Genomic DNA, 72,089 nt, shown 5'->3' with positions numbered 1-72,089 from the left:
TGTATTCTTCTAGGATAGATGGTCTTTTGTATCCAGAGACTGCTATTAATTTCTCATTTCTTCTCATTCCTTGACAGAGTAACTTTTTTATGTAAAAATATTTAACCTATTTGGGATTAACTTTTGGTCTTCTTAAAGTAAAGATGCGATTTTTTTGGATAGTTAAGTGACAATTGTTTTAACTATTTACAAACTAATACTTCACATTGATTTATGGACCTTTCTTTATCATATCATATAATATCTTATGTATTTTCATGTAGTAAAGGGTCTGTTTCTAGGATATCTATTTTTCTTTGTTAGTAGATTTCCTGTCACTTTTGTTCTAGTACCATACTCCTTAAACTATTTTAACATTATAGGAGGAAGCCTAGTAAATGAGCATATATTTTAGCATACAGTGAGCCTGAGTTAAAATCTCAACTGATCTACTTAATAGCTTCATGTTCCTAAGTACATCTCTTATCCTAATAAATTCCTAGTTGGTAAAGTTCATTTCACTTTATAACACGTTTTAATATGGCCAGTCTTGTCATTTAAGATTTGTTATTTATTTTTAATTACTTTCTTCTGTTTTTTTCAAATGACCAGTGATAATTATTTTTTACTTTGAATTTTTATTTTAATTGAAATCATATTAAGACTATAATTTATCTTGGGGAGAATTAGCAGTTTTAAATATTCAGACTTTATATCTAGAAACGTAGCATGTTTCTCTACACTATTCTATCCTTTAACAGAAAAAACCTTCATTTCCTTGAGATTACTTGATTTTCAGTTCTCACTGAAGTTAAATCAGCTTTTTTTCTTCTGTGATGGTAAATATGGTAAAATAATACATATGAAATTTTTTAATATGGTAAAATAATATGGTAAAAATAATATTGGTATTTTTTATGGTAAAATATGGTATTTTTTAATATGGTAATAATATGGTTTTTAATATGGTAAATTTTTTTTAATATGGTAAAAATAATACATACCAAATGCACATTTTTGATAGGCTTAGGGAGTTTTTTATTAAAGGTTTACTTATAAAGGCTAACTCCTCCAGCTAGATAAAAAGGTAAATATAATATGCAATCAATGTAATCAAAAACCTCTTTCTGAAAGATAATTGGAAAATGCTATCTTTTGTTCCTACTCTGTAGAAAAAATAAGAATAAGAATATTCATGTAAATTCCCTCCCTGACCTAAAAAAAAAGAAAGAAAGAAAAGAAAAGGAAAGGACAGGAAAGAAAAGGAAAGGAAAAGGAAAAATAAAGTCCCATTGGTATTGGTTTGGGTCTTGACTCTCGTTGCCTTTTCTGTATTTTTGTTGCCAGGCTTGAAAGTCTATATGGTTGAGTATGCTACCCCAACCAGAGAAGACAATATTCAGATTGCCATTGAAGAGTCCACCATTCCAGCAACAACAAAAGATTTTCACTGTTATTGTGAAAGTGGAAACTCAGAGGATTATGTCTAAATGAGAAGGAGTTGGTGTAATAAAGGATGACAAGTCACTTGACTATTCCTTGAAGGACATCCAGCTCTTAAAATACATTTTATCTGTTCCAATTAGAGGCATAGACTTCTACTAGGTATTGTCACTGAAAACGTTGAGATATGCAAAGTTTTTTATTTAGGTCTTCTTTCTTCTCCTCTTTAATTATGTTGATAGGGGCACCTCAAAATATTTTACTAGTTTCTCAATACAGTGCCAACAAAAAATGAGATAATCTCCTATCACACTACAGCAGATAATTTTTACTCTACGTACTTAACAATCTATTGTACTACTCAATTTGGCACAATGCTTGGGGTTTTTTAGCATTTCACGTCCATTATTTGTCACCTCCAGATTTTCTTTTCTTTTTTTTTTTTAAACATATAATATATTATTAGCCCCAGGGGTACAGGTCTGTGAATCGCCAGGTTTACACACTGCACAGCACTCACCATAGCACATACCCTCCCCAATGTCCATAACCCAACCACCCTCCTCCTACCCCCCCGTCCTTCAGCAACCCTAGGTTTGTTTTGTGAGATTAAGAGTCTCTTATGGTTTGTCTTCCTCTCAATTCCATCTTGTTTCTTTTTTTTTTCTCACCTCCAAATCTTCTAAAAATCTCATTTCATGAAAGAATTTACTTTACCTTCTATTTACATCTGTTTATTATGCCCCAGACCCCTCCTTTGTTAAAGCTAAAAAATCACAGTAGTGGTACCATTTTCACTGGACACTATTCCCAAAACTCCCTGACTCAGTTGCCTTTGAATCCACAGACGTTAAGCACCTTTCTTTGGTATTAACACACTTATTTAGGTCTTAGGTGTATTCCTTTGGATGACATTTATGAACCTTATCTGCAACATTATAATCCATCAAGTTATAATTTTGTTTTAAAAATTATAATACATTTAGAGAACAGGAACTATATCTATTTAGCTCCCTCATAAAATGCTTAGCAAGTGCAAGAAACAAATGAGTACTTACAAATGTTCCTCATGATCATGATAATGGCACACCATCATTGATTTTTTGGCTTCTTGGAAATTATTTAGTTCATTGACACTAGACTAACTTGGCAAAATGATATACATGTTTTTGGCTATCCAGTACATTACTGTCACATTTTTTAAATTCTTAAGAAATCGTATTACCAACAAAATTCTTCACTGTTCTTATTTTCTTTATAGAGTAAAATTGAGCAGAAAAAAATATAAGATAACTGAGAGTCCAAACTTCTCTTAGGGACAAAACAATTCATAATAAAAACAAAATAATCCATGCAAACATACCACTTTCCTATAATAACTCTACTTCCAGGTCCAAAAATTGCAGAATTTGCTTATTTCAAAGAATTAAAAGTCACAGTTTTTATTGGTTAAAAAACAAAAATTGTGCATTCCCCCCATTTGAGGGATCATAAAATGACTGAACTAGAATAAAACCTAATGAGTAATGAATTCCAATCTTTTAGTGAGCTGTCTGTACATATTCAGTGGCATTATAAGTGAGCTGTCATCTGTGAAACAATGATAGCTCAGATTTCATGTTTATCAACCGAGAAACCAAAGGGAAAACAATTCATCCTCTCTACTGAGAGCAGATGGGTATTTAAATTATAATATAAATTACTCATTTCCCTGATAGAAAAATTTCCTTATTTCTGAGGTTATGAAATATGAAATTTAACCCCACCTCATATTTATTGAAGGATTTATTATATTATGATAGCAAATAGGTTATGTTGAATTCTATCAAATTAACTAATTAACTGTCCTCCATGATTCCCACATAGACTCACATGAGACCAGAAATATACTGCTCTGTTATATAAGTAATATATAACATTAAGACATAAAATGTTAATCCTCAACCTAACCCAGACCCACCTACATGGATACTCAAATAATTGCATATGGATTTGCTACTCATCTCCCACTGCTACTAAACTATAAATTCAGTCACTCTCAGAGTTCTGGGGAAATTAAGAAATAGGAGGAATTTGGAATTCAATCCATTTGCTATTAGCTTCTTTTTGTACACTAACTGTCAATTTACTGTTCTCTAATATACTCAATAATTAACAGCAACACAATCATCCCCAAGCCTCTTCCCTACATTTTCCAACTGATGTAATTTTTATATGGTTAGCAGTAACCCCCCATAGTAATTGTTTGGCCCTATTACATTGGACTCTATATATCATCCGTTCCACACAACTCTTTGATCTCCTCAGATACTCTTTATCTCCTTCACTCTATAACAAATCTTTAATTTGGTGTCTTTGCTTCTAACCTGGTCTTTCTCCCTGCCAGTCTTTGTGGTATCAGTAAGGAGATCCATATAAAATGCTAATTTTACTTCAGCTCCTGTTTAAAGCCCTTCCATTTTTCAGCAACATCTTTGGGCAAAAAGACCAGACTTCTTAGCAATTCCAAGCTCCTCCATGACATGACCTCTGGATACCATCCCAGCTTGGCCTTCCAACATCATTGACATTTCCCTCACATTCCATGATAGTCCACGCCTCTGAGCCATTATTCAAGTTATTTCTTTCCATGGAATAATCTCCCAGTCTGGACAAGTCCTGTTTACCCTGACGCTGTTGGCCCTAGAAAGCCTTGTAACTCTCCTTCCCAGAAGCATCTACGTCCTCCATGTTGGAGAGAACAGCATTACATTTTGTTTATATATTTGACTCCTGCCCCCACTAGGTTGTGAGTGTTGGTGAAGCAGAGCATATGTCTCCCTGCTTGCTTTACTCCTTCCTCCTTCTGTCCATCCCTTTCTCTCTCCCTTCCTTCCTTCTCTTAACAAATAATTACATTTGCTAGGAACAAGCATTTTAATTGACCTTTGACTACAATGGTGAGCTAAAAGATTACAACCATAATTATGCTGAGTCTGTTGGAGGAAACTCACTACAAATGACCACACTGAAAATATAGATACCAAGAGAGATAATTACCCATAAAAACAGAAATATCACAGCATATAAGAAACAACACCTAAAATTGAGGTGTCTAGGAGGCTTCTCTGAATGACTCCTGAGCTATGATCTAAACATCCCAGGTACATGTGTGGGTAGGGTGAGTAGGCTGGTGGAGACTACTGTAAACATATGGATCAGAACAGATATAGGGTGGAAGGAAGCAAGCAAAAGAAGAATGAACCAAAAGGCCAGTGTTGCTGTAGTGCACAGTAGAAACAGTTGAATCAAGATGAAAGGTTGTTCAGGACCAGAGCAAGGAGGCCCTTCAAGGTCATCATGAGGATTTTCTCTCTTTATCCTAGAAGCAATGGGAAGCTATTCAAATGACTGAAGCAAGAGAAGCGATTTAATTTGACAAAGCTTTTGAAGCTTCTCTGGCTACAGTAAGAGAATGGATTGGAGGTGAGAGCTATCGTGAATTCAGTCAGAAGTAAACCAACAACGGTAAAATCCAACACCAACACCACTACTGCCTGTACAATAGCTAATCTGAAGAACTGGACATGCCTGGAAAAAACTGACAATTATTCTGAGTTGTCTCACTTGAGTTTTGGACCACATGCCTTAGTAGGCTCCTTGGCATATCTCAGAAGGGCTACTATGCTTCACTCATCAATTCACTACTCCAAACGATACATGAAACCTCCTCCTTCTCCTCAAAATTCAGCACACCTTTCTCCATCCTCAGTCTCAGTGATAACCCATTTCTTTCACCAAGAAAACAGAAGGAACCAGGAGAGAAACCCCATCCCTCCTACTTCAAACCCCTCAATCCATCTGTCGTCATGCTCTGTAATCATCTTCTCTGTGCCCCTCCTGTTAGGAAGCATGAACTGCCCAGCTGCCTTATCCATGGTCAACTCCTCCACTTGTACACTGAATCCAGTTCTTCTGGAATGCATTAAGAGGCATGTGTGGACCTTGCTTCTGGGATTATGCCCTCTATCGTTCCAGCAATATCGACTCTTTCTTCTCTACTTCATTCTCATTTTTCCCAGAAGTACCTACACATATTATAATTGCTCAAATGAAATATATGTATATGTGTACATATTTTATATTTCTACACATGTATTTGTTATATGTCCTCTTAACTTATATCTGCCTTGTCCCTATATCCTCTTTCCTTCAGCTACTGACTTATTGCTTTATTTCATTTTATATTGAAACTCCTTAGAATTTGCCCAGTGGTGTTTTGGGCAAATATTTAACAGCCAGGTCTTTAGAAACATTTTTTAAATCCATTTTTTATGATGTCTGTCAATTTTTGTAGCATAAATATACTGTGATGATTTAAAGCTATTGAACTTGACCTCATGGAAGACAGAGTTGGAAGAGAAGCACTCAATCAAATGAGCTCACAGGAACTGGTCCCAATATATCAGTGGATTTATCTATATGGACCACCTCTACTTCTCCTACTATCTCTTGGACCTACTTGAGACAGGCTTCTGTCCCCAATACTCCATTAAAAACACATCTCACAGTGTCATTAAATCAGCTCTCAATTTACTCTACTTGTCAGAAGCAGCATTTGTTTTAATTAATCAATGCCTCTTTTTTTGAAACAATGTTTTGTTCTGTCCAGGATTCAAACTCTCCTGGTTCCCCTCTTATCTCTGTGGCCACTTCACCTCTGTCACCTTTGGACTCTAAGTGTTGAAAGTCTCAGAATTCTGTTATACTTCTTCTCTATCTATACAAGTAGCTATTCCTGATAGCACAGTGTCACTTTGGAGGTCCAGCTTTCAGAACTTGGGGAGGCAATCTGGTTCTCATAACAATGATCAGCAGTTACTAAAGTGTGGAGGGTAGGGGTTAGAGACATTCGATATCCTGTAACATTGTGGAGGAGGAGATGCTATGCAACAAGGAATTATCACACTTTCTGCTTGCTTTTCAAGTGACTTTTTGGACATTCATGTAAATGGAAAAACTCATTTGTCATAAATGCAAAGTATTTACATGACCTAAATATGTGCTAAAAAATCCCCAAATTGTAGCCACCCTGCAAACTTCAGTAATATTGTAAACTATTGTGCCTAGAACCAAAAGAAGTTCACTATTTTGGAAAAATCACACCATAAAGAAAATAGTGCTCATAGTATTTCAATTGTATTGAGATCCTGTATTTAGAACTGTCTTATTCATGATCACTCTGTATGTGGGCTAAGTCACCTATTCCATTATGACTTCTACTATAGTCATGTTTAAAAATATAAATAGGAAATATAAGTTATTTATTATAAATTACTTTCTTTTAATAGCTCCTTTATACTAAGGTTAGGATATTATATTGGTTTTTAAAAATAATTTGTGTACATAATATTTGCAAATTTCATTTTAAGAATGTAAAGAGGGCATATAAAATGCTATAAAATGAATATAAATTACTATAAAAGGCATATGAATGTAATGACATACAGGCCAAATACATACAAGGTAAATACATAATATATACAATATAAGATATATATAAAGGTATATTAAAATGTATATAAATCTTACATAGATGAGAATTACTATTGTAGCTGATCCTATCATACTTCCCATCTTTAGATCCAAAATCTCATAATTCCCAGGTTTGGATCTCTACCCTAACCTCCAGATTCATACATGCAATGATCTATTCAACTTTACATTTTGAAAGTCTAAGAGGCATCTCAAATTTAAACTGTACAGAACTGAATCTGAATGCCCACTCTTGTTTCCCTGATATGCTACAAAGTTCTTTAACTCAATACACAGAGCACAGTCTGTCCACTTACTCTAAATACCTTAAATTATCTCTGATTCCTAACTCTTCTTTTTTGGAATTTTTAACTTTTTTAATGAGTTTATTTATTTATTTGAGGGAGAGAAAGTGGGGAAGGAGCAGAGGGAGAAGAAGAGAGAATCTCAAGCAGATTCCAACTTAAGTGTGGAGTCCAGCGTGCAGCTCTATCCCATGACCCTAGGAAAATGACCTAAGCAAAATCAAGAGTCGACCCCTTAATCGACTGAGCCACCCAGGCTCCCCATGATTCTTAACTCTTCTTATATCCCACCTCCAATCCGTCAACAATAGCTGTCAGATATACCTTCAGAATCCCACCACTTTTCAGGACCCTGTCACTGTCACCCTATGTGACACTTTCTCTTGTCTAGACAGCAGCAAAGGCTTCTCTTTAAATTCATCTCCTAATTCCCACTCCGGCCCACCCACATCACATTCTCTATAGAGCGGCCAGAGTTCCCATTTTAAAATCTGAGTCAGACCCTAATCAAAATCCTCCAGGGATTCTCTACAACATTTAAAATAAAACTTAAGTGTGTAAGTGCCCACCATGTCTGGTCCATGGGTATTCCCAGATTTTATTTCCTACAACACTCTCATTCAGTTCATACTCAGTTCGAGCAATACTGCACACCTAACTGGTCCTTGGCCACAAACATTTGCCTGCTTCTGGGTTTTTACACTTCCTCTCATCTTCCCCAGCATTCCTCCGAATTCAGAGCTCTGCTCACAGAGGCTTCACTGTGAACTGGACTCTAATAGTCCAAAACCAGGAATGGCTACATAATTTAAGTGGAAGGAATTTAATATACGAAACTAATGACTTAGGTGAGGGAAGAACTGAAGCTAAAAGACCGCGAAGAAAACCAGAGAATAGAAAGAAGTTATTACCATCATGGGGGATAATGGGGCACCAGGCTACCAGAACCCATAATCAGGAATATAGGGCAGGAGATAAAACCACTCCTGAAGCATTATTAAAATAATGATGCATTCCCCACCCCAACAAAAAGTTTGACCTGTTTTCTGCCACTCTGAATTCCCTTTCCTCCCTCTCCCTAAACTCAATCATTTAAAACAAATAAATAAATAACCTTGGCCTCACAACAACTAGGTAGGGTGTATTAAAATAAAATGGGTATCATTCAGATGTAGATTTTTAAACCATGCCTATTTTCTCAATCACATAAAAATCCAATCCTCCCATAGCCTACAGTGTCTGACCCGCTGCTTACCCCTCAGTCTATTTCCTCCGAGTTACCCCTTCTTCATCTCTGTTCCAGCCCCAATGGCCTCCTTGCTGCTCCTTGAGTATCCAAACATCCCCACCTCAGGAAATTTGCACGCTTTCCTCAGGACTTCTTCCTGAAATCCACCTGACAGACCCTCATCTCCTTGTCCGTAGCTAAACACCCCGTCTAAAACAGCACTCCTGGGACGCCTGGGTGGCTCAGTTGGTTAAGCAGCTGCCTTCGGCTCAGGTCATGATCCCAGCGTCCTGGGTTCGAGTCCCACATCAGGCTCCTTGCTCGGCGGGGAGCCTGCTTCTCCCTCTGCCTCTGCCTGCCATTCTGTCTGCCTGTGCTCACTCTCTCTCTGATAAATAAATAAAATCTTTAAAAAAATAAAATAAAAAAAAATAAAACAGCACTCCCCCCTCCCTTCACCATTCTTACTTCCTTACCTTTATTTTTCTTTATAGCATTTATCACTATCTAATGTACAATACCTTGTTTTTTTGTTTTTCTTGTTGTTCTTTACTGAAGATCTCTACTGACTAGAATATAGTCTTTAGGAGAGCAGAGACCTTGTCTGTTTTGACCAATTCTGTATCTCTAGACACACTACACAACAGTGTCTGGTATACATGCCCAAGACAGAACATATTTCAGGGAAGAAAAAAATAACTATAAAGTATCTATCAGTTTTGAAAAGCAAACCTCTGATATTCAACTTTTAAACATCTTTTTGCTATTTACTACCCCTATTGCTCTTAGCACTAAGTTTTAATTAATTATTTTAAAACAAAACCCAATGATCTTAGAGTAATGTTCCCAGTTTTCCTTCCATAATTATAACTCCATTGTTTTAAGACAGTTAAACCTTTTTTTGACCTAACATGCCAGATATTATTTAGTGCAGAATTATTTAGGGGTTTTATGCATGAATGCTTGACACTTTTTTCCAAGTCAACAAATATTTAGAGTCAACAACCCAGAAGGTTTATTAATTGAAAATCATCTGACTGGAACTGAGCTCTAAATAGAATGATCTTATTTCTCCCTCAAAAAAGGAGAAAAAAATTAAAACTATAAGATGTCCCTAATAGAAAAGATCAAAATAAATGATGAGGTAATCATTTATTTTAATGAGCTACTGACAATAGAAAATAACTTTACGAAGAAACTGAGTAACAATAGCTAGTAATAATCCATCATGAAGTTTCTCCTTATCATGATGAATTAAATTATATCTTCATTGTACTTTTTCTCTTCAGATACAGAATTTTTTCAACGACCACTCATTACTGAAGTTAATTCACATTTCATTGAGATTCTTAGCAAAGAACTTGTTCTTTATTTGTCAAATAGTGCAAAACAACTACGATTATATCAACTAGTTCTGAGATTATCATGAGAATTACTATTTTCATGCTACACCAGTGTTTTTCTAACAAGGGATTACCATGATCTCTTTTGATGCAATCAGATAAACTACACATATTGAAGCCTGATTTTTCATAATTCTGAATGGGTCATTACTGCTCAAATGTCTTTTGATTAATCTCATCGTTTGCTCTTTAAATACTCTGTTGGTTTTTTTCTCCATTTTCATCAAGTTTCCAATTCCAAGCTGGTTGTCCTTTCTATGGATAAAGAATTTATACACTATTATTTTTAACTGTCTGATGTAAGTTCTTCAAATGTCCTTCTTTGTAAAATACCCCCTCTTCTTATTACTCAATATCTTGCCCTTTCCTGATTATTACAAAAATTAGTCCCCCCCTTCCAGTGCTAACTTCTCAAACCTGTGCCAGCAAATCCTTTCCTTCTAGTCCTCTTTCCATTCCCATTCCTCCACTGAACTCTTCTCCTCTGCCTTCCTGTACCAGTAGATTCTAATCTATCCAACTAGCAAATTATTAATGCTATTATTGTTACAATGATCCAAATCTCTCAAAAGTTCTCTAGCATCTCTAAGTTATTTTATTATCTTGTCAAGGCATTCAACATCTTCACTGCAGTAACCCCAAATATCTTTTTCATAGTACTCCCAAGAATGAAGTCTTTGCTTCTGCTAGACTGACTGACTCACCCTTCTCAGATATGGTTTACACATTACCTTCCCTGATTTTTGACAATGCTGTGAATTTTACTAAAATGACCTCCTTCCTTTTTCATATGCCTGATTTTCAAGGTTCAGCTTAAATTCCCTCTTCTCTGTGAAGCTCTTCGTATAACCCTAGACTATTCTAAGTCTGCCTTTTTCGGATTCCCTCCTCCTAGTTTAGCACTCAATTAGAAAATACTTTTATTTAACTTGCATTCATGTCTATACTGCATTCTTTCTTTTGAACAGCCAAACTAAGCAACTAGCCAACAGATTTACATTTATTGAGCACTCACTTGTTAGTCACTGTATTGGACCAGGGGAATAGAGAATGAACAATGTTTCATTTATTTATTCAGAACTCTTAATACAATGCATGCCACACATAATATAAAAGTTTTTATTGAATAAATGAGTAACACATCACTAATAAATTTGCTATGAAAAATGACCACTATTCCAGGGGCACCTGGGTGGCTCAGTGGGTTAAAGCCTCTGCTTTCGGCTTAGGTCATGATCCCAGGGTCCTGGGATCAAGCCCCACATCGGGCTCTCTGCTCCATGGAAAGCCTGCTTTCTCCTCTCTCTCCCTGTCTGCCTCTCTTGACTACTTGTAATCTCTGTCTAATAAATAACTAAAATCTTTTTAAAAAAATTGACCACTATTCCAAAGATGCTGTGGAGTTGTTATATTATACACATAGGTAATACCACAAAAAGGTCATGCAGGAACTGTTAGATTTAAATCTCAATAGAAATCCCAATCCCAGGTGTTGATTATTTTGAGAGTAAAATCAACTACTTATTTTAAAATCATATTTTCTAAAAAACACATTTCATTCTTCCCACTATTGCCAGTGCATTTGACAAGTAGGCAGAAACCAATGATTTGTAAACACAGCAAACAATACATTAACAATTATTAATATCCAAGGTATTTGAATTCTAAAAATGCATCCTACAAGTAGAAAATATAGACTATCAAAACTGTATATGCAAAGAAAGAAAACAACAGCTTGAGAACATATCCACATTTCTATATATGCTAGTTGTCCTACTACTTAAACACATGCAAACTATTGTATGACCCATTATTTTCAAAGCATGTACCTTAAAACTCTGTGTTCCACATACCTGTCCAGTCTCCTACTATTTTAAGGTGGACCCCAAATGTTGCTTTGGTTTCAGTAGGACACTAAAACAAACAAACAAACAAAAACCACTGGAATCAATTCTGAGTAATAGTTAAGTATTACCAAACTATGATTTAAAAACAATTTTCATTCTCATAGCAAGTCCTCCAAATCAATAGCAAATAGAAAGGAATGAACTAAAAATCTATATAGATCCTCATTAGTGGAAGAAAAAAAGCAACTTCGACCAGTCAGTAATACAATATACATTTCTCTAAAAGTCCATAGGTATCTATATAAAAAAAGACATATAGTCTAAAACTGTTAGTATATCACATTTAACAACAAATATTGCCAAAATGCCTTTTGAATCAAAATATTTAAGACGGCACAGTTTTAAACGACAAAGGAAGAAATGGAGACTAATGATTTTAATATCTTTTTCACTCCAGATATTAATATACACTTCACATCTTAACAAGTTCCAGGAATAAGGAAAAAAAAAAAATTTCCCAAAGTGACCTGAATTTTCCATGTCCGACAAAGAAACTCCTACTGAAAGAGTTCTATTTCATTCCCTCCCTTAATTCTCAGAAGAAATAACCTGAAGTGGGGGCACCTGGGTGGCTCAGTGGATTAAGCCGCTGCCTTCGGCTCAGGTCATGATCTCAGGGTCCTGGGATCGAGTCCCACATCGGGCTCTCTGCTCGGCAGGGAGCCTGCTTCCTCCTCTCTCTCTGCCTGCCTCTCTGCCTACTTGTGATCTCTGTCTGTCAAATAAATAAATAAAATCTTTAAAAAAAATAAAATAAAATAACCTGAAGTGAACTGGCAAGGGTACCTGGGAGGGAATGAGTGTGGTTATGGAAGTAAGAAAAGCATCCATAGCCCCATGTTTATGAAATGTAGAAAACACCCACATCACTGAAATGAGAGAATAATTTTGGCTCACAATAAAGAAATGCAGAATCTCCTTTTATTTTTCAGAACTCTAATCTCTCATCCATAATCATCAGATTCAACCCTTGTGAAAAGTAAGTTCTTTCATAACTCATTTGGTGGCACAATCTGACTTGAGTTTATAGGAGGGTAATGACGGGAGGCTAACACCTTTGTATAAAAATTCATACAGATGTGTTTTCTATAGAAGTATCCATTTGTTGGGGCACCTGAATGGCTCAGTAGGCTAAGCATCTGCCTGTGGCTCATGTCATGATCTCAGGGTCCTGGGATTGAGCCCAGCATTAGACTCCTTGCTCAGATTTTACTTAAAAATAAAATCTTAAAAAAAAAAGTATCTGTTTGTGTAAGAATGTTACCCCATATCCTGCTAGAGATCTTCTGTAATATATGAAATATACATACTTTTTAAAATCCACAAAATTTTTAACTCCGAAAATACATCTAATCTAAGGGTTAAGGACAAGAACTTTATACACATTATTATTTTAACTGTATGATAAAAGTTCTTTCAACTGTCCTACTTCCTAAAACATCCCTTTCTCATCACACAATATCTTGTCCTTTCCTGATTTTTACAGAAATTAGCACCCCCCTTCCCATTGCTAACTTCTCAAACCTGTAACTACCAAAGTTTTACTGAGTACAATTTACCAAGGGCAGTGGCAATTTCTTTATTTCCAAAATCTCACAACAACCCCTGTCTTTCATAGTAAGGGATACTGAATAATTGAGACTGAAAATATGAACTTGCCCAAGATCATACAACTAGTAAGAAGACGAGACAGAGTTTGGATCCAAGTCTATCTGACTACATAGTTCTTAACTACGGCAAGTCACTGTTCCCACTAAGGCAAACATGGAAAATGGGTAAGGTTGCATGAGAAAGCAAATGGTGTAGGAGTAAGAAAAGTTATTTGTTGAAGATTACTAGAATCGACATACAACAATAAGAATTAAGGGGAAACATGAGCTGAAGCCCTATGTGTTCGTGGGGGCTCTGTGATGGAGAATGGGTTGCATAAAGCAAGTCTAATATCCTTGAGCTCACTGTGTCAACCAATTAGTGTAGGTCAAACCGGGATGCTGTAAGAAGAGGAAATAAGAGAAAAAGAAGACACCATGAAGAAATGTAAAGAACTCACCGTCAAACAAGAAAGGCAGCTTGGAAACCAGAGAGAACACAAAAATAAAAATGTAGATATTGCTCACTTCACCAGAAATCATAAACATACTAAAAATACATGATCTAATAAAGGTTCAGCATTGGGAATTGATGTGACATGGAATTTCCAAACTACTCTTTTGCAATCACTGTTTCTAATGGAATCATTACTATACGATAAAAATATGAAATGAAGTAAAAGAAACTATAAATATGATATTATTTAAATATTATTTGTACTATAAAAGGTACTATTTCATTTATAATGGTGACTCTAATATTTATCTCATTTGCATTCCAAGATCATTAAGTTTTGTTAACTAGTATATCTTAATAATTATACCATTAGTAAGATGGTGTGATGTGTATAAACCACCCATCATTTTCACTCTGTACTATTTAATGCTGGCCAGAGCCTCTATGCAGTAAAATTTGTGCCTTATAGAAAGCAAGAGCCCCAACAGAGTTCAAAGCTACCAATCTGTGTGTCCATGCATCACCTGATGTTTCCCTCACTGTGAACTAACCCTCAAATTGTAAAAATAAGATCTAAGGAAGAAGGTATCAGAATAGAGAGGAAAAAGTTAGTCTTGAGATGCCTGAGTGGGCATCTGGCTTGATATAATCTCATACTCTAAAGGAAAACATATCTTCCCAAATATTCATATCTCTAGCCCATTCTTTCAGTGCAATTGTAAAAGATACTCAGATGTGATAACATCCCCTCCAGTCCTGTAGGAGCCTACAAAACTCCACCTTGTGAGGCTGGCCAAATGTATCAGTACAGTTTTTAACGCTGATCTGATTGTGAATAGATAAAACATAGTAGTTTTTCCCTCAGACTCTTGGTATAATACCTTTATAAGTACTGATACTTTCTCAAACTAACTGGAAAGAAGAACACAGAATTTAAAATAGTCTTGCCCAATCACATTGCTTCAAATTTGAAGGGGTCTCGCCAGAGTAAAGCACAGAATGGTTTCAGCATGTGTGGTTTGAAACAATGACTGAGGATCTTAGAATCACATTCTAGTACCTTTGCACAAAAAAATGTTCAGATTAGGGCGCCTGGGTGGCTCAGTGGGTTGAGGCCTCTGCCTTTGGCTCAGGTCATGGTCTCAGGGTCCTGGGATTGAGCCCTACATTCGGCTCTCTGCTCAGCAGGGAGCCTGCTTCCCCCTCTCTCTGCCTGCCTCTCTGCCTACTTGTGATCTCTCTCTGTCAAAATAAATAAATGAAATTTTTAAAAAATGTTCAGATTCACTAATGTTGCTTAAAACATAGTATAGTGATTCTTTAATGCTTCCTCTTATCTTTTAATTTTTTTTAATTTTTTGAAGTTTTTATTTGAATTTCAGTTAGTTAACATACAGTGTGATATTAGCTTCAGGTGTACAATACAGTGATTCAGTGTTTCCATACATCACCTGGTGCTCATCACAAGTGTCCACCCTAATCCCCATCACCTGTTCCCCCTTCGCTCCCCACCCACCTCCCCTCTGGTAACCATCAGTTTGTTCTCTATAGTTAAGAGTCTGTTTTTGGTTTCTCTCTCTTTTTTCTCTTTGCTTGTTTGTTTTGTGAAATCATATGATGCTTGTCTTTCTCTGATTGACTTACTTTGCTTAGCATAATACTCTCTAGGTCCATCTATATCATTGCAAATGACAAGATTTCATTCTTTTTTATGGCTGAATAATATTTCTCTCTCTCTCTCTCTGTCTGTGTGTGTGTGTGTGTGTGTGTGTGTGTACGTACGTACAGCAAGAGGCAAAAGAATGAAACCAGACCAAGACCACTTTCTTAGTCCATGCACAAAAATAAATTCAAAATGGATGAAAGACCTAAATGTGAGACAGAAAACCATCAAAATCCTAGAGAACACAGACCTTTTTGACATCGGCAACTTCTTTCCAGATATGTCTCCCCACTATCTTTTTTAGTATATGTGCTGCCGAAGTGAACACATCCTCACTATCTTTTTAATAGTGCTTAAAAAACTTCTCAAAAAGAAGAAATAGTAAAATACAGATATCTATGGCTATCTACTTCTCCTCGAACATTAATAAGGAAATACAATTATGACAAGTTTTCAGTCTAAAAAGTTTCAGGATAATATGTGTACTTAAGCCTGTATTATTAAAATAAAAACAGGTATGTTTCTTTTTTTCTATACAGAGAAATAAGTTGAAGAGAATACATAGTATGGCATTAGGAATATTAACTTCTGGGATGCAAAACTGAAAACAGAAAATGAGAACTCGTTTTGTATGCATCTCTTTTTTAAAATTTATTATTAGCCTTTGTAATGTTTATAATTTTAAATATTTTAAAAACCTAATTTAAAATGTAAGCAATAAGACATTGCTGAGTCTCAATTTAGTCTCACTTAAGTTTCCTACATGAAGAAAAAGAGTACGGATCATGTTGACCATAATATATGTACCAAAATATACATCACCCAGTTTAAGGATAAGAAAATAAAGTGACCGAATTTATATGAGAGAACAGATCTGGAGGAATTTCTATTTTGATATCCTTGAGTAAAAATGTTTTCCTTCCAATTATTTGTTCAATATGGCACTGAGTTTTTAAAGTGCTCAAATGACTAATGATTTTATAACAGCCCACAGAAATATAAACAGATATTACATAATCATCTTACATTTGAGAACTAAATGTAAAAATGATGTCACTGCACAATGATTTATTCAACATGGAAAAAGAAATTTCAAAGCCACAATGTGTTTGTTTTTAAATCAACATCCTGCAATAATAAATAAAAATGATTCTGAAGTAGACGGTACTTTATTAAACAATCTATTTTCAATATAAAAAGTTTGTTGGGGCCCCTGGGTGGCTCAGCGGGTTAAGGCCTCTGCCTTCAGCCCAGGTCGTGATCCCAGAGTCCTGGGATCGAGCCCCACATCGGGCTCTCTGCTCAATGCAGAGCCTGCTTCTCTCTCTCTCTCATTCCCTCTCTGCCTGCCTCTCTGCCTACTTGTGTTCTCTGTCAAATAAATAAATAAAATCTTTAAAAAAAAAAAAATAAAAAAAAAATAAAAAGTTTGTTAAGCCACAGAAAATGATCACAGAATATGAGTCTTTAATTATTATTGTCAGGTCTTATTTTTAACCCCTTCTTCCAAAGCTCTAACTTCTATGCCTGCTGCAGGCTTCCACCTGAAATTCACTCTAAATGTTCTATGCTTAAAATTCTCAATATCTTACTTCTCAAATTGTCCTCTCTTTCTGATTCTCTTATGTCTGGACATAGAACCTAGGCCCTTATCAGGACAGAAGCTCAAATCTTGGAGGAATATTATGTATATTTCTGCCTGCCAGCATGCAATCAACTTTCGAGTCCTCTAAAATAATCTTACCAAAGAAAATGTCTGATTACAGCAATCTCCTCTTGATTAACCTTTTGGGTCCACCTAAGGAAGAACACCCCCTTCTTTCCTAGGGTCTATAACCAAAAACACCTGTTCCAAATTCTTTCCAACTTTATATTCCATATTCCTCCTTGACCACTCTAATCCATCTAAGCCAATATAGATCAGCTAATACATTTCCCTGCTCTCTCACTTTCCTACTTATTAGTCTACTCATTTAGAATGACTCCATTCCCATTTCTCATATTGTACCCTACCAATTCTTTAAGACCCATCTCAAATGCCACCACGTTGATGAACAAATCCTAATTTTCCCTGCCATGAAATTCACTTCCTGGACCCCCTAAACTATTTCACTTTTATACCCTTTATTACAGTCAACCTCCTTAATTTTATATAATGTCTCTCTGCATTAAAATACATTTACAATGTCTTGAGGTCAAGAAATATTTCTAAGTCAGTACTGTATATTCCATAGCACCTTACCTACAGCAGGTATGCATTCAAATATCAGTTCAGTAAAATATTAGAGAATTAACCTGAGAATGAATAAGGACTTCAATAATGGGCAATTCTTCTATAATTTATTCATACATTCAAACATGAATCCAAAGTGTTCCAGAGACTATACTAGGAGCTCATGCAATTTCACAAATGAGGATTGTTCTAAAAGTAAGAGAAGAGATAATGAGCCAGGAGCACAGAACCCATCACAATTAATGCAACATCACGACTCTAAACATTTTGACAAATACAATATTTTAATGTCTATTTGTTTACTTGAAGAAAAACATTAGTGTTTACTTGTATATTTGCATGAAAAAATAGATTCCATCTTAAACAGAAAGATTCTGGAAGAGTATGTAAATGAAATGTTTATGAACTGTGAAGGAAAGTGCGTATTTATCTTAACTCCCTCAAAAAAAAACAAAACACTAAAGCGATGGTTTAAGGATAAAAAACACAAACTAAAACAGCAAAGATGACATGGGGTACCAACAATGGAGAGGTGTGAACAAAATTTGGCATGGTGAAATGTAATGGTGGCTGGGAAACTGATAGATAGAAAGAAACATATGAAGCTTAAATTCCACTATCTTCATAAGGGGGATCACCTTGAGGAGCAAGCCCATCTTTCCCTCACAACAGACCTTAGAGACAATAGAAGGAACCTGGGGTTCAGGTTATGATTGAAAAAAAAAAAAAAAAAAGAAAAAGAAGACTTATATTCACATCTGTATATGGGATAATCTGACCCCCAGAATCATCTGACCCCAAGCACAGGCCAGGTAACTCCTCCCCAAACGCAAAGACAAAATGAGGTGGGCCAGAAGGGGTTCTAGGTGTAGGAGTAAACTGTACAGTGAAGAGGAGGGCTGTGATTGTTGAGATCAGTGACTTCGCTGATTAGCCCCACAAATATTTAATGAAAGCACACTAAATGCCGTCTCAAATTTACATTCCAAAACTGAGCTCTACAAACACTCATCAGGACCTGCTCTCCCCATGACCTTCCCTTGTTCAATGTGGTCCCAGTTGCTCAGACCAAATACCTGGGAGATAACCTTGACTCTTCTATTGCACATTCCATACCCAGGCCATTAGGAAATCCTGTTAGCGTTCACTTAAAATATACTCTGAATCTGACCACTTCTCACCAGCTCCACAGTCACCATCCTGGTCAAAGCCATCATCATGCCTCAACTGGATGCCCAACTGGATGCCCTTCTATGTGGTCTCCCTCTTTCCGCTCATTTCCATTCACTGAATCTTAACACAGCTACAAAAGTAACCCCTATTAAAAAGTAAATCAGATCATGCCGTTTCTCTACTCAGAAGCCTCCAGTGGCCCCTCCACACTCAAAGTAGAATCCAGAGTCTTCACAATATTCTATAAACTCCGTATGATCTGACCCCTCATGACTTCTCCAACAATATCTCCTACCATCCTCCCTTTTCCTTAGTGTATTCCAGCCACACTGACCTCCCCTCTCCCATTCACACACATTGACACACACACATTTATACAGATGCAAATCAATAGCCATTAGGTATAACTCAGGGTGAAAACTGGACAGTTTTGAATAGAGAAATGACATGATCTGATTTTCATTTTAAAATCATCATTCTGGCTGCTTGTTAAGAATAAATGTAGATGAACATGGGCAGACAGAGGGAGACGAGTTAGAAGGTTATCCAGATGGTGGTAGACTGGACCATGGGGCCACTGTGGAAATGGCAGACAAGTTTTGAAGGCAGAGCAGAGGACACGTGTGAACAGATTATTGACTATGTTTTAAAAATGATAAAAATCAAGATTAATATACAGGTTTTCAGCCTGAGCAACCTGAATAATGGAGTTGGCATTAACTGAGGTGGGGAAGTCTGTGGATGAAATAGATTTGAGAGGTTGAAGGTTAGGAGTTCAGTTTTAAACATGCAAGGTTGTTCTTTAGACATCTGAGTGGAAGTTTCTGGCAGACAACTGGATACATAAGCTTGAATTTTGGTGTTGGAAGCAGGGCTGGAAAGATACATTTGGGAGAAGATAGCACTCAGATGCATCAGTGAGCCTGCATGAGATCATCAGAGAAATGAGTTTAGCTAGAGAGGAGAGGGGGTTCAAGGAATGGACACTGGAGTGTTCTGATATTTAGAGGTCGTGAAAATGACAAGAAAAAGCAAAAAGAGACTGAGCAAAAGCCAGAAAATGAGGAGAAAAACCAGGTGAGCTGGATGTCCTGGAAACAAAATGAAAAAAGTATTTAAATAAAGCAAGGGATCGTCTGTGCCAAACACTGCTGAGAGGTCAAGTCCATCGAGGACTGGGAACTGATCACTGGACTCAGCAGTCACATGGTCATTGCTGACCTTGGAAGTGTTTTTGTAGGGGGCTGTGGGCAAAACGTCGGTGGATTTAAGAGAAAATGAGAGAAACAGAACTGAAGAACCGAGAAATGGGGCAATAGCTGGAAAGATATGTGAGTCTAGAAGGGAGTCTTTATTCATCATACTCTCTTTTGTACCTAGGTAGAAGGAGGCATCTAAAAATACCAATAGGATAAATCAAGTTTAATATTAAACAGCTGGTTTTCTCTAAATACACTGACCTATTTACGTTCATATTTATCACACAAAGCCTCATTAGGCACAAGAAGGAATATTTTCTTTTCCCCTGGAAAGGAGCCAAACTAGAGCAGTTAGATCATGTTTAATGTTCAGGGAGTTCAGCTATCCTGTTATGTTTCATGAACATTATCGACCTTTTTGGGGCAATTTCTACCAATGTGTCTGGTCTATGGTTAAGACACATCATTGCCTTGCTAATCTATCATCTATCCAAGCTGAGTTTCTAAGCTTCCTAAGCAAAAGATTTGTGAAGCCCTAGAGAAAAACCATCTTTTTTTCTTTAAGAAATTACACAAATGAAAGCAAGACCCAAGATCAAAACAGTTGATGCAGACTTCCTGGTTGTATTTAAACCCATGAAATGAAATAAATAATCATAACTAAAACTTTGCCAATCTTTAAGGAATCCATGACCATTCTTGTCTGGTTTTCATTGAAAACTGGAAAGACTATTCCCAAAGCGACTGGTTAAGAGATTAAAAATACAAAGCAGCAAAATGATGGCAAGTGCAGGCTTGCTATGAAAAAGCACAGACAATAACAAACTAACAGCAAGACTTGCCTCTGACTCATGGAAAAATATGTGGAATCGGGTTATCCCGGCTTAAAAATAATGAATCACACAACTTCAAATACAGATGTCAGGAAAGCACATGTTATTTCTGAATACGAATAATAACGAAAGGATATAGAGGTATTCACACAAACTGCAATCAATTACACCCACAAAAAACCAGAATCTATGTCATTTCTTTAATCAAGAATCCATGAAGAATACCAGGGAACAGAATTAATGTCCATCTCAGGTAATTCCTACGAAATTTTTCCCCATTTCATAGGAAGCAGTGGTTTTCATGCTTTCTTAAATTGGGGCTTTTTAAAAGCCACATCTGATTTGCATATCTAAATGAGGTGAAAGCATGCCCTAATAGAAGATTTGTTTTGGCAAAAAATCCAAACTTTGGTAACTACAGAGCATGGCTGAAAAGCACTGTTAAAGATTCATTACATAGTTGAAGAACAAAATAGAAAATTCTCCCCAGATCTGAAGCCCATAAAGTTCCAAAGAGGGAGAAGAATCTGAAAACATAAATTCTGGATCTAACTTTGTCATCAATGATGTTACTCTGGATCCTTTGATCCCTTAAAGAATCACCATTTCCCCAATAATAAGCAAAAAACCAAAGTTGGTGTTTGGACTACAAGTTGATTTTTAATTGATGTGTAGTTGACATACATATTGGTATATTGGTCTCAAGTATGCAACATGGTGACTTAACAATTATATACATTATAAATTGCTCACCACGATAAGCGATAAGCGTAAGCACCGTGTGTCACCATACAAAGTTATTACAATCTTACTGACAATATTCCCTAAGCTAAACTTCCCACCTCTGTGATTTACTTATTTTATAGCTGGTAGTTCATGCCTCCTAATCCTCTTGGATTATACATCTTTAAAATTCAATGACTTTATATAGGCTAAGATTTTTTTATGTATCTCATATTCAATTTCAAGTTTTAAAAAAGAAGACTTTTCTCATAAAAGATATATTTACTACACTTCTTAATATATTTATAAATATATAATTGAGAATAAATAAATAAGTTAAAGACATGCATTTAAATGTTACTTGTGGTGGGAACTGGGGTGTGTTGCTCAGACCTTCTGTCTCCCCCAATCCCTCAAAACCCCACACTGCCTCCCAATTTTCAGGATCAAAACACTAATTCCTCAATCTCCCAGCTGTTCCAAGGGTTTCCTGCAAAGCTCATTACTGAGGCCTCCCCAGGAAGTGCTAGCCACAGAAGAAACCTTCCTTGCCTCTACGTGCCTCTCCCAAGGATATCTGACCTCCAACAACTGGTCAGTGGGAGAGTACAAAGGTTTGTCCTCTTGACCTCCACATAGGACAACTCTGAATTCTCGTTTTAGGCAGAGCTCCCGTCAGGCCTGAGGAGGCCTCTGTTGAGACTTCATCATGGTTCGAATTCTGTGGTGTGTTCTCAGTCCCTCGCTCCTTACCAATGTTGTCCTGAGCACACTCCCACAACCTCCCTCAGAAAAATCTTTACCTTTCAGTCTGTTTCCCAGGAAACCCAACCTAAGACATTCATTCTACAGGCTAGTGAACCACAGGAGGCAAATCTTTAGCTCCTCGAATGACTGTTTCTCAGCCAATCTGTGGACAGAACTTAGTTACTGCATGCTGCCGAATGAGGCAAACAAAACAAAACAATTCAGTTTAACCCTGTCTTGGTTCTCCAGCCATTCTCTGTAATAAGAACTATAACAGCTCGGGACACCTGGGTGGCTCAGTGGTTTAAGCCTCTGCCTTCGGCTCAAGTCATGATCTCAAGGTCCTGAGATCGAGCACCCCCGCATCAGGCTCTCTGATCAGTGGGGAGCCTGCTTCCTCCTCTCTCTGCCTGGTTCTCTGTCTACTTGTGATCTCTGTCAAATAAATAGATAAAATCTTAAAAAAAAAAAAAGAACTGTAACAGCTCTTACTGAGAACTTAGTATGTGCCAAGCACCATGCTTAGATCTTGATTATATCTTTCTAATGAAGATGGGGAGTAACTGCATGGAGAACTTATTATTATTAACCACATAATAAAGAAGTGAACCAAAGTTGAGGATGTCAGTAGTCATAATACTAAATGGGGGATCTAGACCTCCAATCCAAGTTGTAGGATTCCAAAATCCATGGTCTAACACTACATAATGGCCTCTGATCACCATAATCCTGTCAGCAAACATATGGCTTGGTGGTTCTGCTGGAGAGAACCAGGAGCATTAGCAGGAAACAATCACCACGTCCTAGGAAAACCCAGCAGATTAACACATCATCCTTGTGTAGGAAAGTTAATGTCAAGTGTTAGAAACACTGAAGCACTTTAAGCAATTAACACTCCAACCTCTGGATTCCTAATTAAATCAGTACTCAAAACTTAGTTGTACTTTGACTAAAATTGTGAGACCTACTACAGTGCTTCCATACCTTATCTTTTGTACTTATTTTTTTATATTTTAGAAGCTTTATCTCCATGTTTAAAAATGAAAGTCAGACTACTGAATTTATAATTGTATATTTTACATATTTACTTTTCTGTACATTGGCACAATATATGAAAATAAGCATTAGATTTTTTTTTTTCTAGTGGGGGAATTGGGCCTTTAATGCTCCACAATAGAGAAGAGCTTAGTAGTATGGATAATCGAATACTTGGAACTGCATCTTTCTCTATCATTTTTATTCTTTCAGTAAACATCTCTCCTCAGTGGCAATTCTTTTTTGTTGTTTGAATCCAGCAACAAGGATTTCCAAAAGCAAGAGGAGTTTCAGAAATACGAATGCCTTTGGGATGCCTGGGTGTCTCAGTAAGTTATGCGTCTGACTCTTGATTTCGGCTCTGGTCATGATCTCAGCATTGTGGGGTCCATGCTACATCAGACTCCCAGCTCCACAATAGAGACTGCTTGAGATTCTCTTTCTCACTCTTCCTCTGCCCTTCCCCTGCTTTGTGTGAGCGCTCACGTGCTCTCTCTCTCTCAGTAAATAAAATCTTTTATACACACACACACACACACACACACACACACACACGTGCCCTGAACGTCGATGGAGGGTGAGTCAGATGAGAGTGCAGAACAGCTAGCTACCACCGTGCCCTTCTGCCAAGGAGGTCCGTGTTTATATCTCACCTGTGTCACTAACCAGCTGTGTGACTTTGGACATGTTATTTAATCCGTGGCACATTATTTTCTGCATCATACAAGATGAACAATACATGTCTCACAGGAATACAATACAAAATTAAAACTATAATATTTTTAAAATTTATGAAAAAAACTTCTTAGGCACTTCATTAGTACAGACTATTATCCTTAACAAAGATAAAGTGTTTACACACTTCTTAGTGGGAATCAACAAATGGGAAATTGTTTTGTGTTGCTTTATTTCACAGGAATCCTTAAGGGAAATATTCAGTGAAAATGTTTGAGAAGCATGCATTTTACATGTAAGTGCCAAGTCGAAATAATTAGAAAAAAAGAAAGAAATGGCAGGAAAAGACAATACATTAACATAATAGCATGATGCAAAATTTAACTTAGAAATGTTTGCTTTACTCAAATTCATTCCTAGGCAGCAGCAAGATTTGCCTCTTTTCCCTCTTATGAAAATAGAAACTCCCTTGGGGGATAGTAGGAGTAAGCCAGCCAGTAACCCCCCAAAATCTGGGAAGGCTACAAACCATTTCCTAAACCTACACAAGTACATAATACACAGATGGCCTGATGAAAAGAACTTCCTTTGCCTCAACATTTTTTTTGGAAGCCAACTATTATTACAATCTAAACTATGAAATACAGATACCCAAAAAAATGATATTTAAAATAAGAACAAATGTGAATATACAACCTATACTTAAAAAATGAAGACCTATTTCCTAAGAAGTATTGATAGCATCTGTCAGATAAGCACAGAGATTAGAAACAAGGATTTTCCACTGTTAGCCCAAGTAATATGGAACAGGAGGTGGAAAAGGACCTATTGTTTTTGACCAGACAAAACACATGGATTGTTTCCTTCTGCCTTTGGTATTTCTCCCCCAACAACTTTGTCATTAGTACATCCCCCTCCTCTTCTGAGCTAAAGAAAAGTAGCCACCATGACCTTACAGATTAGACTCAGAACAGAGCTTTATCAGAAAATCACTTCAGCCATAAGCATTTCTCCTTTTTCTTTAATTGCTATAACTTCCTCTTCTCCAGCTTCACCTTCCAAATAAGAGTATGCCAAAACAAAACGACAACAACAAGAAGACGGAGGAAAAGAGAATCTATCTATAAAGTACTTCTCAAGCGAGATCACAAATGCTAGCTATAGATTAGGTGTTTTTTCACTCTTTCAACAAATTTGCATTGGGTTACTCTGTATACCAGACACTGTGCTATGAATACATCTTTTTTTTTTAATAAATTTTTAAATTTTTTTTAATAAACATATAATGTATTATTAGCCCCAGGGTACAGGTCTGTGAATCGCCAGGTTTACACCCTGCTGTGAACGCATCTTTGAAAGGGCTCCTGGACCTTTTGGTTAGAAGCAAGGAGGCATTAACCAAATAATCTCATGGCACTGGTGTTGAAGACAGTACACAGGCACATATAAGAGGGAAAGGTCAAGAAACAACCTAATAGGAAGGGTTTGTGAAGCCTTCTCAAGAAGTGAGGGACATTGAATGAGGTAGGAAAGATGAAAGGAGTTACCCAGGCAAAGAGAGGCTCAGGCATTTGGAGTACGAATTAGTAGAAGCAGCAGAGATCGGTTTCCAAGGTGAACAGACTAGTTTATGCCAAGACCCAAAAGAGGGAAAGTAAGAAAGTATTAAGTAAATAGGTGAATAAAATTTAATGAGATTGTTTGTGAAAGAATTTCTAGAACTATTAATATGTTAAGAGGCTCTATGAAGGGGTGCCTGGGTGGCTGAGTGGGTTAAAGCCTTCAGCTCAAGTCATGATCCCAGGGTCATGGGATTGAGCCCCGCTTCTGGCTCTCTGCTCAGTGGAAGCCTGCTTCCCCCTCTCTCTCTGCCTGCTTCTCTGCCTGCTTGTGATCTCTGTCTGTCAAATAAATAAATAAAATCTTAAAAAAAAAAAAAAGAGGCTCTCTGAATTTCTAAGTGCTATATGTCAAACAGTACTTTCCAAAGTACTTTAGGTCATAGAAAATTGCTTTTTCTTTTCTCCTTTTTTTCTCAGAGGATTTTCAAAGGACCATGTTCCTTTATGAGACCTGAAGAAGTAGCCTGGAAGAAGCAGAAGGAATAAGGAAAAATCTTTTCTTGATTAACAAAAGTAAGAAAGAAGAAAAACTGGGAGGAATATAGAACTCCAGGCACTCAAACTGATGAGGGAGCAGGAGGCTGGCTGAGGACAAAGCAAAAGCTGGCGCCTTGCACCCCCTCTTCACCCTTTCTCCTCCATAAGTGTAGCATCCCTCAGGCAGCCCTGACTGCCATGAACAATAAGCAAATAGTTAACTTGCAGAGCTCACAATCCTGCTAGACAGGAGTCTACCTTGGCTTACAAATGTCCTAAATCTCACTAACAAAGACGATTGATAGCAGGATTGTGACACCCCACCAAAAAGTCTCCCAACTATCTTAAATGTTAATGGCTGGTCTAAAGACAACATTGATCCAGCAGCAAGGGCAAGGCCTCTGGCAGGCCTGGAACATCCTGGCACCTTGTAGGCCCTCTTTAGCATATGAAAACTCCACTGAAACCTCCCTTCCCTTCAACGTCCCCCAACAGCAGGGTACATAACCTGCCATCCCTCACAACCCTGGGCAGCAGCTCTTCCTGCCCACGGGTCCTGTCCCCGTGCTTTAATAAACCACCATTTTGCACCAAAGATGTCTCAAAAATTCTTTCTTGGTCATCGGCTCCGGACCTCAGCCCACCAAACCTCACCTAGGTTCTAGAACTTCATCAAAACTTTTGCCTCCATCCAATACACTCATGAACTTGAATCTTCTAAAACAAGCCTGCACTGGACTCAAGGCCTTAGTGCTAAGGGCTCACCAGGCTGTCTCCAGAGTCAGGGGGAAGGGTGATGGTCCTTTGCTACAGCAGCCTGCTTGCTCTTAAGGAGACTCAAGAGTGCTGTATACCCAACAGAGCCTCACTGAAGTGAAGAGTTCGGCTATCTCCCCACCACCCAGGCAAACACATCTTATTTCCCAAAGTAGGCACTAAACAATTATTTGTTCTCCAAGAATAATGTACTGTTGTTCCCATTCTCACATCTTAGGATTCCATAGGGAAAAAAATAGTAATCTTTCATTCATATGACAAAAAGTTCAAATATCAGAGAATATTCTTACATCATTTTAGCTCTTGAATAACTTTTTTTTATCTTTATACCGCTATCTAAACTTCTTTTTTAAAAAGATTTTATTTATTTATTTACTTGAGAGAGAGAGAGAGAGAGAAAGAGACAGCATGAGCAGGAGGAGAGGAAAATGGAGAGGGAGAGGCAGACATCCCTTTTGAGCAGGAAGCCCGAATAGGGACTCAATCCCAGGACCCTGGGTTTATGACCTGAGCTAATGGCAGATGTCTAACCAACTGAGCCACCAGGCATTCCATATCCTACCTTTTCTTCCAATTCATATCCAAACCCCATTATTAGGGAATGGATGACTACAAATATGGAAAATAATTAGGAATTTGAAAATGACTCAAATTCTCTTTCAAAGCTCTCTACCGCATGATGGTATTCTGGAGCTCAGAGTAGCCAAAATAATTTCTATGGGACTCCAAAAAGGATTTTAGTTGAGTAGAAAAAAAATTTTTTTTTTCTTAAGGTGATGATATCCATGAGTAGAACCCTCATACACAGGCTAGTTGAAAGAGAGGTGTTCCCACTGATGTGAGATCTGGGTCCCCAGAACACAGTTAGGCACTGTGACCCATCACCTTCACTACCACCTCCTAAATTCTCCCTTCTCATCGAGAGCACTCTAAGAACCATGGAAGAACTATTCTAAGGGCACTGTAAGCTGTGTTGGGCAACTACTAATCGAACATAATGGTTCTCAACTGCTGGCAATTCTGCCCCTCCAGGGTTCTTTGGCAATGTCTGGAGATATTTCTCATCGTCACAAGTCAGGGGTACTGTTGGCAGCTAGTGGATAGAGGCTACCAATATTGATAAACACCTTATAATGTACAGGACAACATGCCACATCAAAGAAGTATCTGACCCAAAATGTCAATAATGCCAAGGTTGAAAAGACCGGATCTAGCACAAAGCTCCTTCTCAACATTCCAGGGAGGTGGCTTTCTAAGTTTCTGGACGGGTCTCACTGTTAGAAATGTCTTTATCATATTGAATCAAATATATTTCTCTAAAACTTTTTACTATTGGTCTTATTTCTACACCTTGGGATCCCAAAGGAAAAATGTCTAATTCTTCATCTACATGACAGATTTTCAAGAGCTGAGACTACTGTGATATCCCCCCAATTTTTCATTTTCAGGTTGAAAAACCACATGTTGGATGTCTTATCCCCGCCACTCAAAAAAATAAATAAATAAATGAAATAAAACAAAACAAAAAATGTAATTGCAGAAGTGAAAGCAAAAATCCAAAATTAAAAGGAAACATTCTGAGATGATTAATAACAAGAGTGTAGGTACCAAATACTGACCACCTCCAGATACACCCTCTAGGCACAGAAGCCATGAGTGACGGAGCTGGGGCTGAACTGTCAAGTTCATGCTCTTTGTGTGACTACTCACTGCCATTTTGCATCACACATAATTGTTCTCCTTTTCCCAACTCTGGCTCCTACTTCTGGTTGCTCTTCCTCTGGTCTGTCCCCTTCCCCAACTTTTACCTTCCTCCCAACTCTGCCTGCAGCCAGCCCAGAGCTATCCTAACCCCTGCCCCAATTACCTTCTTGGGAAGCAGGTCAGGCCACAGAGTTCTTATGTCCTACAAACCACTCTTTTCTGAATTTCTCCTTTTGCCCTGTGAAAGGACTTTAAGACAACTCAAAGACAATATATCTAGAAGCCACTTCTTGGCATGTGCCATAAGAGAAAAATTCTTAGATTTTCTGTTTTGAGAAACATAAATATTTTTAGTGATAAAATATATGCTAAAAACTAAACAATCTTCTCTATCTGTACTGAAGCTGGGTGTGAGAACACGGCACTCCATTACACCATTCTCTCTCCTTTTGCGTATGTTGGGAAATATTTTTGTAAAAACAAAAAACAAAAACCCTCCCTTCTCTGTATTTAGCATTCAGCAGCTACCTTCCCTTTTTATTCCATATTCTCTATTTAATGCTATGGTGAAGAAATTATTTTCAAACTAAAGTCTCAAGTCGCACACCTTAAATGTATACAGTTTTTCATTTTTCAATTATACCTCACTAAAGCTGGGAAAAAAACAGAGCCTCACACAAAGAAAGATTAACTTCAGAAGTAAATTTCATATGACTCCAAGAGTAGTCCAAACTCTTTAAATTACTTAAGGACAAACGTACATGCACACTCTCTCCCTGTTGCATTCTTTCCCTTGTTTTTAAAGTTACTAACTTCGTGTTTATGGGATGCATGCAGTCAGAGAAATGGAAATGTATCTTACAACTACCAGAACCAAACACAATGCTTCTGACGATAGTGGATGTGATTGTGTGAGAATGCCTTCATGATTCAGCGGAAACATCCCACAAGAAGCTTTGTTTGTCATATTAACTTGCCAAGAATCCTAAGGTCTCCTGGAACTAGGACAATATTAAACCACATTGTAGGGTGTGCACATCCTAGAGCAGTGAAGGCCACGATATGCCTACTTGGCTCCTGGTGATGGCTGGGTCCTGGACTCTGAGGTCCTGACTTTGAAGCCCATGAGGGCAACTAAGTTTTCACTGTTCCTCATAACAACACATTTCCCCTCTCACTCTAGCTAGCCGCCCACATGGCTCCAGATGAAAGGGTGTCTGGACAAAACTCATCTATCTTCAGACTGAAGAAACAATGGTAAGTTAATTTCTTCCTCAAGGTAAGTCAGTGCTGCCATCTTTCTTGATAAAATGGAATGCTGTCAATCATTTCACTAGATGCTGAACCACCTTTCCTTAATCGTTATAAATAACTCTGCTACCTATAAACAGAATGCAAAATTTGAAGGAATTGAAGCAAAAATATATTTTTCCTTTAAAGAAATGCTGTTGAACAAATCATGTCTGTTTTTTTTTCTCTAACCACTTGACACTTCCTTCCTGTTTCTTTTATCCCTTAAATATAGATTTTTGGGGGCCTATCTTCACAAGTACATGTTCTCGAGGGGCAAATTCACAATGAAAATAAAAATCATAATAATTGTTAGCATATATTTACATGTACCTTGCACCTTCTATGTTCCAGGCTTTGTGGGAGTTCACTAAAACACATGACATACCTCAGAATAGATACTGTTTTTATCACAATATTACTCTGAGGTAACAAATGCACAGAAAGATGAAGTAACATGGCCAAGGTTTTTAAGTTTTCAACCTAACACATCAAATCTGAAAACGGTTGCTATTCTTGGAGCGCCTGGATGGCACAGTCGGTTAAGTGTCCAACTCTTGTTTTGGCTCCATCCGTGATCTCGGGGTCATGAGCTTGAGCCCCACATTGGGTTCCATGCTTATCACAGAGTCTGCCCCGCCCAGCCTCGCTCAAATAAATAAATCAATCTTGAAAAAAAAAGTGGTGGCCATTCCCGGCATAGTCCCACCCCTACATTCCAGCACTTAAGCACCCAGTGATTTTTCTGTCCCCCCATCTGTTCAATTTTATTTGCATATCTGAAGCATATATTTAAACATGTGGGTCCTGTTCTTACTTTTGCTAGAAATTGGAAAAAAATCTCAAGTCTCCATCATCAATGGGAAACATTAAATAAATTACAGTATATCCTACTGTGAAATATTAGGCAGTCAATAAAAAAGAATGAAGCATATGCAAATATAGTAACATGGAAAGTTGTCCATGATATACTGCTGAGTGAAAAGAGCAAATTATAAACCAAATGATGCAGCAAATGAATGTCAAACATCTATATATGTCTAAGTACATAGGAAAATGTCTAGAAGAATATACACCAAATTCTGGAGAAGAAAGAGGATTGAAAGGTGGGGGAAATAAGAAAAGGTAAATTGTTTACTTTTTAATAATAAGCTCATGCTATATTTATAATGCAAGAAAGAATGTTAAACAATGTCTGATAAGCTAAAAATATTTGGTGACGCCGTTACTTAACTAGATCTGTCCCCCACCCGTTATTTATCCATTTTGCTTTTTCAATTTTATTCTCCTTTTCCTCCCTCACACACAGTCTGGGCACCAATTACAATGGGCTTTTTCTTTTCTAAACACTGCTTGGATTTTCTTACGCTTCCACCTCAACTCAGAATACCCTCTTTGCCATTAAATTCTATCTCTCTAAAAAAAAACCATACATAATATATTTTGGTACAATTTCATAAAAGAAAAAATGTAAATACCTAGGAAATTTTCTGCATTTTGAATCATCAGGTTTTAATACATTTTAATATTTTGCTTCCTGAATTGTAAAAGGTAAACTGAAGTGTCCAAAAATAATAGTGAATAAAATAATAGTGAATTGTAGTCTCCAAAAATAATAAAGAATATAATAATATAATAATAATAATATCTGTTTCTGAACAGATATTATTACTTTGTATAAAAAATGGCTTACTTAAACATTTAGGATATTGTGATGACCTTGAATGATTTTTAGGATATATATATATTTTGGATAATTATATTTAGGTAGAATACACACACGAAAGAAAAAGTTGCATGTCACTCTAAAAAGTTTTAAGAATCAAAAACAAGTTTCTTACCATTGTGAGGGTAAATGGATGGTTTTCTAATGCAGACACACTGGGACAATGTAGAATAATATACTAAAAAACAACAAACATAATTTTTAAATGACCAAAAAAGAAGTACAAGTATTCTAATGATGGCATGAATACTAATTTTTTAAAAATTATATAAAGATAGAGAATTTGGGGTGCCTCGGGGGCTAGTCAGTGAAGCATCTGACTCTTGATTTCAGCTCAGGTCATGATCTCAGGCTTGTGAGACCGAGCCCCGTGTCCAGCTCCGCACTGGGCCTCCTTAAGAGTCTCTCTCTCCCTCCGCCTCTGCCCCTTCCCCCTTTAAAAAAATTAAAATAAATACATATATATATAAAAGTTGCTGAACACTGACTCACCTGGCCAGGTCTTGCTTTAAAGTTTTCTTTGATCATTCGGATTTCCATGACATCTGAGGGATGACTTATGACCGAGATGATGGTAACTGGTTTATTGCTCCTGATACACCTGTAAAGTCTTTCAGCACAATATAGGCACAGGGGTCCAGAAATCCAAAGCCAAGTCTGATGGAAAATTTTTAAAATATACTTTAAGAAATATTTGTGTTGTAGAAATATTTATATTTCTGCTCAATTACTAATTTCATACATTATAATAATGGTATTATAATCTGTATTTTAAATGATAAAATGCAAAGAAAAACCAGTAAAAAATAAGAAACAAACTGAGGGTTTTGGAGGGGAGGGGGATGGGGAGTTGCACCTGGTGGTGGGTATTATGGAGGGCACGTATTGCATGGATCACTGGGTGTGGTGCATAAACAATGAATTCTGGAACACTAAAAAGAAAAAGAATAAAATGAAAAAAAATTTTTTTTTTTTTTTAATGGAATGCCTGGGTGGCTCAGTGGGTTAAAACCTCTGCCTTGGGCTCACATCATGACCTCAGGATCCTGGGATCAAGCCTAATATCAGGCTCTCTACTCAGTGGGGAGCCTGGCTCCCCCTCTCTTTCTCTGCCTGCCTCTCTGCCTACTTGTGATCTCTGTCAAATAAATAAATAAAATATTTTTAAAAAATCAGATGCTCACTACAACTTATTCAAAGAAAACTAAATATAAAAATAAAATGTAATGTGACATATCAATAGGTATGTCTACTTTGTTTCAAATTTCTTCCTGTGCATACAGAATAAATACATAATGAATGTATATAAAATACATTCTTCATCTAAAAAGAAAAGACAGGGAAGTTAAATGCTCAAATAAATCTGAAGACGGTTTTAGGAAAAAAAATGTGCCAGTCCAATATTTGTTGAAAAAAAAAAAAGAAAAAGAAAGAAAATCCTGGATATATGTATGATTGTTTTTAAGGTATTAAAATGTTTTCATTTCCAGGAGTAACTGGAATTCTTCAAAATATAAGGTAAGGGGTTTTTTTAGTTTTTTCTTTTTTTTTTAACATCTATTTATTTATTTACTTTTTACTTGAGTGTAGTTGACCCAATGTTACATTAATTTCAGGTGTACAACTTAGTGATTAACAAGTTTATACATTATCCTATGTTCACTAAAGTATGGTTACCATCTGTCCTATTACAATATCACTGACTGTTTTTCTTATGCTATGCCTTTTACTCAACCTTGGCTATTTTTAATGCACATAATACACATGCATAATGTACACATACATAATGCATATACAATATAAAATATGTATAAGAATTATTTTAAAATATAGGATATCCTAAGCATGTTGCTTACAACTTACTTTTATATAATAAAAATAATATGCACAGAAGGTATTATATAGAATTTGGAAAGTGTGATGATTTTGCATGCATGCTGGATGGATAGTCCTGATCCCAGGATAACCCACTGTATATGCTCAGAAGTACGGAAGCCTGTCCTGTGTGACCAACCCTTTTCCTAGAACTGCACACCATCTTTCCCCCATCACTGAGGGGCCTCTGACCCAAACTTATTTTAATGGTTACTTTTTAAAACCTTGTTTACATAGCTATTTCAGATCTTTCTCCTTCCACACAGATAGATCAGGCCTCTTCCTGATATTTAGTTGGTTGCTCTGTGGGTAATAGACGTCAAATAGACAGACAAGCCCTGTAATGCAGCAGGCTTGCACCTTTGGGACAGGCACTTACCCTTCGAGCATTAAGTTCCACATAAGTAAAACGGAAGTCACAACATCTGTCCTGCCTAACAGATAGCACTGTGTGAAGCCAAGAAATCTGTGAAATTGTGAAGTCTATGAGAAACCTAGAGGATTATTATTAAAAATAAACACAAGACTAACATATTTATTCCAAAGTCATCTACAAATTCAATCTACTTTTAGACTCTTCTTTCTTTCTTCCCTTCTGAAAAGAGGCATTTGACATCACTGTCCCATAAGCAAAGAGTGTTAATTTCCATATGGGCAGTTCCCATACAAACATGAGAAGATTAGGGCCCTAATGGAACCACTTGCTGGGTATTTGAGTACAAAGTTTTCCAAGAGCAAGCATTTTAGTCAAAGACCTAGTTTTGGACTCCATTTCTGCCTATATTAGGTTGTAGAGTTTGCTCAAGGTATTTTATGTATTTAAGTCACAATTTCTTCATCAGAAAATTAAGGATGATAGTAATTGCTTCAATGGGCTATTGTGAACATTAAAAGAAATTATGCATGCGATACATTTTAGCATATTTTAGCACCTAGCAGATGATACCATGCATTCAATAAATTGATTTTATGATTTATCATTTATTATATACATAATATCATACCATAATATTATGCTATACCATAATAATAATCACAATTAGTATTAGTTCATTCGCTATTGCTTTTATTATTCAACCTACTTTTCTCGTGGATAGGGAAAATATCTTTGTCACTTCTCTTTTGGCAAGCACCAGTGCCACAGAATGCAAAGATTGTATGGCCATTTAAGGAGGAATTTTCTATATTCTGTAATAGGTCTTTTTCCTTGAACTGCCAGCTGTCTTTAATGGAAAAATAGGTGCTATCTCACAGTTGAAACATCCTGAAATGTTCTATAATTCCTTTATAAACCTTCAAAATGTGTTTAGATACAATGCTGATCAATAATTATGAAAATATGGACTTTGAGGAGACCATCAGAGATATAAAATTAATCTGACCTGCGGAAAATTAGCTTGAAATCTGGGCTCTTCCATACAAATTTTCACAGATCTGTTTTTGGTAAGTTCATCTGGTTTTGAAAGTCCTCCAGGGAAAGATTCATGAAAATGCTCCAAGCTGTGGTCTGGTAAGTGAACATTCTGGTACCGGGTTCCATTAGGGTTGATGCAGCCAGGAGGGTGGGTATCTAAATTAGCTTGATACTTCAGCAGCCCTCTGAAAGTAAATTAAGGGGAAAAAACGAAGATGGAAATGAAATTGAACTCAGAGGACACAGTGTGAGAAAACAGACTCTTTTTTTTTATTAACTTTCCAAAGTATTTATCTGAAAAGTGCTTTTCATATATCTTAGGAGCAATTGAGAAATCCTACAACTTTTAATGAATTCGTTACTATGGGACTAAACCAAGAGTGTTAGCCCTTAAACAAATATTACAAATACATGGTAGGGAAGAACATATCAATCTTTTGAATTATTCTTGAATTTCACAGCCTTTATTTCAATTCTATTAGGCATGCATACAATTATATGCTACTTTTCACTTCAATATATACTATAATAATGAGTACTTTTGCTATATCTTCAAACACAAATGGGAAAGTATAGGGATCATATTTGATTTGACTGAGACTGGATAAAATAGGCATTGCTGATTTACAGAGATATTTTATACAAACATAGTAAGAGGAACTGGAAGCTTGCAATTCCTTTGGTCTGAAAATAATTAATATGCAGCAATTAGACCCTACACATGTTTACTTTTCAATTTCTCCTTAACCAAGACCACATAAAAGACTCTAAGGTAATTAATCAGGCAGGAAAGCCAACAGCCCTAAAATACCATTCTGATTGTTTCATATTCTGTGACCTAAGATCACCATTCAACTTTCTGTGTTTTGTGTTGTTATTAATGAAAAGTTAAGTAAGATCTACCTCATGGGGATAATGCATCAAGTAATAGATTGTGCAGAACATCAAAAAAGATCCCCACTGCCTGGTATGTCTCAGTGATGTGGACAACAAGGAAGAACAGCATTGTCTGGCATATAAACACCAAGCTGCATGTTCCAGAAACCTCTGTTGTATTGGAAAGATCACATTAAGCTCTAAAGAAAAACATGCATATTATGTCTGTTGAAATAAATTTGATACTAGGGATTCAAAACAGTCATAAACAATAAAACCACACATAAGATATAACTCAGTTTTAACAAATGTGCTCACAGTGATGTGGAATAAAGAAATGATAACTTATGTTTACCTATAAATCCAAATATATTCATAATCTCTACTCTACATTTGTATTAAAAATTCTTCAGAATGAAATTATTATAATGGATACCAAATACAATGCCTTAAGAAATATTATATTCTAAAAATGCATATTCTAAAAATTCCAAGAAATTTTGTATTAGTACAAAAGGAATGAGAACTTCTATTTTTTTTTATAACACAGTGAAAAAGTAAGTTATTGCATTTAACTGGTCTTAAAAAATAATGTGAAATTATTGGTTTAGTTAGAAATACACTTCCTGGGATGCCTGGGTGGCTCAGTTGGTTGGACGACTGCCTTCGGCTCAGGTCATGATCCCGGAATCGCAGGATCAAATCCCACATCAGGCTCCCAGCTCCATGGGGAGTCTGCTTCTCCCTCTGACCTTCTCCTAGCTCATGCTCTCTCTCACTGTCTCTCTCTCTCTCAAATAAATAAAATCTTTAAAAAAAAAAAAAAAAGAAATACACTTCCTCCTTTTCCAAAACTATAACCAAACAGAGCTGTACAGTTTTGTTCCACACATACATTGGTCTTTAATTTCAGGATGTTGTCCATAGAAAGAATGGAGCGGGCAGGGAAGACCTAGTACAGGGGAAGGACTCTGTACTTTGGTCTCTGACCTGGCTGGTCACTGACTGACAGTGTGGTCTTGGGCAGATGAAAACTCCAAACATTCTCACTCATTCCAAGATGGGGCAACTGATCTTTACCACACAAGTTTGTTATAAATTTTATGGAAGTGGGCAGTTAGGCATGTAGCACCTTACTGGTATGCCCAATACTTATCCTTTCAACATGGAGTTCAGAATCTGCCAGTGTCCTTCCATGAATATGCATCAGTATCTCTGCCATCTTATATAGCCAAATAAATCTAACCTGAGATTCTGTGCTTGTTTTGTTTTGATGAGCGATGTTTTTTTATTTGTTAATCATGGTCGATCTTTTCTCTCTTATCCTTCTTTCTTTGATAGCAACAATTACAACATGAGACCAAAAAAACCATTTTCATAGGGTTTTAAGAAGAGGTAACATACACCATTTAGCTTGAGAGTAGCTTACAATAACATACAGCTCTCAAACTAAAAGGGATTTTTTTTTTTAAAAGATTTATTCATTTTAGGGGGAGGGGCAAGGGAAATGGAGAAAATCTTAAGCAGACACCCGGCTGAGCACGTGTGTGTCTCATGCATTTATATAACACCCCCCCATGTCCATACTCACTGCAAAACCCTATCAGCCTTCTAGCCAGTTTCTGGCACATGGTAGACCTTCAATGCATTTCTAGTGAATTGATTTTAAAAGTAAATAATCACATAATTTGTTTGCATATGGCAAGGGCATAAAAGTTAAAATAAAGAGAACATTCTTGTGCATACCATTGTATTTTTCATAATTAAATGATAAATAATTCAAAAGGGAAAACAGGAAGAGAAAAAGATATTCATGCATGGTAAACAAAGAGTCTTGCCAAGTTAAGATGGTGATGTAGCAGGGGTAGGGGAAGAAGACAGACAACGTGGGAATAGGAATGCTAATTACTCATTCTTTTTAGTTGTATTATCTTCCAAAGGAGAGATTTTGAAATATCTTTGGAATGTCTAGTGCTCTTCTATCATGAGAAAATGAAACAATTTTATGGTATTTCTAAAGACATGGTTGTGAATGCTATTGTTTTGGTACTCATAGGATTTCAAGATGTCCTTTCAACATTCAGCAGAGTTCCAAAAAATAGGTTCCTTTCTTTTTTGCCTTTTCTCCTCAAGAGGCATTATAGTTATACTACCATGCTTTTAATGACAAAGTCATAGAAAATAACATAGTACACAGAATAAATCTCACTCGGTTGCAACACAGAAATCATAAAAATATTTTATGGCAAAAATTAAATAGTACAGAATGCCATGTGTGCTGAAAGGACAATCACAAAATCATTCTTATTTGAATTGCATGTTAAAAATATCTAACAAATGCAGTGTCACTTATGTAACCTTTATGTTTATGATTTTAATCCTTTTTTAAAGTAGAGAAAAAAATCCTTGCCCCATGAGAAACCTACTTTTTTTCCTAGTATTCTATAACACAAAATGTTTCTTTATAGGAAAAAATAGAACAACCTGTTTCTGACTGTTCTTTTTACTTTGCTTCAATACCAAAAAAGAGCTTAAGAAAACACACCCAAACTCGTTATTTCAAAACCCACTGGAATTCACTGACTTCTGTGGAATCCACTAGAATGCACACTCCTTAAGGTCAAGGATTCATCCTGTGTTTCAGCCATATTGCTAGTGCCCAGAACAGTGTCTATACTCTATAGCAAGTGTTCAATATATATTCATTGAATGACTTCATGGATGGCTAGAAGTATACATGCAACTTCTTGTGTGGATTGCTGTTGAAACACATGATTGAGGAGTCATCTGGCTTTAACAGACACAGAAGGGGGTTAGAACTTGAAATCCAACTCCGAAAAACATGTCTATATTTTAGGAAATGGTATTAGTAAAGTAAACCATGTATACACATTCACTTTTGTAAGAAATACCATTAAATCAGTCTGCAATTTACATCATCCTTCTCCACCCTCGAATATTTCTAAATTCACCCTGAAATCTCAGCCGTGCTCTGACCCTGACCCTATTCTAATCTCAGCAGACAAATTACCAAGTGAGTTAAGTTGTCAACCTCCTTGTTAACAGCATGTAGACATGGCATGCTTTCCTAAGCTAAGAATCCAGCAGACATCAGGGAACCTCTAAGCATCTGAGTACGTATCAGATCAAAGCTATCACTGCCCACTTTGTCTGGTCTAGACAGGTCCTTGCCTCTTCATTCTTTCCTAGGCGCTTGCTACTGATACCTGAGGGAACTCACATTCCACAGCTTGACTGGAGCACATACTGTGTCTAGCTCTTGCTGATGGTATTGTCCGACATACAAGACTGGACAACACAGACAGCACCAACCTTATGGGTATGTGACTTTTGCAGTTTCATGGAACCATGCTCTTAGAAAGGCCCCGTGATTGGTCCAACACTCTATTGTCACCGTCTTGAAATGCTTAATTTTTTAAAAAGATTTTGTTTATTTATTTATTTGACAGAGAGAGATCATAAGTAGGCAGAGAGGCAGGCAGAAAGAGGGGGAAACAGACTCCCTGCTGAGCAGAGAGCCCAATGCGAGGCTCAATCCCAGGACCCTGAGATCTTGACCTGAGCTGAAGGCAGAGGCTTAACCCACTGAGCCACCCAGGCGCCCCTAAATGCTTAATAATTTTTTATGAAAGGGCCTCACACTTTCATTTTACAGTGAGCCCTGCAAATTAAGTAGCCAGCCACAGACACTATACACCTTCCAAAACTAAACCTTGGAGCCTAAGAACACAAGATCAAGACTGGAACATTCCTTAAGTGCGTAAAGTTAAATAGGTCATTTTACAAACTTTCCTCAGCTGAAAAAGTGAGATAGTTCATGTTCCTCTCTACTCCATGGGTATATAAAGTAAAGGACTTTGACCTCTTGGGAAGAAAAAATGTGTAAGCATCCGATATTTTTTTAGTATATTCTTTGCTTTCAGACCTCACTAAAATGGTGCTGGAATAAAAGAATGATTTCACAGTACAGAAAAACACTGTACTAAAGATAGTTCTTAAACTTTGCCCTTGTTCTTCTCCTTCCTCCTCCAGGACCACTTGTTATTATGAATAAGATCCAGGAAGAAAAGTGAGATTAAAATTATGTGAGAAAGTATTTGGTCTGAAACTCATTATTCCTATCCTCAAAGTAGGAAAGAAGTAAACTTACAATTTAGATTAAAAACTTGTGAACAAAAGTAGCTTCCAACACAAGTGAATTTATATACATGAAAATGCTCTTTATATCCTACATCTATCTACCCAGGTATATGGAATCCTTAAGGGAGAAAAACCCACATGACCTCAATACCTACCTCCACCTGCTTCTAAGATAAAATATCAGCAAAAGTACATAAAATAAGAGCTTAGTGCAGAATTGATATACAGAAAAATCATTTTTTTTGCACAAAAATGAAAATCAATCTTATGAATGGGAAATTAGAAGTGGAGGGAAAAACACATCATAAAGACCATAGTTGCATAGAATATTATGTTATTAACGTATGTGAAATACGTAAATATTATGTGACAGAGATTTTAATTCCAGATAAGAAAGACTTAGACCTTTAGGAATTCACTCTATATATTCACAAAAGCCAAAAAGTGAAAGAAAACAATGAGATGAAATTATTTTCTTCTGCAATCCAAAGAATTTTTAGCCACAGAATTACATAAAAATCCCCAACAACATATGTGCCAATCTTCAAGATGACCTAAATAATCAAGTCTTAAAGACTAATTCCTCTGGCACAAGAATTGATACACTAGTTACCATAAGAACTTATTACCCAGAGAACACTGAACGTAAGTGACAATCCCCAAATGGGAATCCAATTACACTGAAACAAATACACAGATTATTTCTTATTGTTATCTGCAATATTTAGATAATTGGGGAAACCTGGAAGGGCCTAGAAGGACAACAAATTCCTAGCCAAAAGCCAATTACTACAGCTCCACTTAATCCAGCACACAGTCAATGGTGACTTGTGACAGGGATTCCATTGATAAAGATGGGTAGGAAACATTCTTGCCCTCAAAAACAGTATAATTAAGCTAGAATATATCACTGCTGTGTTGTCTTTTCTCTTTCGTATTGGAACTCAAAGATCCATAATAGGGTAGGCAGAAGAGAGCACTAGACTAGATTCTACCATTCAACCACAGCTCCAGCTGCAGCCCCACTTCTCCCTTTTATTTAAGATTTTACATAATGTATCTTATTCTGTACTCGTGGATATACAGTATTTATGAGAATTACTCTCTTCCCGCAGTATACTTTCAAGGAGTACATATGCATAAGTTCTTTCTTTTTTTCTGTACAATTCCTATTCTCCTTAATCTATGTTGTGAGCAATGACAGGCAATGAGGCCTGGTAACAGATTTTGAAATATGTGGACCCCCTGTCTGCTGAACAAAGAGCCATATACACAGTGTAGCAAGAATACTGGTAAGAGTATCTCTTCCACTGCATTTTTATCAGCTCTAGTCTAGAACCTAGCTTTTTTCATTGTTATTTTCAAGTCACCTGGAAGAATTTTGGATGTTAATGTACCACATAGATATAATTTTATTTTTAGGGTTATTATAAAGTTGTATTTATTATGTACCATAACAAGGTTGAACGTTGTAAGAAACATTTATTAAACAACACAAAATTTTTTTCATTTTCTTCTTACCATCTTCTCAGAGGACTAAATTTCCTCAAAACCTTGAAATCTATGTAACTTATAAAAAAATGAATTCCTTACTCAAAACCAACAAAATACACACGTAGCACTAACCAACTTTTATAGATAAATTGGACAGTTACTCCAGAGTTTCACATGACATGAATATATTTCTTTCATAAGTAAAGTGCCTTCCAAGCCATGAATAAATAACTCATTAATTCAAGAAAAGATTAGAAATTAAATGCATAGGTTCTGGGGACAGACTGTGGGTCAATCCTTAACCCTAGCAGGCCCTAACTAGGTGGTTTTAAATAACGATTTAAAACCATTTATATTCAATCATTTAATTTAATCTTCTGTGCCTCATTTTCCCATTTGTAAAATGAGGTATATACGAATAGTACTTACCTCATAGTGCTAGGAGATTAAAAAAAAAAAAAAAAACAAACAAACTCTGTGTGCACTTGGGGGGGGGCATTTATGTATATATGAATGTGTGCCTAAATTAGTGCTAAGAACATACCAGGTATGTTCTTAGCACTAATCATTATATAAACCTTGGAAATTATTATGATGAAATTATTATGATGAGTATCACCATTACCCTCTAAAATGAATAAAATGTGATTGACAGGTTCAGAGCTATATTTATTAGGTAAGTTCTCCTTACAGAACCATCATGTGAGAAGAAAATTGTCCCAGTGTTTCTTATGTTCCCACAATCTATTGTTTTGAACTCTGGATAAAACTGAAGAGGAGATATAAAATGTATAATTTAATATTACAGCTCTCTAGTAAAACTCTAGCTTTAAAAAGCTTCATTCAGTTCAGATATTTTTTGGGCCACATACAGCCTTGTGAATCTAATGAAAGCTAAAAGTGTGTGTGTGTGTGTGTGTGTGTGTGTGTGTAATATATTAAATATAAATATATAAGCGTATATATATTTACACACACACGGGGCTTGTATTCAAGAACTCATGTCTCCCAGCAATAATTCAATGATTCTTAGAGATTATGAATCCAAGTAGAGAACTCCCACTCTACTGGAAGAGAAGTAGGATTTTGAGGTAGAAGTAAAAGGCATCAAACTTACAATAATAATGCGCACCTATCAGAAATTAAGCACCTAGAAACTACTCAGAACACGTTACCTGGAAAAGTGATGAGTAGTATACAAAAGATTGAGCCACAACCAAGAACATGCAAATCCTCACCTTCTACCTAACATGGTAGAGGACATTCATTTATGATCTGTAAAGTGGGACAAAGCTACACAAATTTACTGTGTTTATTATTTGAAGGTTCTAGTCTCCCAAATACCTATGTAGAGCCCTTATTTGAGGTAAGGTGATCTTTTGTGGCTCATTCGCCCAGAACTTTCCCCTAATGCCTAGGAATAGACTAATCACCGTATGTCCTGGTTTACCCACAAGTCACTGCTCAGTTATTAATAGCGTTCCAATTCATTCTCAGAAATGTCTGGTATGGACAATACATTATATGGCCAATTCAAATCTAGAGACAAGGAAAGGAACGTGGAAAAGAAGATGTAGGAAAATAAATTATTCTTCCCCGGTGCTAGAATAGAGTTGGCTTAACATAACACCTCTGGGCGTTCCTTTCCCTGGGCTTCACCAAGTTCCCTTTGACTTTTTAGGAGCAAACTCTCTGACTAGGGGGAAGATCACACGGGCCTGTGTGGGTGAAACAAGCCCTCAGTGCAAGTGGCTTCTGAAAGAGAAGATATTTGGGAATCAGCGACTTTCAACACTTATCTAAACTGCATAAATACCTCTACCCTCCAACAGAATGTTCTTAATTTCCTCCTCCTAAGGGCCTAGTGGAGGGAGGATAAGCCAGTACAGTAAGCCTAACTTCATAAATATTTGTCTAACCCTGGTTAACTTCTTGAGCCTAAACTCCTATGAAGCCGACAGTGCCTCTGGTTCATTAATGTCCTTGTGGACAAAGTCTGCCCACCCTGCCTGCCCTGGCTGAAAGAATAAATGATTTTAGAAACATGCACATAGAAACCCATTCCTTTTAAATCCCCATAGAAGAAAGGATTCAAAGAGAATATAAATCATGCTCTTCAGTGAACTCTTGCCAGGAAGTAGACCCAAAAGGCAAAGAGCTCTGTTTAAAAGAACAATGTGCCATGTATTAAATAAGTAATATATATTAATCTATATAATAAAATAAGGTCTGAGAGGTCCAGCAGAACTAGTACAACAATATTATTTACACAATTAATTGCCATACATGCATCAGAGGAGGACTTTCCCCCTCCCTTTTTCAGAATCACGACATTTTGATTCCTCTCTCATGTAAATAAAAAAGTAAAATACAGTCACCATGCATCTAACACCCCGAGCTAGAGCCAGTGGGTGTTGACTCTGAGAGGCCAAGGTGCCAAATCTCATTTGCAATGGGTTCCCTCCACAAGCCTATCAAAGGAGTAGGGTTAGTCTCTCAGCTGAGGCTCTGTGACATTCATAATTGCTTTTCCCTCCAATATCCCTTTTATCAGTAAGTGAGAATGGCAGTATATATATCCTCCCGATGAGTTTCTCAAATGAAAATAAAGAAATGTCCAGTTACATTCGTGTCTGAAAAGAGGAAACAGTTTTGGCTTTTTTTTTTCCCCAAATGTCTTCTGAATTGAAATATCTTTAATACAGCATGCAAATAGCAACCTCCTAGAAAGGTGTATTAAAAATTAAAAAGAAAAAAAAAATCCTCTCAGGAGGAAGCTTGTCTTGCAAGTTCCAGAGTAAACCTTTATTGTTAAAATCAATTGAATTTTTGAGACCTAACAATGTTATAAAAAGTGTTGCCCTCTCAAGGAATATTCTTTTGATCTGCTAAGCAGTTTTCATTATCTTTTCATCAAATTACTTTGTAGATAGGAAAACCTGGGCTCTTCAAAAGTGCTATGTCTTTATAAAAACAAAAACAAAAACAAAAATTCTTCCAACAGTTAAATGTAGGGTTTCTTCCTAATATAGCTATTAGGTATTTGCAAAAGTATAATTTTTTTTCCTGCTAATCCTTGAATATGCCTCTATGATGCTTACATTGTTATTTTCACTTATTTAGTGAGTGTTCACTGAGACAACCTGATGATGTAAGTGACTTTAATAATTCCATCTTGTAGTTAAGAAAAAAAAATAGGTCAAATTATCTGACAAGGTCATACAGCTATTAATGATGAACCTCTTAATTGCCATGCTTTTTTGACCTCTTAGAAAGGAAAATTAGCACATTTTAAAGATACATTTGACCAATGAAAAGAAACATCTGAGTTGAGCGTATGTGAAATGTTTTTTTAGGGTTTCATGCAATAGATTTGCTTATAAATAATTTTAAAAATCTAAGATACAGGTAACAAGTATGAAAACTAGGTTAAGATAAGGGACGGGTAATTATAGAACAAGACTACCAGGCCCTAAATAATGGCTGCAATATTTGGAGCAAAAAAGATAAACTTTCCATGTTACCAATGTTATATCAAATACACCTAGAGCACTGCATGTAGTGTGGTTTCCACTTTTTAAAGGGATCCAAGGGAAGCATACCAAACAGCAGCCAGCCTAAGTTAGTGGTGAGGAGTGTGGGCCCAAGAATCTGATCCCTGGGTTCAAACCCAAACTCTTTTACTAACTACTCATGACTTTTAACAAGTTACTTCGCCTGCCACTACCCCTGCTCTGTCACCTGGACAATGAGAATAATGATCACCATCATCATCATCACAGCAACCACAACAGCAACAGCAGCAGATTTTATCAGGGTTGTTGGGAGGATTGAATGAGATCAAACATTGGTAAGGTACAAGGTAAGCACTCAATGAATATTCACTGTTAACATATATATTTTTTTAAAGTTTGGAATAATGAGGAGATTTGAGATGATCATCAAGCATGGAACAGATGAGCAGAATTTGAAGGAGATTTAGTCACAGCCACTGAAGGCCCTGATTTAAATTAAAGTAAAATAAATTCTTTCTCTAAAGGGAAAGAACTTTGGGAAAATTAGAGTTTCCTAAAGACAGAATTGGCTTTTCAGAATTAGATATTTACTTAGTTTGTATGGGAGACTCAAGGCATCTTACTCAAGATATCCTTTAAGCTTCCTTCAAAATTTGAGATTCTATGAAAACAAAACTGACCTTCAAAAATCACTACTCCTCTATTGCAAAAGTCTGCTTAGGCAGAGAAGCTAGCCAACAATCTCTAATCATTTCATCCTTGAAGCCTAAAATTTTCTTAAATTCCCAGTCTACATTGCCTCTTTAATTCTGAACTACCAGAATTCTTGAAAAGAAAATGTTTATACATGGAAAATATGCAGCATAAAATTCTCTCTAGCTGTTTTAATTCTAAACTAATTGCCAATGCTGGGAGACTAAAGATCATATATTATATTGTTCCACTATACCTCATTACTGTACTTAGCACACTGATGGAAAGAGTAAATGCCCAGAAAATACTGATTTCCTGTCTCTACATAAAGCACACCCTTTAATAGAAATCTCAATATAAATCCAAGAAACTTATTTTGAGTAATAGCACTTTATTTCCTTATATGACCAAAAGCTAGAGAATGAAATTATCAAGGTATTTCATAAAGCAAAGATAATCTATGTTCTCAACATTGGGACAAATGATAATAATTTCAATAGATTTACTTAGATCCGTTAGCAATAAAACATTTTTTTGAGAAATATTCGATTTTGAAAAAGCTGTAAGTTTTTACCACCAGTAAACTTTCCCATACCAGGAGTATAATCTATGTGGCTTTATTCAAAATTTAACTTCACAGGTTTATAAAACTTTAGTTATAAGATGGAAAAGTTCTGAGCATCTAAAGTTATAAGATGGAAAAATTCTAATGATAGATATAGTTAATAATACCATACTATATACTTAAGATTTCCTAAGAGAGTAGATCTGAAGCATCCTCATGGGCAGGAGAGGTAAATGTAAAGTGTCGGATATGTTAATTCATATGGTTGGAATAACCATTTCACAACATATATGTATTTAATCACAGAGTATACTTAAAATATATTACTTTGCAATATATAATATGTATAATTTTATCAAGTATACTTCAATAAAAACTTAATTTCATAAAAATGTATACTACAGAATTCTTATAGAATTGTATAGTTGTTGCATGACACTGATTTCAGTATTAGAAGAGGTTTTCCTTACTAATAGTTTATAACAATTAAGTTAGTTTAAGAAATTGATTACATATAATTCACTCTGCAGATGCCTTTTGTTATTTCATTGCATAAATTAAAGTCACTTTCTGTTTATGACCCTCGCTTTACAAAAGTAAAGTCATAATTTAAATATGCCTTCTTTTATCCAAAAAATGATGAAAGAACTCTCAATACAAGCCTCTTTAAACTTAAGAAATCTGTTTGAACTCCTGAACCTTTTTTTAAAAATTGACTCTATTTTGAATTACAAAGAAACAGATATTTTCAGATTTAACTTAGTACAACATAAAGGCAAAAGAATGAATAATTAATTATACTAACAAATGATTGCATTTTTCTCTCATCTGTTACAGATAGATGAGGGAGACCACAATCCCAGATAAAACAAGATATTAACCTTTAAAAAAATTCTTAACACCCAGTTCTCAGTACAGAGCTCTCCAAAAACACAAAACCTAGTAATAAAAAAAAAATAAATAAATAATGAGTTCTTGAGTCAGAATGGCCAAATCTGAATCCAGGATCCATCAGTTAAGTAAACTTTAACAAGTTACTTACTCTCCCTAAACTTCAGTTTTCTGACATGTAAAGGGGGGTTAACAATATTATTTTATCCTTTTAAAACTGTGATCCCTGAAAACAATATTATTTTATCCTTTTAAAACTGTGATCCCTGAAAACATAAAGCATCTAAATTATTCTGAATTTATCCTTGACATATAGTAAGCATTATGTAATTATTTTAAATTACAGTTAACATTAGTAGCATCTGCTTACTCATAGTTCATTTTAGGATAATAGCCCTGACAGCCAAACAAGTCATTCAAATAACAGAGTGTAAACCAAATTTGTACTGAGAGCTTTCTTGGTGTCCTAATATTCCATAGAACATATTATTCCTGCAAAAGGAAAAGAATAGAACCCAGAGCTTCCTCAGACCATGGCCCTCTTCTTTGTGTGGCAGGAATGACTAACCAGAAGCCGGGATAATAATGTGAGGCCATGTTTCTGATGCTCTACAACTGTATGTTCTGGAATGAAGTACATAATAAATTGAGCCATATAAGGACATATAAGAGCCATGAGGACATGTAAGAGAGACCCATATAATATTGCTGTCTAAAACAGTGGTCTCCAAAATCAGAGGGGAAAAAAAAAAGCATTTTAAACATGCGCCCTGAAATAAATACATAATTTATGTGACCTACTGTACAAAGTACGTTAGAAAACATTCTGAGGAAAGGATTAACAGCAGATCTGAACCTTTCTCCAAACACTGTCTCCTTGGAAACATTTTGGGCTATGATAAACTGGGAATGCCAGCTGTGTTTCCAGGCAACATTGTTTATTATTGGTGGAATGCATCTGGACCAGGAGGTCTATGAGTGAACTATAAAATCATTCAGGACTCACAGACCTCAGTTTACTGTGTGAGGTGTGTTCTCACAATGGAGGGCATCCCTTGAGGAGATTGGGGCTGCTACCAAGATACTGGTTTCTGTGGAGCTTGAGCCTTATGCAAGGCAGGGTAGTCCATGCCTACCTATGTGGCTTATTCATCCTGAAACTAAGTTGGGGGGCGAGGGAGAAGAGGTGGGAAATGATTCCTAACCACCAGAGGGATCCCCACAGAAGGACCTGACATTGTCCTATTGACTTTCTAGGTTTCCTATCCTCTATTACTCTACTCAATCAAGCGAACCTGAAGTTAGACGATGGTCTATTGTGTCATATTAGTGTGAGCCTCAAGACGAAACCACAGTCCACTCTGGTGATCACACAGATACATACATCCATATTACGTATTATGTACATATATTATTTCCTTCCTCTAAGCTAATGGATTATTTTAAACACTATACCATTGAGTAAACTTCTTCGGTTGACACACTTTTCAGAACACTTGGGGTAGGGGGCGCCTGGGTAACTCAGTCAGTTAAGTGGCTGCCTTCAGCTCAGGTCATGATCCCAGGATCCTAGGCTCAAGCCCCAATTCAGGCTCCCTGCTCAGCAGAGAGTCTGCTTCTCCCTTTCTCTCTGCTTGTCACTCTGCCTACTTATGCTTTCTCTCTAGCTCTCTGTCAAATAAATAAATAAAATATATTTTTAAAAAAAGCAACTCCTCTGTTTAAAAAATAAGAAGAAGAATATTTGGAGTATATTCTTTGTAAAATCTTAGGATATGCTCTTTTTTTCTGTTGTGATCTGATGTTTTTGACACATCCTTGTCTTTGATCATTGTAAACCTTTGGCTTTCTCTGCAAGTATTATTGCAGCCAGGCCTTTTTGTTTTGTTTTTATTTTTATTTATTTGTTTTTATTAAGTTTTGTATTTTAATTCCAGTATAGTTAACATACAGTGTTACATTTGTTTCAGTGATTCAATAATTCTAATCTTTAATCAATGTTTCGTGAACCCCAATGTTTATAGCAGCATTATCAACAATAGCCCAACTATGGAAAGAGCCCAACTGTCCATCAATGGACGACTGGATAAAGAAGATGTGTGTGGGGGGTGTGTGTGTGTGTGTATACATATATAACACGAAACAGAACATGAACACAGGGGAAGGTAAAAAAGATGGGTAGGGGAAGCAAACCAAAAGAGACTCTTAACTATAGAGAACAAACTAAGGGCTGATAGAAGGAGAGGGCAGGGAATGGGCTAGATGGGTGGTGGATATTGAGGACACTTCTGAAGAGCACTGGGTTATATGTAAGTGATGAATTACTAAATTCTATACCCGAATCAAATTTTACCATACATGCTAACTGGAATTCAAATAAAAACTTGAAATTAAAAAAAAAAATAGTGTTCATCCTGATAAGTGTACTCTTTAACCCCTAATTAATCACTTATTTCACCCATCGCCCCACCCACTTCCCCTGTGGTAACCATCCGTTTGTTTTCTATAGTTAAGAGTCTGCTTTTTGGTTTGTGCCTTTCTTTCTTTTTTTCTTTTGCTTTTTTGTTTTGTTTCTTAAATTCCACAGAGGAGTGAGATTATATGGTATTTGTCTTTCTCTGACAGACTTAGTTCACTTTGCATTATACTTTCTAAGTCCATCCATAGTTGCAAATGGCAAGATTCCATTCTTTTTTATGGGTGAATAATATTTCAGTGTATATATAGACTACATCTTCTTTATCCAGTCATCAATGGGTGGACACATGAGCTGCTTCCATAGTTGGGCTATTGTAAATAATGCTGCTATTAACACAAGGCTGCATGTATCTTTAAGTGTTTTTGTATTCTTTGGGTAAATACCCAGTGGTGTGACTGGTAGATCATAGGATAGTTCTATTTTTAACTTTTTGAGGAAACTCCGTGTTGTTTTCCACAGTGGCTGCACCAGTATTCAGGCCCACCAACAGTGCAAGGCTGGGCAGAGGTTTCGATATCTCCACATCCCTGCCAACACTTATTGTTGCTTGTGTTTTTTGTTTTAGCCTGAGGTGCGGTGTGATATCTCATTGTAGTTTTGATTTGTATTTCCCTGATGATGGGAGATGTTGTGCATCTTTTCCTATGTCTGCTGGCCATTTGGATGTCTTCTTTAGAGAAATATCTGTTGATGTCTACTGCTGATATTTTAAAGATTTATTTATTTTCTAGAGAGAGTGCGTGCCCATGAGCGGGAGGAGGAGAAGAGGGTAAGGGAGAGACAGAATCTCAAGCAGACTCCCCACTGAATGTGGAGCCTGATGTGGGGCTTGATCTCACAACCTTGAGATCATGACCTAAGCCAAAATCAAGAGTTGATGCTTAACCAACTGAGTGACTCAGGCACCTGTTCATGTCTTCTGCCCATTTTTTAATTGGATTATTTGGTTTTGGGGTATTGACTTATATCAGTTCTTTATATATTTTGGATACTAAATCTTTATCAGGTAAATCATTTGCAAGTATCTTCTTCCATTCAGTAGGTTGCCTTTTAGTTTTGTTAATTGTTTTCTTCACTGTGCAGAAGTTTTTGATTTTTATGTAGTCCCAATAGTTTACTTTGCTTTTATTTCCCTTCCCTCAGGAGACACATCTAGAAAAATGTTGCTCTGGACTGTTAGGCTTTTTTAAACTAAAACCTGGTAACTCCATTGCTATAAATTCTGCAGCAGCAAGACATAAGGAATTCCTAAAAATACAAAAACTAAAATACTTTCTTGAAATCTTCTCTTCTTACTAACTTTCTCTTAGAGATTATCAGAGCATAACCATAGAGCAGCCCCTGGGCGGCTCTGTCAGTTTACTGTCCAGCTCTTCATTGTGGCTCAGGTCATGATCTCAGAATTGTGAGATCATGCTCAGTGTCAGGCTCCGTGATGGGCATGGAGTCTGCTCAAGATTCTCTCTCTCCCTCTGCTACTTCCCCCATCTCCCTCTACTACTCTCTCTAAAAAGGAAAAAATAGGATATAACTATAGAGGACTGCAATTTAAAAATTGCAATACTGTGGGGCACCTGCGTGGCTCATCTGACTCTAAATTTCAGCTCAGGTCATGGTCTCAAGATCCTGGGATCAAATCCCACACTGGGCTTCACCTTCAGTCTTTCTCCCTCTCTCTCTGCCCCTCCACCTGCTCACCCTCTCTCTTTCTCTCTCTCTAATAAATACATCTCATAAAAAGAAACCTACAATACTGCGGGACAAGAAACTCTTTCAGTTGTATTTTTTTAAAGATTTTAATTATTTATTTGACAGGGAGAGAGAGCACAAGCAGGGGGAACTGAAGAGGGAAAAGCAGGCTCCCCACTGAACAGAGGGCCAGATGTGAGTCCAAGCCCAGGACACTGGAATCATGACCCAAGCTGAAAGCAGATGCCTAACTGACTGAGCCACCCAGTTGCCCCAATTCTTTCAGCTTTAATACACTTTTACACTACTTTCATTAAAATATGCTATGCTGGGGCGCCTGGGTGGCTCAGTGGGTTAAGCCACTGCCTTCAGCTCGGGTCGTGATCTCAGAATCCTGGGATTGAGCCCCGCACCGGGCTCTCTGCTCGGCAGGGAGCCTGCTTCCTCCTCTCTCTGTGTCTGCCTCTCTGCCTACTTGTGATCTCTCTCTGTCAAATAAATAAATAAAATCTTTAAGAAAATAAAAAAATAAAAAAAATAAAATATGCTATGCTAAAAGTAGAACCATCTTCATTCTTGAGACTAAGAATTCGAGTAACCAAATAATTTTACCACTTCCTATGAAAATTCCTATAGTCTTTCATTACCCCATTTTAGGTATAAATGTTTTTAAAAATATTTTAAAATATTTTTTAAACTTACCCTGAAACATGTAACATCAGCAGCATGTAGAAGACAAAGAAGAGATTATGAGTATACCAGAAGATGTCATAGTTGGAAACTCTGAAAAAGCAAATAACTTCATTTCAATGCTACTTTACATTCCATCATTTCAGATACATGTCACAATTGAAGAAAGTTAAAATAAGAGTTATCTCAGATTCATCTACTAGTATCGAAGTATTAACACATCATGCAGAGAGAACTGAAAAAATTATAAATAACACTTTATAATTTTGAAGGTTCTTTGTATTTCAAATAAAGATACATGGAAGGAATTAAAATAAAATATTTCAAGTTATGATGATGTAAGATTGAGGAGTAGGTAATAGAATGCTAATATGCACCTTTACTGTCCTTTTGATCACTATGCTCAATTTCCAAATGATATCTACAACAAATAATGCTCTTATTCCAATACACACTGTGGAAGTAGTCCAAAGGAAAGGTAAATTGGGAGAAATTAAATAAATGCTCATTAAAGTTTTCTATTCTTTTCCTGAACAGCATACATGCTAAAAATAACACTTTGGTGTTAGTGGCCTGGGGGAGAACCAAGAGCCTGAAAAGGAATGGGTATGATAAGCACCATCTATGAAATTTTTAAGAAAAGGAGAAAGACTTAACAGTTACTTCATTTTATATGTCTGGGTGGATATTCATATCAGAATCTTGGAGGTAGAGGGCAGAAATTGGTAAAAGCTTCTCAGAAGATTCTGTTACAACCCCTAGACCCTCTTAGAAACCCTGATTTAAGCAGTATCCAATTGACTGGCATTTACTTTATCCACAGCTTTTGCTATCTTGCTAACAAGATCATTATCATCCTTGTAACTTACGTCTTTTTTGCACATATCTGATTCTTTTTGAACCTAAATTCCTAGAAGTGGAAATACTGCGTCAAAGGACACACATTTTGTTTTTGATACACATTGCCCATTGCTCTCTGAAATGTATCAATTATAAACCACACTATAGAGTAGGAGAGCCTGTTTCTCAAACCCAGACTCCACTTCATGTTTCCACTATTTTGTATTAAGTGGAATTGGGTATTATTTCCTTTGTGTGTTACTTGCTTTTAATTCTTCTGTGATTTATCTCTTCATGATAATTATCCATTTCTACATTTTCTTAATTGTTGTGTGTAAACTAGTTAAATTTTAAGTATATACTAACTCCATATAATTACAATAATTTATTATCGGGCAAAGTTTCTTCTAAATTTTTAATGGCATAATTTTTTTTTACAGTTCCCTCTAACTTACTAGAATTTCATTCATACAAATTTACTTTCCTCATAACTTTGTTATGGCATCTTTTTTATTCAACAGCTTCATATATATAGCAAAGTCCCTTCCAGGGCTTTCTATGAACTCTGTCATTAGATTCAATTCCTTGGTCATTTTTGCAATTAAGTCCTATTCTAAGTTACTGAAGAAGCCTAATCATGCTAATGTTTAGTAAGCCACACTCCCCCTTTCACTCTTCTCTGGAACATGTACTTGGATGTTCCCTCAGATGAACTTTGGAACTGTTTTGCTAAGTTCAAAAACAAACAAAAAATCTATCTTGGATTTTGATTGGAATTGCAAGAACCTATAAAATGATTGAGGAAGAACTCCATCTTTATGGAGTATAAAGACAGTCTTTATTCAAATCTCTACTTATGTCTCTCAGTGAAGGTCTGTGTTTTTCTACATAGCTTTCAATAGTTGTTTTTTGTTTTTGTTTTTGTTTTTTTTTAGATTTTATTTACTTATTTATTTGAGAGAGGGAATGAGAGAGAGCATTAGCAGGGGCAGGAGAGAGGGAGAAGCAGGTTCCCTGAGAAGCATGACCCTGAGATCATGACCCAAGCTGAAGGCAAATGTTTAACTGACTAAGCCACCCAGATGCCCCTCAATAATTGCTTATTAAATTTATTTCCAGATATTCTTTGTTTTTGTTGCAATTGTGAGTGGTACCTTTTTATTTTATTCAATTTTCAAACTGATAATAGCTGTTACATAAAAGCAATTTTTAGTATTTGTTTTTGTGTTTATTTACCTGTTCCAAATCTTTTAATTAATTTGGTATAACACTATTCTTTTTCCCATAGTTCTTTTGGATTTTCTGGCTAGACAATTTTATATATGTATATTATTCCATTGGAAATAATGGGAAATAATGATGACCTACTGTTGCATTCTTTCTAATGATTCCATTTCTAATAATTAAAATTGTTTCATTTCTTATCATATATAAGTGATAGAATTAAAAATACCACTTAGGTTTTTCCATCATTTTCTTAGGAATGTATCTTATGTTTTTTTGGTAAGTATGATCTCAGTTCTGGCTTTTATATTTTTTTAATTCTATAAAGGAAATTAATTTCTAGTTTATTCTACTTATTCTAATTCAGAACTAGAGTTCAGATTTAATGACCACTTTAAAAAAAATCTATTGAGATTAAAATATGTTTGTATTCCTATCACCTGTTATTAAAAAATATATTAACTCATTTTAAAAGATTGAGCACTAATGGACCACTGGTGAATTACTAGACTATATTCAACTACTCAAACAGAGGGGCCATTTGTTCACTCCATTTCTCTAACGTTTTATTTCCTCACTGGGGATTCCATGATTCCCCCCAGGGATGCATGGGTGGCTCAGCCATTAAAAGCATCTGACTCTTGATTTTGGCTCGGTTCACAATCTCAGGGTTGTGAGATCAAGCCCCACATCAGGTTCTGCACCAGTGGGCAATCTGCTTGAGGATTTTTCTTTCCCTCTCCCTCAGCCCTTCCCTTCCCCCCCATCTCTATCACTCTAATATAAATAAATGTTTAAAAAACAATTCCATGATTCCCCCAAAAAGTTTGTAAAAAGTAGAGATGATTTTATATCTTTTAAAGAAACGAAAAATGGGCACCTGGCGGCACAGTCTGTTAAGCGGCTAACTCTTGATTTCAGCTCAGATCATTATCTCACAGTTCTGCAAATGAGCCCCAAGTTGGGCTCTGCCATCAGGTGGAGTCTGTTTGGGATTCTCTCCCTTTTCTTCTGTCCCTCCCTCCACTCACACATGGGTACACTCTCTCCCTCTCTAAAATAAATAAATATATAAATCTTTTTGTAAAAAGAAAGCAATGAAAAACTAAAGATTAATAAACATTCATTGAATTATTACAACCACAAATGTCATGGCTTAGTTGAAAATAGAAGTTGATCTTTATATTCCATTCTACAAAACTATCTCTCAATTATGGATTTTTTTTTTCTAGATGTAGAACACTCAAATATCTTCACTCTTGCAAATAAATGTCAGATGCCCTAATTTTCCTTCAAGAATACCTAAATGAAATTTTTTAAATGAATGCTTTACCTAACTAAAAGAAAACTTCTCCCCACAAAACTGGCACTCTCATACACTGATGTTAGAGATTTGATTCGTCTTCTTGTAAGGTGATTTTTAATTCCTATGAAAGTTCATAGTGCTAATCTCTGAGTGGTGAGTTTACTTGCAATGTTTTATTGCATGTAGATATGAATACAGATGGGTTCAGAAGTGCAAGGATAGACTCATTTTAATACTCTGTTGGGTTGGGGCACCTGAGTGGCTCAGTCAGTTAAGCATCAGACTCTTGATTTCAGCTCAGGTCATGGTCTCAGTCATGAGATCGAGCCCTGTGTCCAACTCTGCACTTAGTACAGAGTCTCCTTGAGATTCTCTCTTCCTCTCTTTGTACCCCCCAACCAGCTTGATCACATGTGTGCTCTTTCTTTATCTCTCTAAATTATATAAATAAATAAATAAATAAATATAAATATAGAAAATCTTTTTAAGAAATACTCTATTGAGCCATTATTTTTAAAGTGTGTACATGTGTGCAAGTGTGTGTGTTTCCATTAAATTTCACATCTCAACAACGAGAATGATTGGGGATTCTTGAATATTATGCTTTCTTAAACAAAAAGTTTGACCAGAAACACAAGATGCTGCAAAATTGTAAGAAATACAGAATATATCTATCAGAAGGAACATGTGAAAGTGCTCATGAAAATGTATGCCTGCAGTTGCTCAAAGCCTAGATGAATAAATATGTAACTAGATGAATAAATATGCATGCAGATATTTCTGATTATTTTAACAGATGTCAACTAACCATGGTTCCCAAGCTTCATTTAGAATACTACATTAAATTGCTGTAAAACAAACTCATACCAGGAAATGAGTTACAAAATAATTGTGATATATTCCTCTGATACATGTTGAATTCAATCTCATGTCTTATAGAGATACACTATCCTTCAGATGGAGGAACTCAAATTTACTTAGTCATCCAAAAGTCTCCATATGTTTCCTTACGTACACAGAATATTTGACTCAAACAATGAGAATTTTCAAAAACAGGAAATGATACATAGAAATGTTTTCTACTTCACTCCTAAGTTATCCAAAATAGTCCACTGGCCAGAATGTTGATTGTATTGGCTAAGCATTCCAGTTAATTGAGGCTTTTTCTACATATGAAAGTGAAGATAATCTGAGGAAAATCTAAACACTCTGGCCAGTAAACATTGAAATAATGACTCTGAGACTCACCGTATTGCGTATGTAGAAGCTGTAATCATTAGGAAGAGCACCAACACCATGCCGACCCCTGTCAGCCCAGGAACTATAAACAATGGACAAAAGGACATTTCAACTTAAACCATACTGAGAAAAATGTAGAAAAATTATTACTTTATAATCCAAATTACCATGCTGCTCTGTGGGAAGCCCAATTCCAGATCACCTATCTCTTTGTATGTTCCCTCTCCAAAAAAGCCTTTTTAAAATTAGCACAGTTTCAAGGTACTTAAAACAAAGCAGCCTTTCTACCTTTAACAGAAGAGTCCACCTTAGTATTTTCAAGTATCCCACTCAGAATGGTGAATGTGTACATACTTGGGACACGTTCTACCAAATGTACATACTATATCAAATGTCAGTGATGAAGACAACAGACAGTTTTGGAACACTGAAAAAAGAAAAGAAAAGAAAAAGAAAACAACAGACAGAAATTAAATATATATTTAATGGAGAAGCAAAGAGGGACAGCAGGGAAAAACTTCCAAAGACATGAAGAAATGTGAAAGACAGAGTGTTAAGATATGTCCATTATATTGATAGTGATGATGGTTTCATGGATATATGCAAGAGTCAAAACTTATGAGAGTATGCATTAAATAGATATGATTTATTAGATCCTAGTTATATATTAATAAAATTGTTTTAAAGGAGGGAAAAATACACAACAGGGCTGGGTTGACATGGAACACCATTTACTGTGTTGTTTTTTTTCCTGCACCACAATACTAAAACTCCCTTACTCTCTCAGCACCTCCCTCCCCTTTTATGGAACTAGTATCTGCTTCAGTTTCATTTCAAATAATTTCTTTTGTGCTTTACTATCTAGAATGAATAATTTTCAAGAAATAATAAACAAAACCTAAAGCTTCTAAAAACCACAATGTTGAATATAGAACAAAACAACAGTAGATCTCAAGGAAAAAAAAAATTAGAGTGCTGATGTTTCCTTAGTATGGAAAACATGATGTAATCAGTGCTTCTGATATTACATAATACCATTTTTTAACAAAGAAAAAACTGTGCAAACGTTGGTTTTCAAACTTAATGGTGATGTGACAGGTGGCTAAAAATCCAATGTTAGCCTATATAGCATAGCCTAAATGAATAGTTGATATGCTTTATCAAAAAGAACTAAAATCACAGTAGTCTCATTTCTTATTATCTTATTCCTACCAAATAAAATATCCTGTCGATAAGTTACATTATTTACTACTACAATCATACAAGCAACAGTAAGTCCCAAATAACCCGGAGCCAAAAGAGTCCATCTTAAATCTATATGGAAAGCTACTGAAACAACTGTGTATCCAAAAGCACAGGCATCCCCCAACTTCTCTCCTTGCCAAAGAACCACCTAGGAAACAGAAGGGCCATCATGAACTACAAGCACTAGCAGAAGCAGACAAGCTGGGAACAACAGAAGAGCACCATAGGTATGCTTCATTAGAATCCCAACAGTTTAGAAACACTGCAAAATAACATTAGAAATCTCAGTACACCAGTTAGAATGGCCAAAATTAGCAAGACAGGAAACAACATGTGTTGGAGGGGATGTGGAGAAAGGGGAACTCCCTTACACTGTTGGTGGGAATGCAAGTTGGTGCAGCCTCTTTGGAGAACAGTGTGGAGATTCCTCAAGAAACTAAAAATAGAGCTTCCCTATGACCCTGCCATTGCACTCCTGGGTATTTACCCCAAAGATACAGATGTAGTGAAAAGAAGAGCCATCTGTACCCTAATGTTTATAGCAGCAATGGCCATGGTCGCCAAACTGTGGAAAGAACCAAGATGCCCTTCAACGGACGAATGGATAAGGAAGATGTGGTCCGTATACACTGTGAAGTATTATGCTTCCATCAGAAAGGACGAATACCCAACATTTGTAGCAACATGGACAGGACTGGAAGAGATTATGCTGAGTGAAATAATCAAGCAGAGAGAGTTAATTATCATTCGGTTTCACTTATTTGTGGAGCATAACAAATAGCATGGAGGACATGGGGAGTTAGAGAGGAGATGAGAGTTGGGGGAAATTGGAAGGGGAGGTGAACTATGAGAGACTATGGACTCTGAAAAACAATCCAAGGGTTTTGAAGGGGCGGGGGGTGGGAGGTTGGGGGAGCCAGGTGGTGGGTATTATAGAGAGCACGGATTGCATGGAGCACTGGGTGTGGTACAAAAATAACGAATACTGTTATGCTGAAAATTAAAAAAAAAAAAAAAGGGAATCTCAGTACAGTGGAAACAAGTTTCTACTTGTGAAGAGCCACAGGAGAAATTAAGGAATTAGTTTTTTTATACTTAATAGTTGGATACTCTTTCTTCCTCAGTCTTTCCAATGTACAGATTTGGAAGCCTAATAGGACTTCTATTTCCTGATGTGCTTAAACCAAATCATCTCTTCCCTACACTTCTTTCCCAGGGCACTCCTTTCTCCTCTTTCCCATTGCCCAGGTGAGTACTAACTTCCTAGGATTAAAAAAAGAAGATGACTGTACTAGTTCACACTAAAAGACTAATAACACAGAGAAATGCTGTTTACAAAGAACAACATGCCTATAAAATGTCCCAGTCTTTTTATTCCCAAGTATTTCCCCAAAATACAAACATATATCTACATAAAAATTTGTTCAAAAATATTCATAGCCACTTCACTTTTAACAGTTAAGGCCTGTAGACAACTCGAATTTCCATCAGCAAATGAATGGATAGACAATTGCAGTAATATCTGTACCTGGAAAATGAATCAGCAGCTAAAAAAAATGAACTGTACACGACATACATGAACCACAAAATTATTCCACTGAGTGAAAAAAGCCAGACACTCTCCCCCTCAAAAAAATCCCAGGAGTATAAACTCTGTGATACCTTTTATATAGTATTCTAGAAAATCTGAACTATTCTCCAGTGATAGGAAGCAGATTAGTTACTAAGAGGAGTAAAGGGCAGAATGCATTATAAAGGCACAAAAAACTTTTTGGAATAATAGATACATTTGTCATCTTGATTTTGGTCTTGATTTCATTAAGTGTATACATATGTCAAAATCAATTGAATAACATAATTTACATATGAATAATTTCATGTACCTCAATTATAACTCAATACATTTGAAGAAGCAAAAAAGAGGTTTTTCTCTCTGGCTTTAAGTAATTAAAACAAAATAAAACAAAAAAACCCTTATTTGGCCAAATGAATAAATAAATGATAGAATCCCAGATGGCTCCAAGATGTGAAATGTGTGGCTGGAGAGGCCTTTCCGATAACTGTCTTGGGGCTTCATTAAGGTCTACTGGGTCTGCCCACAAGGTTTCCCATGTGGTTCTAAATATGCCAAGATTAGTTATGGAATGTCTACAAATCATTTCATGAGAACACCTGAAAAAACAGTATGTTTAGTGTAGAGGCATAATTTCTAAAGTATATTATTTGAACATTAGTTTCTAGAGATATTAATTTCTATTACTCAAAAGTATAATAACTATTCCTTGAAGAGTCACAGGACACATTAGTAAATTAAAGTCTCTGGCAAGTACTAGTACCAAGAAACCAGTTTAAATCTGAACGGATCTTTCCTCAAACATTTAACTAGAGAAATGCTTTCAAGAGCAGAACATGGAAAATGTATTGGAAAGATCTGGGGCGTGGGTAATGAAATAGTTGGCATCAGTCATTTGAAGATGAAGCAAACAGCTTAGCCAATGAGATACCCATTCTGGGATTAAATAGCCCTATTACTGTCCCTTAGGACAAACCCCAATCTCACTGGATCTCATCTGTAAACTTAGGAGAATCAACTCAATGCTTTTTAATATTCTTTCATATTTATGAAGGTATCTTTTTTATCTAAAGGATTCATGTTTCCTTTCTAGCTCCCAGACGTATAAAAAGACCAAAGTTTGTAATTTACTAAGTAACAGACCAGATTAATGAAGGTAAGTTACTTAAAATTAAAAATGGGGGCGCCCAGGTGGCTCAGTGGGTTAAAGCCTCTGCTTTCAGCTCAGGTCATGATCCCAGGGTCCTGAGATCGAGTCCCACATTGGGCTCTCTGCTCAGCGGGGAGCCTGCTTCTTCCTCTCTCTCTCTGCCTGCCTCTCCACCTACTTGTCTGTCAAATAAATAAATTTTTTAAAAAATCTTTTTTTTTTTAATTAAAAATGAAGAGAACAAATTAGGGGCGCCTGGGTAGTTTAGTCAGTTAATCATCCAACTCTTGATTTCAACTCAGTTCATGGTCTCAGATTAAGCCCCATGACAGGCTTTGCACTCAGTGGGGCGTCTACTTCTCTCTCTACCCCTGCCCCTGCTCTCACTCTCTCTTAAATAAATAAATAAGTTCTTTAAAAAAATTATTACAATTACAATGGTCCCCCACCACCACCAAAAAAAGGAGTACTTTAAGAAGCTATGATTTTTTTGTCACTGGAATTAAACAAACAGAGGCTAGCTAACTGATTATCTGGATGCTGTAAAGGAGATCTATGTATCAAGTTGGAGAGTTAAACAATTGGCTTTTATTTTCAGTGAATATTTTCTGGACATTTATAGTCTACTGTTAAGTGAGAAAAAAAAAAAAAAAATGAATCCTGCTCTAAAAGAAATCCCCGCCCAGTGTGGGAGACAAGATAAGCAGACAAATGCAACCTAGGACATTAAGTGCTAAGAGAGAGCTAAGCTTGAGTGTTTTCCAGGTACATCAAAAGGGACCCTAACCTAGCTTTCAAGGACAGCTCAGCTAAGACCCAACATATTAGCCTCTATTACTACACACATTTCAGGGGTCAGGAAGAATAGGTTGGAAATGACTAAGCTAGTCAAAACTTACTGGGCAAAGTCACTTGCCAAAATGAAGAACACTCTCTCTTTGAATCATTCAAATTATGAAGCAAAAACTATACTTGTTTCCTTAGGAAAAGACATTTGTATGTTTATTCTTATTACTTTTTATCTATGCATATTACATTTGTTATTTAGTTGCCTTTAAAATGAAGGACTGCAGTGTACTGCCATTTCTAGATGAAACTGAGAGATCATTTTCATCCATACCCAGATGTGGTCAGAAATATACCATCTTGTATTCATTATCCTGTTGTTTCTAATGTAACTGGAAACACAATTCTATTTGTTTATGAGGGGTTTTCTAATTGAAATTGGATACTGTGCATTTTATTCTCATCATACAAGCTTCTACCAAATTTGGAAATAATGTAGAAAATGTTTTGAAATGCATATTTGAACAATCCAATCTTTTAAATTTGTTTTACTTTATATATTCCTTTTTTTAATTTATAAATTCTTAATTGAACTGTTTTTTAACATTTCTTATTGAGTGACATAACTACCATATTTTATGTCACTTGAACTGCCACAGGCTTTAGTTTCTCTGAAACAACCTTAATTTCTCAGTTGTAGATTATGTTAAAAAATATTTAAGGACAGAGAGAGAGAAGACTCTATGTAACATTAAACAAACGAAAATCTAAGAAACATGTTAGCTAATAAAAAATAGTCATTATCACTAGAACATCTAAAAACATGCATGCATTCCTCTGTCAGAAATGTGGTTTTTCCTAGGCCTAATGATGTTCAAAGATAGCTATGAAATAGTATTAGTCATAGATGTATTAGTAATATAAAACTAGATCAAGTCTATTTGTAGAAAATGGTCTCTTATCCCTTGACATCCTTTGATTCTGCTTTGTTCTCTCACCTACTACTCGGTAGGGTCAATCAGATGCCCTCAAAGGTCTAGATTCATAGTTAGGGGTTCCAGGCTGGGTTTCAAGCTGAGAAGTGGATGGCTCCCTCTGGCTAGCACACAATGTCTTTCATAAAATGATGTAGACTGAGACACTAAAATGAGGCTGACATGCTGATTTGGGATGAATTCCAAGTGTATCGAAAGAAACTCCACCAAAAAATATGTACCTGGGATCCTGCATTCCCTACAGGGAGCTGTACCTCACACCTGCGAAGCTTAATTTCCAGTGGAAAAGATTATACCTGTAAGGAAAGAAATTATTCTACAACATAGCACTTTACTATGTATCTTCAGGAACAAACCAAGGCCAACAAAACAGACCGGCTCTGCCTACTGGAATCACGGACGAATGTGCACCTGATGGGACATGTCTGCTGAGACTCAAAGGAGGAGCAGAAGTGGGATTAAAAAGAGAGAGAGAGAATCAAGTAAGAGAGCAGACAAAAGTTAGGTATTGCAAGAAGGGAATTACAAGAGTATGATGGGATGCCCAATAAGGGTGAAGCGGGGACTCCCAGGGGACATGGGAAGCTTAATGAGTCATACTGTTGGGTCACACCACAAAGACTCTCTAGGATGAAGCCAGGAAATTTGTGGGTTGTTTTTTTTTTTTTTAATTTGTGTTTTTAAGTATCAGCTCTAGTTAGTCCAACACCATTCATGGGAACTTCTGGGAAACAACATAAGGATGGTGAGGTTTTATGCTATATGGAGAAGTCACATGTTTCTGTACAAGTATTCATTATACAAAGCTTCTTAATGTAATGTCTTGGTCATATAAGATTTCTTTTTGTACGTTTGAAAACTAAACTTTTTCAAACATTTTACATGTCCCAATGTTTCACCCAGATTTGGTGCTATAGAAGGTAATATTTAAAAAGAAAATATTAAAAAAGAATATGAAAAAGAAAATATTAAAAAATATTTAAAAATTGATTCTTTCTGTAAAATGAATTCATATGAACCAAAACATATATTGATTCACACATAAGGTTTTGTTTTTCTGTTTTTTTCTCCTTCCTATTTCTCATCCAATTCTTAAAGCTTAAATTAAAAACATGCTTTCAAGTTGTAAGCAAAACTAAAATTGTGTTCCTAAAGAGAAACGGTGAAATACCTTGTAAGTGGCAAACATCGTACATAAATAAACAGGAAAAAACCATATTTTATAAATCTAAATATACAGTTGTGACAGGGAAGGGGAAAACACCAGAATTATTGCTATTTTTATCATAAAACTGATTGAAAAGAAAAACAATACATTTGACATATCATGCCTCAGTCTTATATGCAATCCCGATCCTTAATGGGGTGTTTATGGTAGCCAAGCCTATGTGACAGACCCTATCAATAACCTAATCATCCTTATCCCTGAAATAATGTGCTAAAAAGCCCCCAAATGCAGTTTTTGGCTTTTGTCCTTATAAATGCAGAGTTGAGAAAAAGAAGAATTTTAGTAGAATTATACTAACATCAGGACAAAATTTTGAGATGTTTACATGTGCTTTAACAAATGAATAGTCTAGACTGAGATTTCATGGACAATATGCTTGAGAAGGAAAAGTAAATTAGAGTTGAAAAAGGAAACACATTTCAAGAAAAACAACCAATTTTAATGACTGTTCATTTCTCCTCTTTTTCTGTAGGTTATAAGATCACCAAATGTCCTACTAAATTACTGAGTTATAAGAATTCCATCGATAATCAGAATGCTTGGTGTTTCCTTCCAGCACCTTGAGGGTAGGAGCCTACTCCATGTGTATTATCTCCAGTACCACCTGCCACAGCCAGAGGCACAGAGTAGGTCCTCAATAACCATATGGCATTGCACTGTTGTTACTGGAAGAACATATGGAAGGCAAATGTGTTTACTTCCTTTTACTCTTCATTCATTCGAACCCCACTATTTGCCTTGCCCCTCTGTTTTCATTGCAACTTAAGTTTGGTAAGAGTTGTTCTGATTGCAAATTTTCCACATTATATTTAACATACACTGAATTGCTGTGTTTTGCCTGAATCTTCAGAAAGAGCAATAAAAAACAACTTACCAGTTGTGAAGAGAAGTTTTCTAGGATCCTGAGAAAAAGGGAAAAAAAATTGACTGAAAAACAAAATATTGAAAATGTAAAATTCTACAAGGAACCTTCTGGGTATGTGATCCATTAGGCATTTAAGACACTATTCTCTCAGTGGAAATGAGAAATTCAATCAGGTTTCATAATGTTTTCATGCAACACAGGTTCTGGAACCAGGATATTTGGGGGGGTGGGGAGTCCTGCCTCTGTCACTTACAAGCAAGTTTCAGAAATTCCCTAATTGTTTCTCAGCTGAAAAATTAAAAATATCGGGGTGCCTGGGTGGCTCAGTGGGTTGGGCCGCTGCCTTCGGCTCAGGTCATGATCTCAAGGTGCTGGGATCGAGTCCCGCATCGGGCTCTCTGCTCAGCGGGGAGCCTGCTTCCTCCTCTCTCTCTGCCTGCCTCTCTGCCTACTTGTGATTTCTGTCTGTCCAATAAATAAATAAAATCTTTTAAAAAAAAATTAAAAATATCTACCCCAGGGGTGCTCGGGTGGCTAAATTGGTTAAGCGTCTGCCTTCAGCTCACGTCATGATCTCAGGGTCCTGGGACTGAGCCCCATGTCCAGTCCCACAATGGGTTCCTCACTCAGTGGGGAGTCTGCTTCTCCCTCTCCCTCTGCCTTCCCCATACTCATGCACAAACCCTCTCTCAAATAAACAAAATCTTAAAAAAAAAAATCCAACACAGAGAAGACTGTCCTTCTGAGATACAAAGAGCACTGAATAAAAGTCAGAAAATGTAGACTTTCATCTTAATGGGTAATTACAAGCTATTAACAGTGGCCTGAAGCCTACCCTTTGACCATTTGAAACTCAGTATCTTTGACTATAATGTTCTGCACCTACAAGATGTTGAGACAGTGAAAATCAAAAGTGAGAAAATATACAGGGAGGGTTGTCGCTATAAATTCAGTGCAAAGAATACTAACTGAATACTTACAATGTTTCAAGTACCATGCAAAATAGTGATGATACTCAAACACAGAGAATAGGTTTCTATTACTCAGAATTTTAAAAAGTAATATTGCTAGTGTAATCTGTCCTTTAAATTACATCTTTCATAGTGAAAAGGACCTTAGGCAACTCCCTTTCTATCTCTGGAAAACTGAGGTCAATCCCCAGGAGATCTGTGGATTTGTTTTTCATCCTAATGGTCCGTAGTATTGCACAACTTTGGAAATTCTTTCCTGGGCCTCCATTGCTTTGGAATCAGGCCACCCTGTATCCAAAGTGGGAAGCCATTCATATGAAATAATTTCAGAAGCCACCTTCAGAAAGGGTGGCTTTCTAAGGGCCACCTGCCTAGCAAGAGCTCCTCATCCCACTGGGGCCAGGTGACTTCTACCTCTGCCATTAGGACGCAACTCAAGGTTAACCTACAGGAACCTAGTATATAAACAACTAGTGAAAATACAAAATGAGCTGAACAAAGTGGTAGTACCAGAAATATGGATACCAGAACAAATAGCCTTGGGAACTCAGAAGACAGAACAGTTACTACTGCCCGTGAGTGGAGATGGAACATGAAAGTAAGAGACAGTTTCGAAGATGACAGCATGAGGCAGATTCAGTTAGGCCATCAAGAACGTGCCACCCAGGAGCTGGAGGCTGGGTCATTAGAAGTCTGGAGAAGACAGAGTACAAAGCAAAGGACAACAGGGTGCATGGCACAAATCTTTCTTTCTCAAATACAACTCAAGAAAGGCTGTACCTGTTTATGCATGCAGTGTGTGTGTTTGTGTGTGTGTGCGTGCACGTGTGCATGTGTGTGTTTGTGTGTGTGTGTTCATCCTCCTCTAGCACACTGTCTGATGCCTACTAAGGGCTCAAAAACATTTATTAAAATAAAGAAGAGGGAGGAAAAAAAAAGAAAGAAAGATGGAAGGAAGGAAACAAAGAAAAGGGAAATAAAAATTTAAACAATGAGTTACTATTTTTCATCTGTCAAACTGGCAAAAATTAAAGAAAAACAAAAACAATTGAGGGGCAGATATAAGCATTCTGATAAACTTGGTAGAAGTGTGTCAACTAATGAAGCCTTTTTGAAAGACAACAAGGCAATGTCCTTCAAAACTAAAAATGTACATAGCTTTGAAACCAAATTCTACTTCTAGGAATCTGCCTAGTGGAAGCATATAAAAAATAAATTTATTGGAGTGTGGTTCATAAAAGAAACTCAAAAACAACTTAATCATCTGTGAATAAGGAAAAGGCTAAATAAGGCTAAGAAGGAAAAGGCCAGCATCGGGCTCTCTGCTCGGCGGGGAGCCTGCTTCCTCCTCTCCCTCTCTCCACATGCCTGTCTGCCTGCTTGTGATCTCTGTCTGTCAAATAATAAATAAAATCTTTAAAAAAAAAAAAAATGAGAGAACCATTTCAGTTCTTAAAGAACCAAGATGGCAAAAATAAAAGAGAGAGAAGCAAAGAAGGAAAGATAAAGAGGCAGGTCCATGGCAAACATTGGAAACAAAGAAGTCCACGTCCTGTGGGCGGAGGGGGATAGAGGAATGAGGGGAAACCGTGGGAGACAGAAACGGTGGTGTCTCCAGTTCTGGGTTCTGGAAGCATTCCGTATGAAGAGCGTCTGGAGGCGCTGGTTTTCTCAGTTGCTCTTAATGCTGGGCGCTCACCCCAACTAGCTGGTGAACTTTTTAACAAATATCAAGGCTGGACCCCAACCCAGACCAGTTATATCATATTGGTGTTTTTAAGAATACTAGAGTCTTATCAAAGGACTTAATGAAAGGCTGCTGGTGATTTTGGTTTCGTGATTTGTTTCTGTGTTCATTGCTAGTTTTCTCTTTGTTGTATTCCACGAAGGATATCAAGCACATAATCGTAGCAGTGTTAATCTCGGTAACTCCGGTGACACATGGAAGAGAAGACAGAGTAGGGGAGATGGAGAACAATCTTACAAACTCCCTGCCAGACTTAGCGGAACAGGGCGAGGAGATCCATCTCCATTCCCAGCAGTTTTTGATGTAGTCTTGGCGTGAAGGAAAGGCAGACTGAGGACAGGATAAAGTCCTGAGTGAAAGAGAGCTAACATGTGCTCATTAGGCTGTACCCCGGCACCCCGCACATACAATTTCATCTCATGGGTGCCGCCCCCTGGAGAAAAGCAACTCTAAGTCAGATATTGCATGCTACAGAACTCAGCTCAAGTTCACCTGTATCAAGGATTAAAACAAAACAAAACAGAGGAACACTAAAACTCAGTGGAGTTTTTAAATTCAAATAAACAGATGATTCAAGATCCTCAAAGAGTCCACCTGCTTTTCTGCACTCCCCACTCACCACCTCCAAGAACAGCATCTGACTTATTAAAAAAACAGAAAACAAAATAAATAAATAACATAAAAAAACAAAAACAAAAAAAAACCCAAAACACGAAAACAAACTTGTGCCCGTAAAGACACTGTGGACAGTCTCCCCTGGATGGAAACCAGACAACGCTGCTGGGAGGCAGGAGGCAGGCCTGAGGGGCCCCCATCTGAACGCTGCAGAATATAAAAAGTAGACACTCTCGAACTCCCATTTTCAGCAGGAGACACTGTGAAATAGTAATTACCTGTATTTTCTATTGAAAAGGAACAAAACTCAACTTGACAACTGCATTTTAAAAGCACTCAAAAGGAGCATAAAGGTACAAATTTTCCATGAAAATCACAGACCTTCATTAGTGGGCTCACGACAAGCGAAAGGAGACCACCCACCTCATCTCGGTATCTCGCTGCGTTCAGTTCAGCAAAATCCTCGCTGAAGTTCACTGAGAAGTTGAGGGCGTTTACCAGATGGGCAGCCACGTGCACACCTGCAAAATCACATGAGGCTCAGATCAATAGGATTTCCATATACGCTCCACGAAGAGGACTCCCTTCCTCTCCCAAACCTCCCAAAGGGTCCAAACTTTAACAGCTACCTGAGCAATAAAATATTAAATTGAAAAGGGAAAGTTTAAAGACACCAAAAGTCTTGATTACAGACACCTGGGTATTGGAAATCATGTAAAGAAACTGAATTTTCAAAGGCCAGAATTAAAAAACTAGCAAGTCAGGGTTAGGAAACAACATGTTCCAGTGTGTGATAATATGGTCATGTATTTATTTATTTAAATAGCTCCTGGATATTTGAGTTTTTCTACATTTTTTGCCTCTCCTTTAGCTCCAATCTGTTATAGGTCTTGTACACTTCAACCTAAAATAGAGGCTCACTGAAAGACTTTCAGCCAGTTAAAATTTCTCACAATCCATAACTTCAAGAATTTCCTAAATTTCCTAAACCCCACAGCAAAAGTGTTGGCAATCACTTCATTGGGATTAAAAACTCAGGAAAGTAAGAATTATTATTTCATCATCAGCTTACACTGGCAGAGTAAAGAGAGCTCAACCAATGCAGAGCTCACACAGAGGATGGAATTATTAGGAAATTATAAGAGAGTTGAAGAAAAACTCATTTTGGCACAGTCAAGAAGAAGGAAAATTATCTTGAGGAGGCTGGACAAGGAAGGAGCAAATGAATGTGTGCATTGGATGAGAATGCCTTCTCCCTTCCCAACCTCTTCTTGTAGGAGAAATAGGGTCTGAATTAACAGTACATTACAATGTACTAGAAAGGATGACAGATAATTAACTGGAAATCTGGTTTTCTTGCTGCATGGCTACCAACACCTCAGGTTAGTTCTCTGTAAAGTGACAATGACAGACACAGGAGACTTAATGAGATAAGTGACCTGAACTTCCCTAGTGAACCATTATAGTCCATACCAGTATAGGGCGTGGAGTTAGTCAACAGAAAACGTGCAGAGAAACTGGAAAACTTTACAGTTCTTTCCAACCTAGCACATGAGATGTAGTTATGCCAAGAGTTCTGAAGGACTCACAAAGACAAATAGAAGTGAGAGAAGGACTAGAATGCTAACCAACTTCAAAGTTAAAGGATTGATAAGCTCCTGCCAGAGTCAAATTAGAGGAAGGAAAAGGTCTCATAAAAAGTGGACAGGAAGTTAGAAGGGGGTTAACTAACAAGCAAGGACCCAATTCTAAAGAAATGTTTAAGAGGCAGTCCAGGAGGGATTCGATTATGGCATAGGCGTGAAAGATTATTTAAGAACGGTCTGTGTCCTCTAGCTTTATCATGTCTAAAATGTTTAAGTCTAAAAAAAAATCCCTTCATTTTAAATCAAAGGTTTATATGTTAACTACATGTTTGTGGCTCCTTCTGAATTCTGAAAAAAAAAAAAAAAAAAAAAAAAAGCCCTAGGTATCAGTTGTTTGAGATATACCCTTAAGGGATATAGTCACTTTCTTTAAAGGACTTTCAGGTCAAAAGAAATTGAGGCTTCTAATTTGGGGCAGCAAAGAGAAATCCAGGCTGGACATTTTGAGTAGATTTTTCTGATTGAATTCTCTCAATAAAACAATGAAGTGGGTAGAAACATCCCTTTGTCACAGAAGGTCAGAAGAGGCCACCCAGCTAAGGTCAGACAACTAGTGAGTGGCAGAATGAAACTGTGTGGAATGCATGTTCATTCATGGCAAGACTCTACAGGATCTCAGTCTTCTGGTTGTTCTCCAGTGGAACCAGAATATTTGGACACAGCTACAGTGTAGCACAAACCAAGTTACAAATGTGTCCACATTCCCAGACCCTCCCCCTTCCCTGACCTTTCACTCCCTCTGTTCTAACCCAGCCCTGACCCTGGCCACACACTCGGTCCTCATCTCATTCTGAACTCTTACTCCGTCCCCAGCCTCTTGAGTGGTATGGAGTCTGATCCCACCCGAGCCTCTCCCCATCTCCTGCCTCCAGAGGCGGGACCCACCAGTAAAATGTCCAGGGACAAAACAGTGCAGATGCCTGTTTCAACAATACTTGGGAACTTTTTAAAAGTGAAGAGCTTAATGACCTCTCAATAGTGGCTGCACAAAGATATGCCCGATTCAAAGTAGCCATATATACATATCCAGACCAAATGACCCTGGTGTCAAAACAGCTCTGTCCTGTCAAATCATGACTAGAGGAAAATGTCAGGTGCTATGCCACTGAGACAATTAACCCCTGAATTTGTAAAGTGTAAAAAATTCCATCCAAATAACTTCCTATGGGCGATCTCATACTGTCAATCATTTTATGATTAAAGCAACAACAAATCAAAGACCAGAGAGCTTATGTCACACAATAAGGTAGAAAGGCAGTTGGGGATAGATCCTACACAACCTTGTCTCCAAAGTCCATATATTTAATTAATGTGTTTATCACCTGCCATTCCAAAATTTGAAAAATACCACATAAATATTCAGGATAAAAACTTATTTTAAAATGACTCTTTTAAAAAGACAAAAGGCTCTTGATTGTTATTTTAACTTGGAACTGAACATTTGACATTTAATACCAAGAATTAATATCAAATAAATATTTATCAAATATACTTCTAAATGGAATTACATTCTATGAATGTACATTTCACATTCTAATTTATATACATTTAAAGTCCTATCATATCTTTATTTTTAAAACTTAAAAACATTCGTTTCTTTTAGTCTTTCTAAATGAAAGTATTTACCTATAAAAAACCATTATTAAAAGCTTGAAGGCCAGCTCTCATATACTGTAATGTGAAAACTATATCTATAATGTGTAAGACATGCTCACTTTCTGTAGCACCATTAGGCAACTCTCTTTAAACACATGGCAGAGAAAATTAAGATATGGAATGAGACGATCACAAGTTGGTGACAGCAAATAATTTGCAGAGCCACAAAAATGCCATTCATAACATGTGTTCAAAGGTAGTATTTTCACCTCTTTTGGTTTTCTCACCTGAAAAAATACAGATAGTCACACCACAGGTTATATGGAATGTTCGGCTTTTATCCAACAATCTTCTGGTTCTCCTGCTTGGAACCTAAATAAAATTCAGTGTGGTGAAAATAAAGCAGGGAATAAGATATGTGTACAAAGTTTTTCTCTAGAGCATTGTTCATGATATCAAAGTTTTAGAAATATGACAGAGGCCTAGGAATTAAAACTTGGTGAGATAATTATGATATATCTAATCAGTGGAACACCTAAACCATTACAGAGAATGTGAGAAGACTTGTTATTTATATGGAAATATGTGTCATATATATGGCTAGGTAAAAGAAGGATAACACATAAACTATACTATAGTCCTATGTTGTTTAAAATTAATGGCGTTCTATGCAAATCTGAAGGCCTTTCCCCAAATCCGTAATCTGTGGTTGTTTTAGCACAGTATTAGGAGAAACTCTCACTGATTACTTATTTCTGGAATGTTTGAATTGTACAATATAGATGACTTCTTTCTGTAGTCAAAAACTAAGATGATTTTTAAATGAAGCAATTCCATCTATGGGTTTAAATGCCTTCTTGATCTTATAAAGAAATAAAATGTCAAGCATCTTTGAATACCTATGTTTCACATCAGGGGACCACTCTTTAAGGCTTATTTAAATACCGAGAGACTTAGGTGGGCACTTTTCCTGCCGTTTCTCTTCTCTTTCTTCACACCAAGCCAATAGCTAGCCATAG

General features: G+C 36.6%; 1 protein-coding gene and 1 long non-coding RNA gene across 2 annotated transcripts in view; one reads left to right on the top strand and one right to left on the bottom strand.

Moving 5' to 3' along the window:
• LOC309858216 overlaps nt 1–1,512 on the top strand; it is a 1,799-nt gene extending 287 nt beyond the window's left edge. Inside the window, exon 2 of the long non-coding RNA XR_014308106.1 lies at nt 1,327–1,512. This is a non-coding gene — a long non-coding RNA (uncharacterized lncRNA). The remainder of the gene's footprint in view (nt 1–1,326) is intronic.
• A 10,151-nt stretch (nt 1,513–11,663) lies between these two features.
• Nucleotides 11,664–71,438, bottom strand: LOC309858217 (NADPH oxidase 4-like). Its single transcript, XM_082750891.1, has 9 exons — nt 71,358–71,438; nt 68,252–68,349; nt 64,505–64,532; nt 56,663–56,735; nt 52,057–52,137; nt 34,960–35,176; nt 32,195–32,359; nt 31,818–31,880; nt 11,664–11,786 (listed from the first exon to the last, which is right to left on the bottom strand). Exons 4-9 carry the CDS (start codon nt 56,710–56,712, stop codon nt 11,703–11,705), a joined length of 660 nt encoding a protein of 219 aa, XP_082607017.1. The 5' UTR covers nt 56,713–56,735; nt 64,505–64,532; nt 68,252–68,349; nt 71,358–71,438; the 3' UTR covers nt 11,664–11,702.
• Nucleotides 71,439–72,089: the final 651 nt, after the last annotated feature.

Source organism: Mustela nivalis (assembly GCF_964662115.1).
Source record: "Mustela nivalis genome assembly, contig: HAP1_SCAFFOLD_2035, whole genome shotgun sequence".
Lineage (NCBI taxonomy): Eukaryota > Metazoa > Chordata > Mammalia > Carnivora > Mustelidae > Mustela > Mustela nivalis.
The sequence above is the reverse complement of the archived record's forward strand: the minus strand, read 5'-3'. Positions and strand labels throughout refer to the sequence as shown.

Excerpts from the sequence above, each read along its gene's own strand:
- LOC309858217 (XM_082750891.1), bottom strand. The coding sequence starts at position 56,712 with ATGGTGTTGGTGCTCTTCCTAATGATTACAGCTTCTACATACGCAATA. Across the intron at positions 52,138-56,662 it reads GCTTCTACATACGCAATACG|AGTTTCCAACTATGACATCT; the intron begins GTGAGTCTCAGA and ends TTGCTTTTTCAG. Across the intron at positions 32,360-34,959 it reads TTCAAGCTAATTTTCCGCAG|ACTTGGCTTTGGATTTCTGG; the intron begins GTCAGATTAATT and ends ATTTTCCATCAG.